Here is a 62,658-nt window from a genome sequence, read left to right on the forward strand (position 1 = left end):
TTTTTGGCCTCGAGGGCTTGGACTTAATTGTTACTTTTCTAGTTAGTTTGCTTACTGTTAGTAATTGCTTTATATGACTGATATCTAAGCATCAATTTTGTATTTGTTCTGGGTTCCCTAGCGACAAACCAGATTAAACATTCTCATGTTTTGTCAGTTTTTTGTGATTTTTGAATAGAAATTTATCAATCACCATGGAATTGTAAATTAAAAATAGTAACGTGTAAGCATTTTGATATGCAAATGAAAGAGTCACAAATTCCTAAACAAAAAGGTAATTAGAATTGAAAGGATTAAAGGCAAATTTTAATGAGGAAAATCCTTTTGTGTAACCTTCAATTTTCTTATTTACTAAGGACTTTCTTAAAAGGGAATTCATTTAATTTAGTTTTCTATTGTGTTTTCCTTAGACATATTTTATTATTATATACATATTTTATTATAGTAACCATTAAAATGAAGTATTTTCATTAAAACTATATGAAGTACATTTAACACTGGGAAAAAGACTAAATTTTATTGCATTTTCCAACCAGCCCACCTTATCAAACCAAAATGTTCAAATACAAATTATCTTTTAAGACAATTTCAAAATCCCATATCTTAGTTAACCGGGAAAGAAATTATATAAAAAACTTGTAATTTTGTTAAACCATGTGTAGAAAAAAAATATGATTCCATATTGTTAAAATTCGCAACTAGGGCAAAACTCCATGTGGATCATCTTATTTATGGCCACTGATATTTTTCTTGGATCCCTCTCATCAAGAGGTGTAGGATTGATTTAAAGATCATCCTATTCCGATAAATATTGATGGAGTTATGAATTTAATTGTGTTATAAGACAATTCGTCAAGGTCACCCAGCAACCAAATAAACCCCACATGTGCTCCATGATTTAGTATAAAAAGAGGTGACTTGATAGTCATTTCTACACACACTTCTATCTTGATTTCTCTCCACTTGTCTTGGGTTTTAGTGGAAGAGAAATCTAGGAGTGGAAGCCCTAGACATTGGAGGAAAGAAGACTAAGGGAGCTGCCCTAGAGGAGATGCCCTAGCCCTAGACACAGTCAAAAGGAGAAGGCTCTACGCAGGTTTATATGCAGTCAAGAGGAGGCTCTTCTAGCAGCAAGGAGAGGGTTTCTATAGTTGTCAATGGAAGCCCTAGACGTTGTCAAAGAGAAGTCTAAAACGTTGTCAAGGAAGCATGCCCTAGCCGCAATCTTGGAGGAGTCTTATCACAGCAAAGAGAGGCTCCTATGTTGTCCTAAAGGAGACTTCTATAGTGCAGCAAGGAGAGGCTAGAACGTTGTCCAAGATCATTGTTTCAGGAAGCCCTAATGATGACCTAAACGCTGTCCTAAAGGAGGAGACACATTCGTTGTCTTAGAAGTGCCATTATGCCCTAAACGCAGGCCTTACTAGAGGCCTAATCAACTACCCTTATACGTTGTTTAAAGATGCCCTTATACACATTTCCTTTGTGCCCTAATCTGTTGTCAAGAAGATACATATGCAAATTAGAAAGGGTCCTTATTGTTGTCACAAAAGGCCCTAATACACAGCCTTCTAACCACAGTTTGTGAGGCCCTAATCAGAAGGTTGAACCTAGTATTACAGCGTGAAGGATATATGTTGATTTAGGTGACAGCGAGTTCTACCAACGCTGATTGGGACAGCAGATTGCACAAGGAGTCAGAGCCCTAATCTATGGGTTGTTGGGTGAGTATAGGTGTTGGTGTTAGCTCTATACTCCTACATAGGACAATAGCAAGGTATGCTAAGACACATGGGACAACAAGAAGGTATGGCAAGGCTAAGGGGACAACAGTAAAGGGACAGCAACGACAGCGATATATCTAGGCCGCAGTGGCAAGGGACAGCTACATAGTAAATGGGACAGCAAAGGGATGTTAAGGCAAACACGGGACAGCAGCAAGCATGGATAGCATGGCAAGCATGGACAGCGTGCAATCATGGGCAGCATGGTGCAGCATGACAAGCATGGGCAACATGGATAGCAGTGGCAAGCATGGTGCTGCAAGCACATGAGATATGTTGTATGACAACATGGTTCAACAATGACACATGGGACAGCAGTGCAACATAAGATGCAGCAGTATGATGTGTACAGCATGGTCATGAGATCGAGCATTATGATGATGGGTGCAACATGGTGCAGCACGGTGAGGTGCAGCATGATGACGAAACGCAGCACAATGATAGGTGGAGTCACCTTGTAGAATCAGTGGAAGCAGCATGTCTTCAATTGATCTCATGTATCATCTTCTTAGAGATGATCCTGTCTAGATAATTCAAAATGTTGACTTCTGTTATAAATGTACTATCTCTTTGTCTCTCTCTCTCTCTGTTGAACTATTGAAGAACATATAAGAAGAATTGATCAAGGGTTTCCCCACATTGGGGTTTGTCCCTGGCTGGCGCCACATCTTGTGTCCTCTTGTTTTGGCTTGTCTTCTACGATTTATGTTTATGTTCTATCCGCAGTTTACTTTAATGCTGATGTGATTGTTAATCTGGAAAAGATATTGAGCTAACTTTGAAAATTGAAATAAATTGCTCTAAGCATAGAACATACCTAAAACTAACATGTTATCATAGGTGAGGTGAAGACAAAGCCCAAGCAAGAGTGAAAGAGCAATCATCGGAGATAGTTAGGAAAGGACAAAAGGATCATTGGACTCCTCATCCCTCTTCAAATTCGCCAAGGGTGAAGTCGAAGCAGAGAATATTATCAAAACGGCGCAGCGGAAGCTTTTGATGGCCTGCCTAAAGACCACTTCATTGGGAAGTCCAGATCTAAGGGTGGAAAGAAAGGCAGATGCCTTGTTTGTAATAAGTTTGGTCGTTATGCGAAGGAGTGTCTGAATGGCAAGGACACATCTCTTGATAAAGATAACAATCATTCCATGGACATCTTCAATGATTGAAGGAATGACAGGTAATGCAGGTCATCAAGGAAACGACCAACTCTTCAAAGAAAGCAAGGAACCCCAGGTATGAAGAATCAAATGTTGTTTTTGATAAGATAAAGAAGTGTTATCTTGTATTGGCCCTCTCCTTCATATTCTTTGAGAATCTAGCTTATTGATTGTAGTGCTTCAAGGCACTTCATCGGATAGAAGGGTGATCTCTCTAATTTAGTAGAGATGGAAACAATCGTGGGATTATACTTGGAGTCGATGCCCATCTATCCCTGAATGGGTGTAGGGAATGTTACCCCTCAATTGAATGAGGGTAACTCGATTCATTTACAGAATCTCTTTTATGTACCTGATCGCAAGAAGAACCTGGTGTCCATTTCGACAATGGAAGTCAAAGGTTTCAAGGTGTCATTCATCGATGGAAAGGTACGTGTTTGAAAATAGAATTTTCAAATATGTTTTTACTCATGGGTTCAGGGTTGGCAATTTGTATAAAGTTGCAGGGAGTCCAATGGGGACCATGTCAGTTGCCACAGCACCAAAGGTCTGTGAGTCAGAGGACGATAGGGGTGCCTAAATTCAAAAAGAGCATCAAGGTACATGTATGAGATGTACCGAAGGAAAATCTTACAAGGGGACCATTCCCCTCATGTAGCAGGTCCACGGGTTTGGAACAACCCGAGGGGTTTGAGATTCATGATCAGGTATCTCATGTACGGAAGTGCAAGAAAGCCCTCTATGGCTTGAAGCAAAACACCTCAGGCGTAGTATGAGAGGATTGATCGCTGTTTGATGAAGCTGAGATTCACTAGGAGTGAAGCCGATCCAAACCATTGCTTGAAGGTTGTGGATGATAAACCTCTCATACTGGCACCTTCTGAGGAAGGCCTCTTTCTGACAGGCGCAAACCCTATCAAGTAAGAGGGAGTTAAATTACGAATTTGGAATGGTAAACTGCAAGCTTGTGACTACCTCGATGGAACTTAACTTTCAGAAGTTATGTGGTAGTGATGTTGGACCAGATTTGGGAAATGCCTCTGAGATTCATAAAACTCATTTGTGTTGATGTTCTTGGGGAGCTTCCATCCGGACATATGTTTTGGAGTTAGCATGATGAGCTCATATATGGTTGAGCCTCTCTAGATTAGTGCCAACGATCATTTGAGATATCTTTGAGGCACAATCTCTCATGGATTGAGATATACTGCCGGAAATATGAAGCTGCATGGTTATTTGAATGTTGACTGGGCAAGGAGTGTGGAGAATCTCAAGAGCACTTCTAAGTGCTGATTCTCTTTGGGTTCTACTCGATATCCTGGATGGGAAGGAAGCAACTGAAACTGAATACATAGTTACGAGTATGACCTCGTGTGAAGCTGCCTAGTTACAGAAGCTCTTCAGTGAGTTGTTTGTACACATGATGGATACCACCATGATCTTCTGTGTCAACCAGGGAGGGATTCGATCATTGAGGAATCTTGTATTCCATGATTGCTCTAGCATATAGACATCAAATACTACATTCTCTGGGATATGGTGCGTCGATGAGCGAGGAGGCTTCATCGCATTGAGACTGATGTACAGTACGCAGACATTCTGTCAAAGCCCCGGGGAAAGGTCAAATTTGTGACTTTCCCGAACGACTTGGAGTCGTTGAGAGACCCTCTTATGAGGAACCTGCATGATGCATGCATTGAGCTCTGGGAGCTCTAGGGGGCTTGGGGTTCTTGGAGTAACAAGCAACCATAGGGCAACTCACCCTTCGCTGATGGTGCGCTATGTACAGGGTGAACGGTTCAGCCTTCCCTTGTGATACCCCTTGGTGACTTACGGACAAGATGAGTGGTTCTCCTGTCCAGGCATCCTACCCATGCAGTGTGGGACTAATGGGAAGTACCTCTCATTTGGCCAATGAGCAGGGAAATGGGGTTAGGGACCATACTAGTACTATGGATGGACACATCATCGTATCTACGGTACTCCCTATATGCTAGGATGACCTCCATTGATCTTGGTTCAATGAAACTGATCTGGGATCAGTATGAGTGATTTGAGACACTCTTGTGATATTGATCTGGGATCAATAAAACTGACTTCAAGTCAGTAAGAGTGATATGACTCAGTCTCTTGGAACTGATCTGGGATCAATAAGAGTGGTATGACACACTCTCTTCGTATGGAACTGACTTCGGGTCAGTAGAAAATGGTATCAAACATTCTCGACCAATTCTTCTTCTTCATGGTTCAGCAGAACAAAGTAGAGCAAAGCAGAGCAGTGCAGGGCACTGATGGCAGAGATAGTACAGTCGGATAAATGGATCAGTGAATGGAGCTCTCCCTAGTTGAGAGGGAGTGTTAAATTGGAAACTAGGGCCAAACTCCATGTGGGTCATCTTATTTATGGCAGCGGATATTTTTCTTGGATCCCTCTCATCAAGAGGTGTAGGATTGATTTAAAGATCATCCGATTCCGATAAGTATTCATGGAGTTATGAATTTAATTGTGTTATAAGACAATTCGTCAAGGTCGTCCAGCAACCAAATAAACCCCACATGTGCTCCACGATTTAGTATAAAAAGAGGTGACTTGATAGTCATTTTTACACACACTTATATCTTGACTTCTCTCCACTTGTCTTGGGTTTTAGTGGAAGAGAAATCTAGGAGTGGAAGCCCTACACATTGGAGGAAAGAAGACTAAGGGAGTTTCCCTAGAGGAGATGCCCTAGCCCTAGACGCAGTCAAAAGGAGAAGGCTCTACACAGGTTTATATGCAGTCAAGAGGAGGCTCCTCTAGCAGCAAGGAGAGGGTTTCTATAGTTGTCAATGGAAGCCCTAGACGTTGTCAAAAGGAAGTCTAAAACGAAGTCAAGGAAGCATGCCCTAGCCGCAGTCTTGGAGGAGTCATATCACAGCAAAGAGAGGCTTCTACATTGTCCTAAAGGAGACTTCTATAGCACAACAAGGAGAGGCTAGAACGTTGTCCAAGATCACTGTTTCAGGAAGCCCTAATGATGACCTAAACGTTGTCCTAAAGGAGGAGACACATCTGTTGTCTTAGAAGTACCATTATGCCCTAAACGCAGGCCTTACTAGAGGCCTAATCAACTGCCATTATATGTTGTTTAAAGATGCCCTTATACACAGTCCCTTTGTGCCCTAATCTGCTATCAAGAAGATACATATGCAGATCAAAAAGGTGCTTATTGTTGTCAAAAAAGGCCCTAATACACAGCCTTCTAACCGCAGTTTGTGAGGCCCTAATCAGAAGGTTGAACCTAGTATTACAATGTGAAGGATATGTGTTGATTTAGGTGATAGCGAGTTCTACCGAGGCTGATTGGGACAGCGGATTGCACAAGGAGTCAGAGCCCTAATCTATGGGTTGTTGGGTGAGTATAGGTGTTGGTGTTAGCCCTATACTCCTACATAGGACAGCAGCAAGGTATGCTAAGACACATGGGACACCAACAAGGTATGGCAAAGCTAAGGGGACAACAGTAAAGGGACAATAGCTACAGCAATATATCTAGACAGCAGTGGCAAGGGACAACTGCATAGTAAATGGGACAGCAAAGGAATGCTAAGGAAAACATGGGGCAGCAGCAAGCATGGACAACATGGATAGCAATGGCAAGCATGGTGCTACAAGCACATGAGACATGTTGTATGACAACATGGTTCAACAATGACACATGGGAGAGCAGTGCAGCATAAGGTGCAACAGTGTGATGTGTACAGCATGGTCATGAGGTCCAGCATTATGATGATGGGTGCAGTGTGATGACAAAATGCAACACAATGATAGGTGAAGGAGTCACCTTGGAGAATCAGTTGAAGCAACGTGTCTTCAACTACTCATGTATCATCTTCTTAGAAATGATCTATGCTCTTGTCTAGATAAGTCAAAGTGTTGACTTTTGTTGTAAATGTACTCTCTCTCTCTCTCTCTTGAACTATTGAAGAACATATAAGAAGAATTGATCAAGGGTTTCCCCACATTGGAGTTTGTCCCTGGCTAGCGCCACATCTTGTGTCCTCTTGTCTTGGCTTGTCTTTTACGATTTATGTTAATGTTATGTCTGCAGTTTACTTTAATGCTGATGTGATTGCTAATCTGGAAAAGATATTGAGCTAACTGTGAAAATTGAAATAAATTGCTCTAAGCATAGAACATACCTAAAACTAACACATATGGAGTTATCTTTCAAGTAGTGTCAAGGTCCCCTTATCTCAATATGCACCAAAGGACTTGTAAAAGAAAATTGGAACAAAGAAAAGCGAAAGAAATGTTAACAAATTGTTGATTTGAACCTTGACAAAATAAAATAAAAAGTACTAGACTCATCAAGTCTACCTCCATGAAAAGCAAACAAGGAATGTTAGAAGAAGCGTTGATTTGGTCAATGTCATGATAAAATGAAGTATTTGACTCAGCATGCTCTCTCCCCATCTCTGGGGAGAAAAAAATCTTCTTTCTCGTTTAACTTTAATGCAGGTAAGAGAAAAGTTTCTTCTATCTTTCTTTTAAAGCCTAATGCAACTTAAAAAAAATCTCTCGTTTAACTTTAACTTTAATGCAAGTAAGAAAAGTTTCTTCTATCTTCCTTTTTAAAGCCTAATGCAACTAACTAGTAAGATTTAACATGTAAATACTATAAACTATGCTTTAATCAAAATTAAAGATCAAGCTCATATCATAAATCAAATCATGTCCATGCCAACATGCCAAAACACTTTGGTCTGCATCTATGATTCTCGCCCAACAACCAATGGCAATCCTTTATTAATCATTCTTAAGCTCAAATTCTACATCACTTAATATGCATGTATTGCTAAAGGCCCAATTACAATTGCAAGTCCATAGATGGTTTGAGCATTATAATTGTTATCTAATTAACTTACTTCACATTAAAACACGGTATCTACACTCAAACAGTGGGGGAATCTTTTTCACTAACACAAAAGTAAACTATAAGATTTTTACCATTTACCCACCTTGATGAGGGGCAAGCAGGCAAGAGGGAGCATTAATGTGGAAAAGAAATCCATTTTAGGATAATAATGGGAAAGATCCAGTGCCTTTAAGCAATGAGTGTGTAACCCCCCGACAATCATAAGGACGTATATTTAAACCCTGACTTTCACCAAATCAAAATCTTACATGTTTTCGGTTGTGAATACTTTTCAAGTTTGATAACACGCTAATATGCTAAAAAGGAGTTTCTTCAAGTGAGCTTGTTATAGTGGACCCCTTCCATACAGCAGCAACTCTGTATGCAGTTCAATCAAACTATTGTTCCATAAGGGACCACACAATGCCTAAAACCCCAATCTTTGCATTTGGTTACTCGGCAGTCACCCTGGCATATATACGATCCCACAAATCTCGAAAGGAAATGTTCAACATCTAAGGAAATAATACCCCGTCTTGTCACCTATTTGTTCAATGTCTTTTCCCCAGGACTGTTTGGCTAGAGCCGTCTCAAAGTTACAATAAGCAGTTTAAGTGAGATAAAGTATCAGTTCTGGAATGCTTGGAAGCCCAATGATAGCGCTAATGCTTATTATAAAGCAACTTCCTCGCTATGTCTTGTGGGGTCTGTGGTTAACCAGAAACAAACTGATCTTTGAGTGGAGGGAGGCACAGTCGGGAAGGCTTGTATATTTAATCAGACTAATCTTTGCTGAAGGTAAGAAAACTCCTAAACTAATAACTCAAAGGTTACTACAGGACCTTCTTATAGACTTCAATGGGCCCTGGAGCTTCTTCGATGGTGCCCGTCAAGGCATGCCAAGAGTATGTGGAGAAGAGGCCATTCTTCACTTGAATACTGTACACTATTTCCAGTGAAATATGGGGCTAGACAGGGCACAAACAACTGGGCAGCTAACCGAGGTGAGTCTTCAAATCTGGGGGACTCTTAAGTTTATGGCAGATTGGGCAGCAGGAAAGAGTCATATCTCGTCATTAACACTAGGCCCCATTTAGGAAAGGATTCTGCTACTAAAGGCACAGTTTGAGGAGATCACTTTTACTCATTTACAGAGATCTTAATCAGAAAGCCAATCAATTGCTTAAGCAAGCACTGGTCCAGTAGAAAGGCACGCAGTGTCAAGGTCCATTTGGAGGTTGTCACCCCTACACTCTTCTAAAATCTCACAGGTCTCCTGAATCTTTTTGGTTTCATGTACAGGGTACAGAATGTGTTTGTTTAAGTCCCTTGTTGAAAAAGGGGCAGAGAGAAGTAGTAAATTAGTAATTTGAAAGGATGACTCTATAATTCTGTTAACAATGTGTAAACCTGCATAGCATAGACAGTTTGAGTTTCTGAAGGTTTGTCGGGTCTGGTAGTCAAGAATTAAGCCAAAAGGCTGTGACAAAGTGTATTTTGATTTCTACGTCGAAGTATCAAATACATGGTTATTTTCTAAGGAGAAAAAATACCTCGACTTGCTAAAACAATAACCACCATACTAACAGGACTATAAACAGATCAAATATGTACGCATACCAGTATTTTGTCATAAAAAACTGCATCCTTCTGTCAATCAACCACTTCAAGCCTGAAACAAAGCTCTGTAAAGATTCTGAACTAATGGAAGGATAATGGTAATAAGAATGCCTTTGTCAAGAAAACACAAGTTTTAATGTATAACATTGTTTTCTCGTCCCATTACTTTATAGATATGTTTAACATGTTTATTTACCCATAACTACTACCAAATATGTCATGTTTTAACTTGATTAAACCCAACATACAGACTTATAAGATGCCATTATAGCTGTTTCTTGCAGGTAATAACTCCGCAAATGGATTTCAAGCCACAATTTCCAACATCATAACTCTCTCAAGCCAGTTATTTGCAAAGTTTAGGTTCCGATCTTTTTCTATTTACACACTTCAACCATCATATCATAAAAATCCCAAAAGCACTTCAAGCTGTTAAAGTGAAAGATTTTCTCTGTAGTAATGGTGTCCATTCCTTAAGATGCCATGATGCTCCTCCAAACAAGTAAATTAATTCCATGAACAGCACACCATGATTCAATTTTTTCGCCCTTCTGCCAAAATTATGTGATAGCCATGTCTGCAGCAATTCAAATGGCAGCAACAATATGTTACCACTTATATATCTAAGCAATATATGATATACACATAAAAGATATACAATTTTGCATAAGAGCAAGGCTTTAACAACATTTCAATATGCCCAATATATTTAACATTAACCAATATGGGAAAAAAATGACAAATGATAACAGTGAACATACGTTGATTTGAATGGAGCACTGGTAGCTCCAACGGGTGTGTTAAAGGCTACCTCCTGAAAAGGTCCTGCCATCTTCCCTCGAGGAAACCATCCAAGATCTCCACCTTTTTTACCAGATGGGCATTCTGAATACTCAGCCGCAACCTGTGAGCAGATGAAGAAAACTAAAATGAGATTTGTGCGGATTTAAGCATTCCAAAAAAGGCCAGACACAGTTAAACAGCCAAAATAACTATAATCTGGTTTTGCTTGCTTGCATAATTCAACCAAATACATAAACTATTTATCTCTACTTAATAACCACAATCATATTTTTAACATTAGATTCAATGCCATGCTTCTTTAAGCAAGCGTGCTACAAAACTAGGTTAGGGTCCAAGAATATTATAAAAAGTCCAGAAGGAAAATTACTGACAAATAAAATATTTGTCTGTATATTTATAATTGTCTCAAGGATATTATATAGCACAAAAGCCACAAAATGAATTAGGAAATTTTATAACTAAAATGTTCAACTACAGAAACAATATCTTCAAACCCAACATCCTTGATTGAATCTCTGATTAAATTCTACTCTATGATAAGAGATCGTGTAGACCAGGTAGGTCTATAAGGATGTTAAAAGCAAACATAAACATAAAATGTTGATAAAGAAGAATGAGCAATGGATACAAGTTCCAACAATACCTCTGAAATTGAAATAGTCAACAGATTTTCAAACCAAAGTAGAATTAATATTTTTTCAAACCTCAAGGTCTATAAGGATGTTAGAAACAAACATAAACATAAAAAGTTAATAAAGAAGAATGAGCAACGGAATCACAAGTTCCAACAATGCCTCTGTAATTGAAATAGTCAACAGATTTTTAAACCAAACTAGCATGAATATTTTTTCAAACCTCAAAAAGCAGACCAACGGTTTGTTTGATAATTACAAATTAATTCATGCCACATAAATACACAAGAAATAATTCCAACATCATATGCAACAGACTTGTTCCGGTTTTGAAAGCTTACCTTTGCAAATTCAGCGGGAGGCACCTTATCTCCATTGCTCAACCAGCCATCCTGCAGTTTCTTGTATGCCTCGTTGACTTTCCCTTGTTTCTCACATAGAATATGCCTTGCTGCATAAAAAATGACAATAAGCACCTTCCGTCTCTCTCTCATATACACACACACGCAAATTATTGATGCCAACAATATTTTGCATGGAAAAAAGCACATTTCCCCACAATATTTCAAGAAGTCAATCACACAGAACAAAGCTTCCCCTATATTTGAGATTTGAGGTTTCTACCCAACGTCACACTATTCAATTTTGTAGTGTGAACAGCCTTGAATGTAGGATATTCAACTTACTTATGGGGGATTGCCTATCTTCCACCTGATATAACATTCTGAAGCGGGCTCTTTACAACATGATTGCATCTGCTATCTGACAGCCATACAGGCCTACATTGTCTTATAATTTTTATTTTTTTTTCTGTACTTCTATATCTTTTCTTTTGCACTTAGTTTGGAGAGGCATCGGGATTTTCAAGGTCTTGGATATAGTCAATTATGAAGTTCCATTAAGTTTTAACCAAGTTTCTGTTATCCATGGACGCTCAAATAATCCCTTTCCTTGTATCCTATGAAATATTCCAGTACATCATTTTATAAATTTATTACATTTCTTAAGCTAGTTTGTAGTTATTTGATTTTATTATTGAGTTAAAAATTCAGTTGACGGTTATGAATGAAACAGATTTGAGATAATAGATTGCTCCCTTCTTTTGTGGTCTTTAGTTTCATACGTTTTTTATTCGAAAACCAGCCCATTACAATTTTTTCTATGCTAATTTATAGTTATTTTCAGCCTCTTAATACAAAGTTATTGATCTTAAATTGAATTTTGTCCATAAAGTTCCCATCTTTGGAATTCTATGGAAATGGTGTTGTCTCCCCAGATGTTCCCCTTGAAGAGAGAACTATCACAGGGAATCAATAATCCACTTTCAGTCCCACAATGGCTTTTGATCCGAAGGGGTTCAATGGTCAACCCTGATTTTGCTCAGAGGCCTTGCACACAGTCACCTCCAGCAGTGCTGTTGTGTATTAGATTTGGAGTTACTGGATTTCACTGAAGCACACATACTCTAGTTTTGCAGTTGAGCTCAAAAATGAAAAAATCGTTGTTATGACAGTCATCTGAAAATAAACCAGCCAAGAGAAAAACAAGAAATAGCAGGTCACAAAGGGAAATGGACAGGACTAACTCGTGATCCCCTCCCATTGGCACCGCTATCTCAAACTACAAGACATAAAAATATGCAGGTGGAAGATACAAAAGAACTCAATTCTTGAAGGAAAACACAGCACCATGAATTTCAGAGAGGGTGGCAGTCCAATCATTCACAAGTTTGAGAGAGAAAAACATAATGGGGCTTATTCCTGGGAGAACAACTCAGCAGTTCAAATAGTCTCATAATACAAATAAACCATGGGTGAAGCTCAATTTCAATAGGGTATCGCCATTTATTAACAAATAGGACAGTAAATCAGAATTCAATTACCTTCTTTTCAGTCCACAGAATCCTATTACCTCTCAAACCTGCACTTCAAATGTTACAAAATCCCTTAACCAAGTGCAACCTTAGATGAACTTAGGAATATTTGCCCACTGTAACCACAGCAACTCTTCCTCTCACTTTAGGCAAGTTCTTTTCTGGCATAAAGGAGGAAACCCTAGAAAACAGATAGTGAATTACCAAGACCAGTGTCTATCCAATTGGGTGATGGAATCAAGATCAAACTGCAAGAGGGTTTGAATATGACAGAAGGTGTAATTAAGCCATTCACTGACGTGCCCTAATTAGTCCAAAACAGACTTTTAGATTATGCAAGAAATGTAAAAGCCCTTAAACAAGATGCACCATCAAAACCATGAAATTACATCCAATTAATAAAGTGGACAAGATAAGGACAGCCGTAGTATGAAACCCTAGATGAAGTGGACCAAGTAAGACAGACATCTTATTGAATGAACAGCCAACAAGACATCATTTCTTCAAATCTGATTTCACAAAAATATCAAGAGGACCAAATAGGTCACACCCAACCTGCCTTCTTAGCTACAGCAGCTCTCAAAAATAGAGTGAAACAACCCTGACCAGAAAATGACAAGAAAAATCTTTCAACAATTCAAGGTAACATCAAGGATTAACGAATTTATACTTCAAGCTTGGACGATGGAGAGAGTTAGGGTTTCGTCAAAAAGCTGTGAGGAGAACTGCGCCTGCACCTGGCTTTGGACAGCCTCTGATGCTCATGGCGAGGGGAGCTCGAGCTCTGTTGCATGTATGGCCCAGACGTGGCCTATTCTGGGTCTTTTCAGTGGATTATTGTTTTTACCCTGCTCTGTGTCAAAGGCTGCAGAAGGCAGTTGCGACACTGACTCAGTAGATTTTGTCTCTATCTGGGCCCTGTCTTTGATTGTTTCCTGGTATCAAAGTGCACACATGAGTCCCTTCTGGTGTATGGATGTCGACTTTCCAGAATCGATGCGACCGTGGAGGGAGAGGCTGACAGTTTTAAGGTTTGAGCTCCTTTTACTTGTTTGTTCATTGTTTGATGAATGCTCTGTTTGGCATTTTCAACAGCTCGCGGTGCTTAAGTTGTCCAAGAATGCAAATGTAGTATGCCTGAAGGCTCTTTGATTACTCTTGACTTGGGATATTTCGATATCTATTTGTCTTATGTTCTATTCATTTTGGAGACCAAAGACTTCAGAAGAAACTTTTGACTTTCGTTGACTGTAACATCTCTCTTTTGGTGTGACGTTGACTTGAAGTTGACTCGGGGTTTTGACTGTAATTTTGGGCCGAGTTTTTGAACAGTTCATTGGCATTTTCTGTGGTGACTACAGTGCTATTTTCAGCCTCCTATAACAATGATCTCAGGCCCTAATTTCGGCCTTGTTGAGGAGCTTAGTACAGTGACATTGAAATTGATCTTTGACTGGTGTTGCTCATTGAAGACTGCTTTGATTTGTTGGAACTCTTTGATGTACTTTTAATGGACAGAATCTCTCTCTCATAAGGAAAGAATTTTAGGTTTTCCCCTTGTGGGTTTTGCCCTGGCTGTGACCCTAATCTTGGTGTCTCTTGTCTCTTGTTTATTGTATATTGTTCATTATCTACTGTGATCTCTATTTACTGCTCTTGTTGAAGAAATAATGGTTGAAGCTTTTCATGTATAGCTACTTGTTGATTAAAGTATAAAGAAAGAACTAATTGCATCAATAGAAGTAGTTATCAATTGTGAAAAACTATTCTAGTCATTGCAACACTAGAATTTCAACATGGAATCAAAGCTTTGGTGAGGGAAAAGAGCAGAGAGATCATTGTGAAGAGCACTTGAAGAACACTTACAGAGCATCTTGAAGAGCACTTGAAAGATTTTTGGGTTTTGTCCTCTATTGTGACCAGCAATCTTCATCATGAATTCTTCCTTCATGAAGACTGAAAGCAAGCTTGAAGGAGCCACTAACTACAGGGCTTGGAAGGCAAGGGTTGAAATCATTCTTGAAAGGAACAAAGTCTTGGGAATTGTCACAGGTAAAGTCACTGAACCATCTGATCAAGCAGGAAAGGAGAAGTTTCATGAAGATGATACTTTGGCAAGAAGCATTTTATTGGATTCTGTTAGGGATCATTTGATTCCCTATATTGTTGAACATAAGACTGCTAAAGCTATGTATGATGCCATCATTGGATTGTATACCATTAATAATGTAAATCAATCCATCAATCTGAGGGGACAACTTCGTAATATCAAAATGACAAAGAATGACATGGTGGCATCATATTTTGTTAAGATATCTCAAAGTAGAGATCAACTCAAAGCTATTGATGAAAAAGTATCTGAAAAGGAATTGGTAGTTGTTGCTTTGAGTGGTCTCCCTAGATCTTGGGACTCATTTGCATTAGGTATTAGCGCTAGAGAGAATGCCCCAACCTTTGACAAGCTATGGGCAGCATGCACTCAAGAAGAGTCAAGACTCTATTCTAGAGGAGACATTGAAGATCCAAGTATAGAAGCATTTGCAGCTCATGCAAAGGGAAATAAGAAGAAACCAAATTTTGGCAAATTCCAAAGAAGTGTTGGTAAAAGACAAGGTCCAAGATCTGCTTCAAGGAAGGATTCTACCTCTCATAGAAGACCTCCTCCTCCCTCTCCAAATAGAAGAGATAGAAGAGACAACAAAGATAGTAGAGATAGAAATGATCTAACAAATGTTCAATGCTTTCGTTGTCAAGCTTATGGTCACTATCAAGCTCAATGTCCTCAAAAGAATTGAAGAGATGATTATGAAAGGGATGATGATTGTAAAAGAAGAAGACATCATGCATCTGTTGCTGATCTAAATGAGCCATCATCAAAGAGGAGGCATAAGAGAAATGATTCTGAATCTGAACACTCATTTATTTGTGCTCTTACAGGTTCCATTGAAAATCATGATGAAATTTGGCTTGTGGACAGTGGTGCTTCTAGGCACATGATTGGAAATCGTGATCATCTATTTGAATTACTTGAAAAGAAGTTCACTCAAAAAGTCAAGCTTGGAGACAAAGGAAAATAAGAAGTCAAGGGCATTGGTACATCATCCTTCCAATTGGAATCCGGAGGTAATGTATCCATTAACAATATTTTATATGTTCCTGGTCTACAAGAGAATTTTTTGTCCATATCATCTCTTGAAGACAAAGGGTATAGAGTTTCTTTTGTTGATGGACAAGTCTTAGTATGGAAGAAAAATGCAACCTTTGAATCTGCTGAAGTCATTGGGGTACGAAATGGAGGACTATATCATCTCTTTGGTCATTCATTCCAAGCTATTCTTGACAATACTACAGAACTTAGTGAGATTTTGGCATAGAAGGGACACTCATATGCACTACAAAGGTTTGGGAAGATTGAAAGATTTTGTTAAAGGGAGTACCTGAACTTAAGACAGATCATGATGAGTGATGCAAGGATGTTGTTCGAGAATGACAAGTGTTTGAATGCAAAACCCTTGCCAATAGTTGTTAATCCTACCTCGATATAAAAGGTTGAGAAATTGTTGGGCTTATGAATTGATTGCTAAAAGATCTGACATTTTGATGTTGAGGCTGATTTGCAGGTTGGATTCTAAAAGGACTCAAGACCAAGAGGGAGTTGTCTTGATCTCAAAAGATAAGTATCTTGTGTTTCTCTTGTTGTTTCAATTAAGACTGACATTGGACTGTTTATGATTTGTAAAACCCTAGGTTGGGTTTGGAGAAAAAAATCTAAGTCTAATGAACCTAACCCTAATTCCTTGTTAATGATATGGACTCATTAATAATGATGTGGATGATGATATGGACTCCATGAGGATGTTGATGTGGACTCCTTAGTAATGAATGATGCGTACTCTATGATGTTGACAATGTGTACTCCCTGTTGATGATGACAAGTACTCTTTGCTAACAATGATTGATGACGTGGATGATATGATTGGACTCCTTGATGGTGATCTGAACTCCTTGATGCTTACTCTTTGATGATGATGATGATGATGATGATCTAGATGTTGATGAAGTGGCCTCCTTGTTGCGGACTCCTTGATGATGATCTAGATTGAACTCCTTGAATGAATTGCTCAATGATGATGTGCACTACTTGATGATGATGAAGATGTGGACTCAATTTCTTGATGTTAATGATGATGTGGACTCGTTGATAATATTTCTTGATGATAATGATGATGTGGACTCATTGATGATAGTGACTTGATCTGAGAAGGCTAAGATCAAGAGGGAGTTGACACACTCTCAAAAGATAAGTATTATCTTGATTGTTTCTATTAATTATTTCATTATGAGTCTCTTGGCTTGCTTGGTTGTTCTTGTTCTTCCATAGCCTCCTAGTGAGGTTTGTAGGTACATAATGGAGACTGCCAAGATGTGGCAATTGTTGAAAATGACGGAAGAAAAAAATGACAAGAAGACTTGTGATAGGCCTTGTACTCAGAGGGAACAGACAAAATTAGTCTGATTGAAGAACAAAGAAGATATTTGTGTAAGAGGGAGTTGCTTTTGTAAATGTATGAGTCGGGTGATATCTTTGGCACAATGCACTACAAGTACATCGACATCTCCCTAATGAATGATTTGAAAAAGTTGCAAGACTATAATATTGACTTAATTCTCTGAATGGTCCATTGATCTATCTAATGATGCTTGTTACTGCTAAATTCTATTATTATCTACTAGATTAGATTATGATCTGTTGGATTCTACTATGCTTGTTGATGCCTGCTTCTATGAGAAGCAACTTGTTACTTATTGGTTTCGATTATGGTCTATTGGTGTCTGCTTCTAAGAGAAGCCATTTATTATCTGTTGGATTCGACTATGGATACTCACTTTTGTGGTTACCAATGGTTGCTTTTGTGAGAAGCCACTGCTGAAATCTAGTATTGTCTTTTGATAGCTATTGATGTTTTCTCCTGTGAAAATCCTCGGCTGAAGTTGGATGAACTGAATGTTTGCTGAAATATTTGAGATCCACCATGGCTAAATCTTTGATGATGAACTAGTTGTTGGAATGACTGAGAATCCCCTTGATAAGGGAGTACTGATTACATAGCATAATACTATGGACCATTCCTCCTGTAGGTTGTGTGTAGTGAGACATTGTTGTCCAAGAGATGTATTGATGATCCCTCTTGTAGGTTGTGTGTCATGAGACGTTGTTCGGAAGATGTATTGATGATTCCTCCTATAGGTTGTGTACTGTGAGACATTGTTGTCTGAGAGATGTATTGATTATTCCTCCAATAGGTTGTGTGTCGTGAGACATTTTTGTCTAGGAGATGTATTGATAATTCCTCCTGTAGATTGTGTGTCATGAGACATTGTTTTCCGGGAGATGTATTGATGATTCCTCCTGTAGGTTGTGTGCCATGAGACATTGTTGTCTGGGAGATGTATTGATGATTCCTCTTGTAGGTTGTGCACCATGAGACATTGTTCTCCGGAAGATGTATTGATGATTTCTCCGGTAGGTTGTGTGTCATGATACCTTGTGGTTCGGGAGATGCTTTGTTGGTTCCTTTGAGATGGATGTTATGTATCTTTCCTTATGATGAGTTTGAGAGAGAGAACTTGGATTGTGATCTCTTCCTTAAGTTGTGGGCCGTGAGACATATGAATTGGTCAGGAAGATTGATCTTGAGAGAGAATGAAAAACTACCTCCCTAACTAAGAGGGAGCGTTGAAAAATAATGTAGCTATGGTTGGCATTTTTTTATTGAAAATAAGAATGAGAAATAAAATTTGTTGTCACCTACAAGTCGGCTTCAACAAATCCTATATGTCAACCCCATTAGGGCTTCTTGTCGCACAAAATGTCTAGGCACCATGACAACAGCTTAGATCGGGGATTGTCACACTGATCCCCAATCACTTTGTTTGAGTTGTCTCCCAATAGCAGACTAAGGGGGGTAGACCCTATGGAAATGGAAAAAGGAAAGATTAGTTGGGAACCAACCAACCTCGGAGACACAACGAAGCAACCAATACTTGTTTTAGATTGCGCAAGATTTTAAGGATTCAAAATGATTTGAAGAAAGTGATACCAGCTCCTTGTGGAGTCAACTATCTTGCTGTAATCTCCCTTCCTAAATTAATTTGGAACAAGACTAATTATTACATTTTGGGGCCAATTTTGGAGATAGTGGGGCCCATTCGAATTCTATTAGGAGATTAGACTTGGGATAAGTTATTTTGTTGTGGTTAAATTACACATGGGGGGCCACCCACACTAGGGAAATACGCACTCTCTAGTTCAATTTTCATGGAGGTGGTTAAGTGAGGACCCACGATGGAGGTAAAACTGGAGGGAAAAGTGCTCAACGAAATCTATATAAGAAAGGTCGCTCTCCTCATTTCATTCATCTTTGGCATATCGAATTCTCTTTGGTTGCTCGAGCTGCTTAGCCGAGTCACTTGCTATTTAGCAAGAGTTCTTCAAGTGAAGAGCTCACCCTTTCTTTGGGGGACTTCGAGTGCCACCCTAGGAAGGTTTTTCTTCATTTCTTCAGGAGGAGGATCTCATTGTGATTTCCAACGATTGCATTCATCTCTGGGTGGTGCATATTACTGGAGGGCACAGTGAAGAGGAGGTTGATTTTGCTTGTGGTGTCTTGTAGTGGATTTTGGGTGAGAGATTTTCCGGAGAGGAGGCATCGGAGGATTGTTGGTATTTGGGAGAGTTTGGAGGTGGAGGAGTGTGCTACCTTGCAGGGTGACTTTCGAAATTCCTGGGCCAGTGCAGAGGCAGCATTGGGTGCTCACGTGGAGGGTAGAGTATTAATATTTGAGGCTGAACTTCACCGTGGAGGTTAAGGGAAATATTTGGAGAGGTGATTGCTGCATTTTTGGAGCTTGGAGGAGGATTTCGTTGGTGTTCCTTGCAGGCCGTATTCCTTGAGCAGTTTGGAGGGCATAGGGCCTATTGGAGGCAGAATTGGGAAGTTCAAAATCCGGCCAAACCATTTTTGGGTTTTTCTAGGTTTTTGACAAGGATTTTTCTAGGTTTTTGACAAGGATCCCAGATATAAAGTTTCAGAATTTTCTGAGCACGGAAAGTGGGGTTTCCAGACGTATCTTTGCAGTAGACAGTCCAAAATTTTTGGGGATTGCACAGTGCCTTTGGGGGTCAATTTTGGAAGGTCAAAATCGGGCCAAACCATTTCTGGTTTTTTGTGGGTTTTGGTCAAGGAGCTTGTGGCTGAATTTGTAGCATTTTCCAAGCAGCAGAAGTGGAGTTTCTTGCAGTTCCTTTCCAGCCAGAAGTGTAGTTTTCTCGGCAGCTGTAGTGTCCTATTTTTCTAGTATAGTTTTCTCACTCCTATCAAGGGTTATATATATATGATAGGTTGATCACTTGATTGAGGAATAATGTTTTACATACATAGTTATATTTCCTTTTATGTTTATGTATGACAAATTGATCATTAGACTGGGGAACAATATTTTATATAGTTATATTTCCTCTTATATGTGGCATCATTGGTTATCTGTATTAGATGGTTTTGGTTAAGTAAAATGTTATACATACGTTTTTTTTTTGTATTTGATTTATGAAGCAGGTGTATGACATGGATGGTGATCCAAGATTGAGACACATATAGCCATGGATTCTCATGGTTATGCGGAATAGATGGTTAATTATGATTTATAGTTGATACATGATTTGTGTGATTATATATATATAATATTGTACTAAGCAGGATGTGGTAAGGTACCAGGTCATTTTCCAACAAGGATGTTCAATTATGAATGACTGTGGAAGCCATGCACCATTCTGGGTAAAATGTGATTAAGTTAATTTCATTATGAAATTCATTTGATTCTTTTGATCTATGAGATTGTAATGTGTGCAGGTCTTTGAACAAGGTCTTACCAGCGAACCATCAGATGGGTAAAAGCTCACAATCAGTACCATAAGGAGAAACGCAAATTTTCAAAGCACAGTAGATGAGAAGGCATGGAAATTAGGGCGTGGAGTACTAAATCCAAGAAAGTTAAAGACATGGAGTCTTGTATATTTAAAGCGCGGAGTCCTAAATATTTAAAAAAGATCAAGTTGTGGAAGCTTGGATCTTTGGAGTAGATCAGCGCGGAGTCCTCAATCTACTAAGGCACAGAGATGCATGAAATAGGGGTGCAGAATCCCTATTCTCCAGAAATAAAAATACTACTCATGGATGAATTTCCTTAAATAAAATTTCATTCTCACAATTCTAGAATGAATTTCTAAAAATAGAAAGTCATGTCCAGCATCTCAAACACGACTTTCCAAAAATAGTAAATCACTTTACATAAATTGGTAATCAAGCAGAGTTGAAGAAAAACGAATTAACTTATCATTAATCAATCCTAATAGTTCAATCTTGATTGAATACTCAATATTATTAATATTATTATTATCTTTTATGGGACTATGATATTATTATTAAAAAGGAATTACAAGTCAATTTTATCTCCTCAATCAATTCACACATCTCCTTCATGACTCTCGTGGCTCTATGTATCTCTCTCTCTCTTTTAAATAATTCATTATACTCTATTTTATGCACTCATCAAAGAATGGCATATTCCTTTTCACTCATTAAAAATATGTCATAAAATATTCCTCTTACACTCTCTTTAATGCATATGTTACACTCTCCTTAACTAAGGCATGCATACCTCTCCTTAATGGCATAAGTTACACTCCTCTAAATGGAACCCAATGCATGCACATTACTCCTCCTTTATGACAAAAATTGGTTGCTCCTCCTATATATGAGTCTCATGTATTCTCACTTGGGAATGAAGAGGCCAAGAGTGGAAGAGACTTGAGGAAAATAGTGCCAGGGAGAGATATGGAGAGTAGCCAATTGCTTCCATAATAAATCTGAAATTATTGTTAAAATCTTAAGATCTCTAGCTATTGAGGTTGGCCATGAGTGGTATTAGAGGAAGTAAAAATTTGCTTCCTTAGTTTGCCTTGCAAATCTCTCTACTGTTGTCTTTTGGTACTGCTTGTGAGCTTTTGTCGCTCGGGGGTTCCAGGAGGAGAAGTTCTTCCTGGATATGGGTGGGAGGAAAATCGGGTGGTTCACAATGAGTTGGTAAGGATATTGGAACTGGAGCATACTCTCATTGGAGCTGGAGCATACTTCCATTTTTTGAGTTGTATAAATTCATTGCCAGGTATGTTGACAACATTATATTGTGTTTCTTTTTGTAGTTCATTACATGGTTTTGCTTATCTGGTTGTTGATTGAAACTTAGATGTATATCAAATGCTGCACAATAAATGTTGAAGGAATTTTGCAATAACTGTAGTGTATTTTATGTAAGTTTTTTTTTTGTATAGTTTCATTGCAAGTTGATTGACATCATGTCTTAATGGCTAAAGCATTCAGGCTGCTATGAGTTTTATGAAAACATGTTAATAGCACAAAATTGGGTTTTCCTTCTCTTTTTACAGTTTTAGATAAGTTTTCAGAGTATACATTTGACAAAAGAGATAAATGAGATAGTATGAATTTGTTTTTGGTTGTGGTTTTAGATAATCGCATTTCTGGGCGTTTCTATTTCGATTTATTTTAACTTCAAGGGGTATCTGTACCTTACAGCCATGTCGCCCCAACTTTGATTTCAAAAAACAGAGTTTCAGATTCCGGTTCTGTAATCTTCTATATTTTACAGATTTGTTGTTGTTGCCTAGTGGTTTGTCTTGCTACTTTTTTTGTAGCTGTGATTTACGTGGTAATCTCTTTTTATGAAATCACTTTGTTAAATAAACTTGGAATTATTATTTTAAAGTATCAATGGTTAATGCATTGATAGTTTAATAAACTTGTGACTGCTTGTTTGATAGTTTAATAGTTAGCAGCTTGTTTTGTGACTGTTAACTGTTATGGTTGTAGCTACATTGTTGCGAGCTATTTGTAAAAATTCTTAAATATTTTAGTCATTATGTGCCTAAATTTTTGTATATGCAACAATCAAAATGGATGACAGTTCTACTTATGTATTAGGTTCACTTCTTGGCATTACTGACAAAGAAAAAGAAATTATGTAATCTTAGATTCATGTTAGTTAATTTTGGTGAAATCGCCTTAAGGGTTATGGTTGTAAGTGTTTGACAAAATGCCTCAATGGTTGTACATTTCATGCTTGCAAACTGTTTGACATAATGCTTCAATGGTTGTAACTAATTACACTATGAATTGTCGATAAAAAAGACTAAGTAAATTTAGGATTTGCAACCAAGGTGTTTTTGGAGATATCTCAAAGAATAAGCATGATGGTTCCATTGAAGTAAAAATCCATGGAAGGCAAATTGGTTAGGTGAAATGTTGTAATTGTTAGCTCACATATGAATTCATAATAATTGGAAACCACTCCTTTAGAAGTTGAATTATCTTGTTTTTTTTCCCTTCGTTTTACCAAAGAATTCATAGGCATATTATCTAGAACAAAATCAAATTAGTCACTCTTAAACACTCTCAATTGCAATAGAATGAACAATTAGCTTATTGGAAATTGTGGTTTGTAAATATTGATATTATTTATCCCACTAGAGTCGTTAGGTGAAATGTTGTAATTGTTAGCTCACATATGAATTCATAATAATTGGAAACCACTCCTTTAGAAGTTGAATTATCTTGTTTTTTTTCCCTTCGTTTTACCAAAGAATTCATAGGCATATTATCTAGAACAAAATCAAATTAGTCACTCTTAAACACTCTCAATTGCAATAGAATGAACAATTAGCTTATTGGAAATTGTGGTTTGTAAATATTGATATTATTTATCCCACTAAAGACTCTATCATTAAATGTGGTTTTAAGACTTATGGTTGTAAGTTTTGGATCTTGAAGAACCATGACCCTATAGCCTTAATGAGAAGTTTAATATTACCATGGGTTAGTTAGTTAGTAGAAATTAGTATGTAGTGTAAAGAATACCAATAAAAATAAAAATATAGATATATAACCTTGCATTAACTTTTACGTCCTAAAAACTTAAACTTAAATAGCATTTTGAGTCAGCCTTAGTATAATACTGATGGTTGGCAACGTGGGACCTTACAGCAACGCAGAGCATTAGAGGAGCAGACATTTTCCAGTACTTGATATCATTGTCTCATCACCTGGATTCTGTCATGCTTGCCACTGAGGCAAGCCCAAGTGCATTCATCCATACTATTTTACTGTGCCATTGATTAATAAAATGGCTCAGCTTGTTCTACCTCTGGAGTTTTTATGAGCATGTGTTGTTAGTTAAAAAAATTGTGTTGAGAATCGTTAGTCTTATATATCACTGCTTGTTTAAGTTTGGAACACTACACTTGCGAAGAAAATAAGGTTCAAGTAAAGGATGGGAAACTTTTGCTGAAAAGACTCTGTTGTCTCATATGCAAATGCAAAACTTAAAACTATGTGAAAGGTAGGGACTTAGTTAATTTTAGTTAGATGAGGGCCTAAAATTATTTCTAAAATATGTCTTAAATGTTACTTAACTTCAGGCTCAGAAAGGTGGTGATCTAAATGCGAAAGCAAGTACTTATACCAGCACTGCAAAATGTAAAATCTGCACAAATAATTACTAAAATGCACAATGGCCTGAAATGTAAAATCTTGGAACAAAACACTTTTAAATACAAAAATTCATTTGTATGAAATACTCAATCAAGATCATTAGAAACATAAGTAAAACTAGATTACTCCTACTTGCACAAGCATGTAAAAACAAATGAACTTCAAAAATTAAACTAAATGTTTTAAACTCATATCACAATAATGAAATATCAGTCTAGTAATATGTTCTTACATCAAATGTTAAAACCAGCAATATATTCTAAAACAACAGTCTTTTAACCATGCAATATTCAGAAATTTCTATGTATAACAATGAAAAAATTTAAATGACAAACAGATAACTACAATTCATAAAATTTCTGAGTTTAATTCTTTCTGATCTATTGATGTATTTGATCTAAAAACTCATAAATAAACTACCGAACAGTAAAACAATTTTCAGAAATTTGTTTGCAAAAGTTACTGAAACTAACTTCTATTTCTGCAATTATACAGCAATAAAAATGTAAATTAAATCTACTGCTAAATTCAGAAAAATTCTAAGTTTGATTATTTTTTATCTATTAATGTATTTGATCTAAAAACTCAGAAATAAACTACCGAACAACAATAAAACAATTTTCAGAAATTTGTTTGCAAAAGTTACTTAAACTAACTTCTATTTCTACAATTATATAGCGGTAAAAATGTAAATTAAATCTGTTGCTAAACTCCAGCTAATTGCAAATCTATGTCAGTATTAACCTTGTTTTCAAAATGGAATGAGGAAAGGTTAGAGGGTGTGCACCAGTCAGCCCTTAGGGGCCTGAAGACACTTGGAGGTATGCTGCTCGAATCACTGGAAATCCTCCAATTCCAAATGCCAAACTCAGAAAATTTTGAGAAAAGATTGTTAAAATTTTTGGGAAATTTTAGGATAAATTTAGAGAGAAATTATGGTGAAGAAGACTACAAAGATGAGAGGCCTGAGGGTGGAATGATAGAGGTCGAGAATTACACTGGAGATGGCTAGCCCTAGGCCTCAAGGCCCTAAAAAAATTGCCCACGATCCTTCTGAAATTTCTCCTCAATCTGCAAACAAAATGGAGAAGCCCTCTAGGGCTCAAATCTCTCTTCGGAATTCACAAAAATCACCTGCAATTTTCAGATCTTTTCCCTACACAAATAAAAGACAGATAACCCCAAAGCACGTATATACAAAAATATGAAATACCCAAAACCCCAATGAATCAGAAATTTTTTATTTATATATCTACAATAATATTCTATAGATCTAGCAGATCAAAACCCTTTATTAGCCAGATTTAAACAAATTTTGCACAATATTTAGAAATAAATTTGAAATTTTAAAAAGACACAACGCCAAGAAAAACCCTATAAGTAAGATATTCAATAAAATGACTTCAGAAATTAAAAAAACAATAGGCTCTTTTAGATTCTGCAAACTGAGATTCGGTCCAGCTGAGGACTCCCCCAAATGCCCAAATCTTGAATGATAACTTCTGCACACTTAGATCTAATTGTTAGATTAATAGAGATTTAAAAATGATCATAAAATCATCAAGAAATAGAGATACTTGCTACTTCTATCAAATCAAAATGATATTCTAAAAACCCAGAAATCTGTGCAAGATACCTGTACACAGATCAATACGCAAAGGCTATTAACCAACAAATGCAAATAAAAGTAGTGAAGTATTAAGAACAATATTACCACATAAATTTGAAAGAGGAACACCACGATTTGAAACCCCAAAGTCTTTGCGTTTTATTAACCAGAAAAAGTTACAAGAGCTTTCTTAGAGCAAATACACGATTCAGAAAATCGGATCAAATAATGAAAAGAGGCCTCTTATTTATTAAAAAAAAATCTCCAACAGCTAGTTGGTTTGATCCCCATCAAAGCAATTTCAATCGTTGATGAAGATCAAATGATCTCTTAATCATCAATGTTGAAATAAAGTTACTTTTTGAGGAAATTCGAATTTCACTTTTAATTTCCTTTTAATTAACTCAAAAATTATTATTTTGAGTTAATTGCCGCAAAAAGTTGACTTTGAATTAACTACTATGGCCCAAAGGTTCAAAATATCTTGAAATTTTCAATATTCCCTTGGTCAGGGACCTCCAAAAATTAAAAACTTTAAAACCCACGAATTTTAAATGTAGGAGAATTTGATTTTTCCTAGGACCTAAATTAATTACATTTTTGGATTTAGCATTTTAATTTATTTTAGCCATAATTTTAATTAATCGACTCATGAGGGGATTATTAATTTTTCCAACCCTCTAATATTTAACCATGGTATCTAACTATGAGGGACCATGCACTAAATATCTTTTACATGAAATATTACAATTCTAACCCATGAAGGGGGAACACCCGTTCGTTATAGACCCTCAATAATTACCTAATTCTGAGACAAAATATGATCTAGTAGACTAAGTGAATTGTAATAAAATAATCTACCAACAAATAGTTAGAATTATTCCCAAATCACTTTTACAGAGACTCGATAAATAACACTTATACTCATTTAAAATCCACCCTAGCTTTGAGGTGAGGCTAGAGGGAAAAACTTTGCCGATCATATGTGTTTAAAAACACACATGAATCAGTGAGACTAAAAACCACCTAGGATAGAAATCATTATCGAAAAATAAATTTACCTAGGTTGTTACATACATTTGTCTTACTAGAATCATTTACATTACAAAATGCAGAATGGGTTTACAAAACTCTAGTGTAAATATCGTTGATAATGATGAATCTGTGGATCATCTTAATGCTCGGACATGATGGAAATCCATGCGCGAAAAAATGTACAGCTATGGGGTAGTTGACATGGAGTGGTCAACAGGGCTATATGTGCTCGTTGGCTCTCATTTGATTATCATTGAATCATCAAGTTCGCTCTACAATCTCAGAGTTTATCCACACATGCAAAGATCAGATAAAGGACTCATTTCGACTGCGTTAACTCTTTTCTTCAAGGCTCTTTGACTACTATTGACTCGGGATATTTTGACATCTATTTGTCTTTTGTTCTGTTCATTTTGGAGACCAAAGACTTCAGAAGAAACTTGACTTTCGCTCACTGTAACATCTCTCTTTTGGTGTGATGTTGACTTGAAATTGAGCAAGGGCTTTGACTATACTTTTGGGCCGAGTTTTTGGACAGTTCATTGGCATTTTCTGTGGTGACTACAGTTATTTTCAGCCTCCTATGACAGTGATATCAAGCCCTAATTTCGGCCTTGTTAAGGAGCTTAGTACAGTGACATTGAAGTTGATCTTTGACCGGTGTTGCTCATTGAAGATTGATTTGATTTGTTGGAACACTTTGATGTACTTTTGATGTACAGAATCTCTCTCATAAGGAAATAATTTTGGGTTTTCCCCTTGTGGGTTTTGCCCTGGCTGTGAACCTAATCTTGGTGTCTCTTGTCTCTTGTTTATTGTCTATTGTTTATTATCTACTGTGATCTCTATTTATTGCTCTTATTGAAGAATTAATGATTGAAGTTTATGTATAGCTACTTGTTGATTAAAGTATAAAGAAAGAACGGATTGCATCAATAGAATTAGTTGTCAATTATGAAAAACTACTCTTAGGATGCTTTTTCAAGTTTGATTTAATTACAACATGACATGTGTCCACTTCTTCCTTGAAGTAGTCACTCCAATTATGAGGATAATGCCTCCAAAATTGTGAAATGCTTCATAAACTCCTTTTAACATGCTTTGAGTGCCCCCTTGAGGAGTGTGTCCTTATTTATGGGTGGATTGAAAATTCATGATCAAGCAAGTTGAAATACAATTCTTTTCACTTTTAGAGTAGAACTTCAAGCGGAACACTCCTCTTCAAGAGACACCCTTTGACCAGACAAATACTTCTACCAAGGCATGGTATCATCCTAACCAAGGGCACCTTCCTTTGTCCTCTTTCCTTGTTGCATGTCATGCTCCAAGCCTCCTCCAATGTGAGACATTTTGCTCCTTTGCTTTCGAGTGCATAGAATCAATCCAGTATGCCATTTGTCGTCCTCATAAAAAAATGCCATTCCTTGATGGTTTGATCATGTCAACAATGCCTCATGGCACCTTCTCGTGTAAAGACTTTGCCTCCAAATATGTAAAAAAGGCCTTGAACAAATTATACTTGCCGCCAAATATCTCAAAAGATGAAATATGCCTCAAAATGCGTGGAATCTCCTTCATTAGTGTTTCTCCTTTTCTTCAACATGCCCTAGCCACCTCCTTGAAGAGGGCATTCACCCTCAATTAAGCCTTTAACCAAGCGAAAGTGAAAATTAGTGCCATGTAGCCTCCCAAGTAGGATAATTCTGACCCGTTTGCTTACCACATGCCATCCTCTAGACTCCTAATACGATAGGGCATTCATTGTTATGATCCTTAACACAAAAAAATTGAATCACAAAAGAGATCTAGATATGAAAACTCTTATCACATACATGATATCCAAGAATACCACATAAAATCCCCTTTACTTGAATATATAAAAATACCTTTAAGGTAGAGAAACACCTTATAATTGATGCTTTATGAAAGGAATCCACTCATATTCACTTACACCTTATGGTTGGGTGATCTCTCAAGCTACTCTTCAAATAAAATGAACTCCACGCCTCTCATAGGGGCTTCATCCTTATTTATAACTAACAAGCGAACCCTAATCATAACAACCTCCTCAATACATAGTGGACCTTCTTTAATGAGTCCCAATTACTTTTATTCAACACTAACTACCATAGTGGACCTTAATAATAACAAGAATATTGCACCTAGTCCACCTTAAAATGAATAGCCTCCATTATTACTACTCTAAAATGGGCCCTTCAACCCCCCATTACATCCCTAGGGAGGATCTCCACATTGCATCCCCCTTAGAAAAGCATTGCCCTCAACACTTGTTGTGAGGTGGTAGAATCAAATACCAAGGTCCCATGGATGGGTGTTGTTCACACTGAATTTGTATAGAACCAAGGCCCTGTGTACAAATGCTAGCCACCATGCTAAAATAGTCCAACAAGTTACACCATAAACTTGGGTCCCATGTATGAGTGTTAATTGCCATGTTGAAGTATATAATGTTCCATGTGCAAGTGCCAACCATAATATTGAACCAATCTAAGGAGCCCATCCATAAGCATAAGCATAAGTCCCATGGATAAGTGTCGATCATAATGTTGAAGTAATCCAGAGAACTAGGGTCCCACATACAAATGCTAGCCACCATGCTGAAATAGTACAACAAGCTCCACCATAAACTTGGATCCCATGTACGAGTATTAATTGCCATGTTGAAGTAGCCAATGTTCCATGTGTAAGTACTAACTGCAATATTTAAGCAATCCAAGGAGCTCATCCACAAAACCATCATCCACAAAACCATGTCCCATGGATGAGTGTTGATCGCAAAGCCAAAGTAATTCAAAAAACCAAGGTTAAGCCAAAAAACCAGTGTCCCATGTACAAGTGTTAATCGTCATGTTGCAATGGCCAATGTCCCATGTGCAAGTACCAACTACGATATTGAAGTAATCGAAGGAGCTCATCCATAAACTCAGGTCCCATGGGTTAGTGTTGACTGCAATGCTAAAGTAAGCCAAAGAACCAGTGTCCCATGTACAGCTAGCCACCATGCTGAAATAGTCCAATAAGCTCCACAATAAACCTGGGTCCCATGTACGAGCGTTAATTGCCATGTTGAAATAGCCAAGGTTCCATGTGCAAGTACCAACTACAAAACTAAAGCAACCTAAGGAGCTCATACTTAAACACGAGTTGTAGGTCCAAGAGCTCACATTGACTCCCCACTGGAAATACTTGAGCTCAATACCCGGTTGAGAATGGTGCTCAAAATGCCTAACATGCGTAGAAAATCACGAAATTTTGCAATTGCTCCATGCACACGTCTTAATTTTTAGGAGTTTGCCCCAAATTTTAGGAACTCATCCTATTTTTTAGGAATTAGCTCCTAACTTATAGGAATTGGTTCCTTAATTATAGAACTTGTGCATGCTAAGGAAAAATTGCTTCCGATCTCTTTGACTAAGGCACAAGTCAAAGAAGGACCTTTCTCGCTACTATTTTCAACACTCCCTCTTAGCGAGGAAGGTGAATCTGGAAGAACCTTATCCACCTGGATCTGTCTCTGACACTACCACGTTCTTCGTTGTTGCAATTGCTCCCTCTAAACTAGAAGACTTCCCTGTTTGCTTCTGCGAAACTTGATCTGTAGACCTGTGTACCTCTATTCTATGGTTGCTTCAGAAGTTCTTCTCCTATAATGCTTGCACTCAACTTTTGTTGGTCTTTATTATGTTCCCACGCTCTAATACAATGTAGAAAATCCACAAAATTTTGCAATTTCTTCAAGCACACATCATAACTTTTAGGAGTTCACCCTAAATTTTAGGAACTCAACCTAATTTTTAGGAATAAGCTCCTAACTTACAGGAATTGGTTCCTAACTTATAGGAATTTGTGCGTGCTAAGGAAAAACTGCTTCTGGTCTCTTTGACTAAAGCACAAGTCAAAGAAGGACCTTTCTCGCTATTATTTTCAACAATCTCTCTTAGCGAGGAAGGTGCTTTTGGAAGAACCTCATCCACCTAGATCTGTCTCCGACACTACCACATTCTCCATTGCTGCAGATGCTCCTTCTAAACTAGAAGACTTCCCTGCTTTCTTCTACGGAACCTGATTTGAAGACCTGTTCTTTCCCACCATGTTCTGCGAGTCCATCACTTAAGTCATAAGTGCCATGTACCTTGTGTACCTTTGTGGCTACTTCAGAAGTTCTTCTCCTATGATGCTTGCACTCAACTTCTGTTGGCCTTTATTATGTTCCCATGCTCTGATACCATGTAGAAAATCTACGAAAATTTGTAACTACTTCATGCACACGTCCTAACTTTTAGGAGTTTGCCCTTAATTTTAGGAACTCGTCCTAATTTTTAAGAATTAGCTCCAAACTTATAGGAATTGGTTCCTAACTTATAAGAACTTGTGCATGCTAAGGAAAAATTGCTTCTGGTCTCTTTGACTAAGGCACAAGTCAAAGAAGGACCTTTCTCACTACTATTTTCAACAACATGGTCAAGAGGATCCAAATATAGATCTAGCCATATCCAAAAAATTGCCCACATAAGTGCAAAAGGTCAAATGTGAATCAAGAAAGCACACTACTACTAAAGAATGGCAAACTAAAAACTAGTCATAATTGGCTCTTGACTTCCCTCCATGATGTTCTCTACGTAAAGTGGAGTAGTGTCATCAGCTAAAAGGTGATAGTAGTTTTCATCCAAAACATGATAGTTATCCATGTATCAATCATCACAAGCATCCTCTAAAGCATACCAAGTATATCTTTCTTGGCTATACTCTTAAATTGATGAAAGGATATATGGTACCAATAATACGGATCTCTTCAAATTTATGGAGTATTTGTTTCATATCTTGGTATCCCTTGTGCAAATCTTGGAGAGATTTTCTCACCAACATTTGTTCCTCTTGTGGCACATTCCACTAGATTACCATTATTCACTTCCATTAAAGTTTGACAATAGAAATTTGCAAGGGCTTTCATGCATTGGATATTGATCACATGCATAATATATAGTGTCAAATCAAAACCACAAAAATGTCCTTTCCAATGGTATTAATCTAGTGGTAATCTGAGCACCTTGTAAAAGGATATCAACATTGTAATCCATGTGGTTATCACAAAAGACCCTAAAATAATTGATTTTAAATTGGCAATATCTTCATTTCCAAACTCCCATTTGGATGATCATTTTCTGAACTTGCATGATTTTCCAAGAAGAACTCAAATATACAACTAGTTTCTTGAGATTCTACTCATAAAGCTACAAGAACTGATCTTAGGGTCATGGCCCTCTTTTGTCCCTTTGCAAATCTAAAAAATAGGGAAATATTTCTTCTTTTTTGGCCCAAGAAAGAGATCTAATATTACATGTTATGATCCTTAATCCAAGAAATTTAATCACAAAAGGCCCACGGGATGTAGAATAGACGGTGATGGGATGTATTGTTAAGTCACTCTGTGATGTGTAGGTCACTGGTTTGAAACTTTGTGGGAAAAATCCAGTCATGTTAAGGGTTGATGTGGCCCAGGCCAAGTATGATCCCAAGGTGATTTTGACGGCTTAGATACCCTTGGGTCGCGGTTTCTCAAGCCAAAGATTAAGCTTGTAGTCATCTCTGGAGTACACAAACAACTTGACAAACGAACAAAAAAGAAATTGAATCACAAAAGAGATATCTAGATTTGAAAACTTTATCACATACAAGATATCCAATAATACCATAGAAAATCCACTTTACTTGATTATATAAAACACCCTTAAGGTAGGAAAACACCATACAATCGATCATTTTATGGAAGGAGTCCACCTTGTTATGATCCAAAACCCAATAAATTGATGCATAAATGATCTAGAATTGATCATTATATTATTTATCATCCATCTCAATGCTTTTAGAGTGGAAAGGAAGAAGGAATCAACTCACCTGACCAGTTTTACCAATTGGTTCCACTTTGGCGATTTAGGTTTTGAAACCTTCAAAAAACAATTCGAGGCATAGAACAACGATTTTTTTTTTTTGGGGGGGGAGGGACTCTACCGCTTAAGTACTGCACCACCTAGAATTATTCTACGCACAGATACCTTTCCAACAGTGCAAGAATCACCTCAATTAGAGTCTATATGCAAAACTCATACCACCTGGAAGTTGACCTTCCAGTTTTTACCACCATGATTCGAGAGGATGCCACATTATCCCCCATTATTCATGGAAAAAGGCTAGTCACATGATCATGACGAAGAAGACTCTAGAAAATTCGATATTGTAATTCTAGTTATGAGTTGAAGAGTCAAACTTAATAACTAGTAGGTTATTGGGTTCTACATAATTATAATTTGCATCCATATGCAATAAACAATAATTAACAGATTCTGAAATCTAAGGAGAAATAAAACCTCATAGTATAGATTTCAGATTTTCTAATATATTTTAGTAGATCTATTGTGACAAATGCCAAAATCTAAGGAGAAACAAAACCTCAGTGTATATTTCATATTTTCTAATATATTTTAGTAGGTCTATTGTGACGAACAATCCAATGGAATATCCACAACAATTTATGAATCAATAAAAAATATATCTAGATCCGAAAACTCTATCACATACAAGATAACCAATAATACCATAGAAAATCCCCTTTACTCAATTATATAAAATATCCTTAAGGTAGAGCAACGCCTTACACTTGATCCTTTTATGGAAAAAATCCATCTTGTTCGCTTACATCTTAACGTTGGGCAACGTCTCAATGATCTACGCTCCAAATACAATAAACTTCACAACTCTCATAAAGAGGCCCCCATCCTTTATAATTAATAAGAGAACCCTAATCATAACAACATCTTAACTACCTAATGGGCCTTCTTTAGTGAGGCAAAATTTCATTTATTCAATACTAACTGCCATAGTGGACCTTATTTAATAACAAGCATATTAGACCTAGTCCACCATATACATTGAATGGCCTCCACTATTATTACTCCGCTAAGGGCCCTTTCTCGCCCCCCCCATTACACTCCTAAGGAGGATTCAGCAATTCATGTTCTAGGGTTCCCTTCCTGCTCATATTAGCAATCAATGCAGTCTCAGGCCTTTCCATTAACCTATGAACAAGGCTCTATCAATAATTCAACACAAAGGTAATGTAATACATTTGACCAGACCTCAAGACATGTGTTAAGTGTGCCCAAATGGAACCTTCTAATGATATGTGCCCCAGTAAAATCCCCCATCGAACCATCAATACTCCTCCACACCTTTACCCTTGCCCTAGTTAATGAGTAGTTTTCGTGAAAGACACAACAAAGTGCATAATCTCCAAGTGTCTCGCAAACTAGAATTGCCATAAATTGCAAGGGTCTTCTATGGTGCTCAATGAGAGAGGCAAGCCTATGAAAATGCAAAATGACACATCATTTTTTGGGGGGTTAACAAATCATATGGTTCTAAAAACAATAATAAGGGAGCAAGTCACAAAAGTCTACTAGTATGCACGAGGCATTACAAAATTCATGGTTAAAAGCTTCAAATTCAAGAAAAAATAGAGGCAAAATACCAAGAAACAAACTTGCCATTAAATGACAAATCCCTTGCTTAAAGTATCCTTGCTCCTCTTGCCCTTTGTTGTTCTCTATTTACTTGGCCAAAATTTTAGATCCTTTTTTCCATCCAAAGAGAACTCTCCTTATGCATTTGTGAACCTCTAAAGCTCCCAAAAGTCCTTGCAACATTCTTTGACTAACTAATCAAGTGTCTCATCCCTTAACCAAATCTAGAAGTTCTAATCCATAGCATCTCTCCATGGGGGCCATGCTCATTGCTGAACCAACTTGGAATTGTTGTGTATGGAATATGTTTTCACTAAAAAAAAATTGTTCATTGTAGCTTTTGTGGATTTATAAATTTACTTTATTAAAAGCATTGAAAAAATATTATTTAATAAAGTGACCTTCCTACACTTGCTTCTACAATATTAGTTCATGTGTTCATGGAGCATGGAGGAGGGCCCACACCACATAACCTGAGTGTATGAACCCCAACTTTGAATCTATCAGATGTGGTGCATCAAGACTCGAAGGGATTTGCAATAAATAGCAACATGTTATACCTTGACTATGCCTTGATTTACATTTTTAAATAATACTAAAAGCTTAGTCACTTTGTTCAAGTTCATGCTCTAGTTCGACGACCATGAGGTTCGACAAAAACTTAGTCTTCAAAAATTTAAAATCTCTCTCAAGTTCATGCTCTAGTTCGACAATTGTGAGATTCGACAAAAATTTAGTCTTCAAAAATTTAATCTGTCTCTCTCTCTCTCTCCCTATATATATATATTCCATGCTACCATTAAGAATATTGATAAAGATGAAAATTGCATGAATTTAGGGGTTTAAGTTTAGGTTGTGTTGACCACTACGTGTCAACGACCCATAGCTGTACAACCCCCTTTTTCGCAAAAGGGATAGCGCCTGATAGATGTGTTCGCACCGTCCAGCTATCATCATTAGCCTGACTTCCAAGATGTTATGTAAACCCATTCTGCATGTGTATAATGTAAATAATCTCAGCAAACCCGTGTCATGTATGTAACGACCTAGGTAAGCCTACCTTTGTAGTGACGATCTCCATTCTATGAGGTTTTTCATCTCATTGATTCATTTTCAAATAATCGGCAGAGTTTTTCCCTTCAATTTTTCCCCAAAGCTGGAATGGATTTTGTCGCTAGGATCTTAGGCAAGTCCTAGTGTTCTAGATCGAATCTATGTAAAAGTAATTTGAAAATAATCTTAACTATTTGGTTAGATTATTTTATTACAAATTAATTGGTCTGTTGGATTATATTTGTGTCGCAAAAATGGGTAATCTGTGAAGGTCTATTACAAATGAGTTTTCCCCGCTTATGATGTAAAAAAATATGAAAATCATGATGTAAAGTGTCTTGAGGGTTGGAAAAATAATTTATCCCCTCATAAGTTAATTAATTAAATTTTCTGGCCCAAAATTAATTAAAATCCTAAGCGATAAATTTAATTAATTCTAGGTCCTAGTAAATTTAAATTCTCCAAAGACAAAATTCGTCGGTCCTAAAAAATTAAAATTTTAAGAGGTCCAAGGATTAAAGTAAATTAATTATTTTGATAAGTTTTAAACCTTTGATCCCTGGGGTTAAGTCAAAGTCAAATTTTTGGGAAATTAACTCAAAAATTTAAATTTTGAGTTAATTAAAATGCATTTAAATGAAAATTTCGAATTTCCTCAAAAATTAAATATTTCGACGAATGAGATTAAAAGAAATTTTGATCTTCATCAACGATCGAAATTACTTTGACTAGGATCACTCAAACTAGCGGTTGGAGGATTTATCTTTAAATAGGAGGTCATTTGTCAGTCGATCCATCCGATCTTTGAGTCGTGTGCTTAACAAGAAGCTCTGGTGTAATCTTTTTTCTGAATAATAAAGAAAGACTTAGGATTAATTTCTACTGGTGTTACTCTTCATAGGAATAATATAAAATGTTTTATTTTCATACATAATTTTTTCTAAAGCCATTAATGATAGCTTCTGAAAAGTGATTTGAGTACAAGTATCTTGCTCAGTGTCTGGGGTTTGAATAATAATTTAAATTTGAACGTAATAGCAGGTATCTCTATTTGTCTAAGCTTTATTATTATTTTTTCGCTCTATGTTTAATGACTAGATCGAGTTTTGCAAGGAAATCTTGAGATAGATTATCGAGCATCAGGGGAAATTTTTAGTTGGACCAGCCAACTCCCGATCTGTGTTTCCTGAAGAGCCCAACTAAACTAGCTCTGGGCTTATCATAAGATTTTTGTTTTGTGATGCACGAGTGTTTCACGTTAGCACCTCCTTTTAAAATTTAAAAAATCTTTTAGTTTATGTGTGGCATAATGATAGACCTGGCTACCTACAGCCTTCAGCTTGTAATTATTTAACTGGGTTTTTAATTTCATCATTGTATATATCGTTTCTGGGTGTTTTGTTTTTGTCATTGCAGGTACAGATCTGAAGGAGATTTCTTGTTTGAAGCTAGATCTAGGCCTTGGAGGGTAAGATCTAGCCTCAATATCATTTTGCAGGGATTTTTTGTTTAGAAAATTTTACAGTCCAAGGGTTTTAAAATTTAAATCTAGAGATTTTTATAAGAGTTTCAAGGATAAGTCTAAAACAAAAGAATATCACTTTAATCACAAATTTCTGAGAAAAGATTTTTAAGGGTTTGAGCTACCAACTTTTGGCTGCATTTCTTTTTCTCTGGAAAATTTCGAGAAAATAAAAATAAAAATAGAACAAACAAAAAAAAAAATTCACTGCCTAGGGTTTTCGATCTGCTGCAAATTTCGAAGAAAAAAATCAGAAACCCCTTATTCCTCCATTGTTGTGGCTCGATCTTACCATATCCTTGTTGCCCGACCTCTGAATCCCTGCGTAGTTGTGCATTTCATTATCGCGGCCCTAAAACCCTCATCTCCTCTCTGTAGTCCTCTTTCCTCCATCCATCGCCCCTCCATCTGCCATCCGAAACCCTTCTCATTTGTCGAGCCATGGCTCCCTTTTTTCGCTCTTCTTCGACCCTCATCTGCTCCGTCGAGCTCTTGCTGCCATCGAATTTCCTGCTCTCCCTTATCTCCTTCACTGCATTCCTGCATCACCCATCTGCATCCCTTCTCCTCACCCTCATAGCTCCTCCCGCGGGTGCTCCTCATCAACCTGCTGCTACCATTCTTCTCGACCCGTCGCTCCTCCTATCCCTCACTCAAGCTCCCTCCGCCACTAGTCGTGCATACACAACAAAATAATTCGACCTTTCTTTTGTTTCTTATTTTATGTTTTAGTTTCATTTAGCTTAGGTTATTTTTTTATGTAATTCGAATTCATTTCTTAGGGTTTGCCTTTTTTGGTTTCGTTTTTGGTTCTTTTGTTTTATTTATATTTCATGCCTTTTTTGTTTTGATTTTCTTTTCTTAAAACGAATCTAAAAAAAATAAAAAATTGTTTGCTTAACTTATGACTTTTATTTTTTTCTTTTATGTTGTGATTTTCTTTTTGTTTTTATGTTTTGATTTTTTTCATTTAAAAACTGTTGACACCTAATCATGGGGATTGGTTGAACACTTGTAAATAATGTAAATAATCAATAATGGAAAAGGAAGAGTCATCGGGAGGTGAATCTCAAGAGTCACTCCCTCATGTATAACACCATGAACAATCTTAATGAATAAACACAATCCATTTAAAGAGTTACCTCCTAGCCTAACATGGTATCAAAGCCAGCTCTATTTTTGGCTTCCTGCTCTTGTAACTCCTTCATGCCTCTGTTCTGCATTTTTGCAAACTGACATATCCTTGCCAGATTTTGTGCATTCTATTCTAACTATTGAAGAATCCATTTGTTGCATTGAAGCCGAAGGTGCCTGGAAGGAGGTGTGCTGCATGGAGTGTTGTGGTGCGGTTTTTGCCTGAAAGTGTTGTGGTATTACTCCATATTTTCTGCAAGATTTTGTTTTGAATGTTGTCATATGTGCCGACCATACGCTCCCATTCCATACGTTGTGGTATTACTCCATATTTTCTGCAAGATTTTGTTTTGAATGCTGTCATATGTGCTGACCTTGACACCCTTCCCGAGAATTTAATATCACACTACCTATATATATAGTCCTGAGAAAGCAGTAAAAAAAGTATTGCTCATATACGAAATGAGCATACAGGTCTTGCCTATAGCTCTGTCCCTGACAGTCACACATTTTATGAATTTATAGGTACTCATCCCCTCTGCCTTGAGATGATAACCCTTCAATTCATCATTCTCCGTCGGGTTAATTAACGAGAGCAACACCATTCTGCGCGCAACTATTCTGTCTCTGCTCTATTGGTAGCACCATTCTGCTCGCAGCAATTTCGTCTCCCCATACCACTCCACTGTGGGGCCCGAACAGTGGACCCCTCTCCTTTGGCTCGGTGGTATCGGTTCACCGAATCGCTACTCCTCTACCACAATCACCTATATTGTTTGCAATACCACCGCTTGGTCTGTTGAGCTATATTGTTGCAATACCACCGCTTGATCCGTTGAGCTATACTGTTTGCAATACCACTGCTCAGTCCCTCCGTCGTTGAGCTTCCAGTCATTACCTCCCCGCAGCTCCCAGTCATTACCTCCCTGTGGCTCTTTTAACGTTGTGTGTTGTGTATTACCTCCCCATACGTTGACTCCCCCACATACTCCCTCCCCCAAATACTCCCTCCTCCACATAATCCCTCTCCCATATAACCACTGCCCCATATAATACCTCTGTCCTCAAAAATATCAAATTGCATTTTTACATCAGAAATGCATTTTTAATCACCAAAAGTACATTTTTGAAGCATACAAATTTTAAAATGTGTTGATATCCATTGTGGGAGTAGTTCTCAACAAGAAGGAGAACTATCCTGAGTGGTCTCGAAAGATCAAACACACTCTCATTTTAATGAGTTGTGGAAAGGAGTTTGTGTTAGAGAAGGAGACAATGAACCAGCAAAGCCTACCTCAAACAAGGAATTCACCATTTGGGAAAACAAGAACAGCAAGGCCTATGCTTTGATTGCAGCGTATGTAAATGAAGAGGTGAGTCGCCATATTTCACCATTTTCGAATAATTTTGAAGCCTTACAAAAATTGAAGGAGCTCTATGACTCACACTCTGTGCTTGAAGTTGTCCAACTGATGATTAAATTGTTCAGCCTTCAATGATCCTCTTGCTCTTGCATCAGAAGTAAAATCTATTATGCATGATATCAAAGTCACTAATGTTGAACTAGACATTCCTCTGATAGCTTTTGTCAAGGCACTTTATCCCACTTATTCAAATTATCTTGAGTCATTGCAAGCGAATGTAAACCTCAAAGAAATTACCTTTGACTCCCTTGTGAATAAATTTGTTGAGAGAGAGAAAGCTTTTGGGAAGAAAACAGATCCTCAGTCTTCTGAAGAAGCTGTGTGTCTTGCACATTGAGAGAAGAATTATGCTCAAGATTCTTCTAGAGGAAGATGTGGTCGAAGAGGAAGAGGAAGAAGAAATTTCAGATGCAGGGGGGGCAGACACTCTCAAGGAGAAAAGTATGATCTCCATTGCATACGTTGCAACAGAGATGGATCACATGATGCATCCACATGCAAGTTGCCTTGGGATAGAATTGAGCAGGAAAGAAATCAACCCAAAGGTAAAACCAATGACAAAGAGAAAAGTAAAGCACCTGAATCTTCTCACTATGTTGTGGCACATTGTAATATTGGAGTAAATAAAAACTTGTTTAATGCTTCACTTGCTTCCTCGAAAAATGATTGGTTGCTTGATTCAGGAGTAACTTGCCACATGACTTTCAAAGAGATTTTTTTGAAGAACTTACTGGCAATGTTGATGGAGCAGTTTCAGACAAATCAAAACTCAAGCCATCAAGGGTTGGCACAATCAGGCTCAAATTGCCTGGCCTTCCAGACTTTCTTCTGCATGATGTTTTATATTCCCACAACTGAGGAGAAACTTCTTGTCCTTGGTCCACATCTGCCAGCAAGGACACTCCATTAATATGTTTGATGGCAAGGTTGAGGTGAGAAAAGCATCAGATCACTCACTTGTCATGACGGGGATAGAAAAAGAAAGGCTTCTCAAGTTGCAAGGTACTTTGCTTGTGCACAAAATTTCTCATACAATTCTCATTATGATGAAGGTACATTCCCATCAAGTCTATTATGGCATGCTAGATTTGGACAATTGAACCATGCAAACCTTTACTTGTTGAAGAAAAATGGTGTTACTGGTTTGCCTACAATTCCTAGGAAACTTAAGCAATGTGATGCTTGCATTCGAGGAAAGCATAGCAAACAGTCTTTTCATGATTCACATTCCAAAGCACATAGAAAACTTGAACTAATTCATTCAGATTTATGTGGTCCAATGCCTATTCCTTCTGCAAATGGAAATAAAAATATGATGACATTTATTGATGACTACAACAAAATGTGTTGGGTTTATTTATTGAAGAACCAATCTGATGCTTTTCAAACATTCAAGAACTTTCATACATGGATTGAAAATGATGCACAATCTCATATTGGCTCTATTCGCACTGATAATGGAAAAGAATACACTTCAAATGAATTTGAAAACTATCTTCGCCAGCATGGGATCAAACATCAAACAATTGTGCCTTATAATCCCCAACGGAATGGAGTAGCTGAAAGAATGAATAGGACAATCTTAAATATGGTATGTTCCATGATGTTTTCAAGAATGTAAAATTGATGTTTTGGGTTGATGTAGTTCTATGTGTTGTATATGTAAAGAATAGATGCCCATCTAATGCTATTAGAAACAAGACTCCTTATGAAATGTGGTATGGCCACATTCCTTCGGTAAAGCATCTCAAAGTCTTTGGTTCCACCTGTTATGCTTTGATACCAAAAGTACATAGAAATAAACTTGGTGCAAGAAGTCGTAAGTGTATCTTCTTTGGGTATTCAAATACCTCCAAAGCATATCGTCTCTATGATAAAGTTAATAAAAAGTTTATTTTATCTAGAGATGTAATCTTTCTTGAATCTTCCAAAGCTGACAATGTTGTTGAGTGGCAACTTGATCGCTTAGATAGATTCGGAAATGCAAAATCATTTCAAGAATTTGATAATCAGATTCCACATCTTGAAGGGGGGATTCCTATACTGGATCAATCTGTGGAATCTTCTTCTGAAGCACTCTCTCCCCCACATGAAACTCCAACCACTGATGATACTTTGAGTGATGTGATTGACAAAATTGGGAGACTCAATCTTGATTCAGTCCCAACTCAATCAACTGAGCAGCCTGGACCATCTCAGAAAGGTCCCCCAAAGTGGCTGACAAAGACACTTGAAAGTGTTCATCCTGATGAGGTTGGAAAGACAAGAACAAGAAATTCAACCAGCAAAATGGAGGTGATGTAGATGATTCTGATTCCCTGTTGATATGGATGTTTCTTATGATTGTGAATTGAATTTGTCTACAAATTTTGAACCAACTTCCATCAAAGAAGTCACTTCTAATGATGAATGGAAAGAAGCGTTGCAGAAGGAGTATGATGTATTAATAAAGAATGGCACTTGGAAGTTGGTTGATCCTCCATTAGGAACCAAACCAATTGGCTACAAGTGGGTCTACAAGAACAAGTTGTGGCTCACTTGACAAGCACAAACCACGCTTGTGGCAAAAGGTTTTGCACAGAAGGAAGGGGTCGATTATGAGGAGACTTTTGCCCCCACAAAAAAATGGGCTACCATCCGGACACTCTTTGCCCTAGCAGCTCCGAATGGTTGGAAAGTCCATCAAATGGATGTAAAAACCGCTTTCTTGAATGGAGATCTAAAAAAGAATGTTTTTATGTCCCAGCCTAAAGATTCGTTGTAAAAGGACATTAACATAAAGTATGCAAACTTGTGAAATCCTTGCATGGCCTCAAGCAAGCACCGCGAGCCTAGTATGAAAAGTTAACTGAGCATCTTCTGAAACTCAACTTCAAACAGTATGATCTTGATGGTGCAGCTTTATTTGCCAAGAAAGTTGGCAAAACAGTTGTATTTCTTGTGGTATATGTAGATGGTCTTTTGGTGACAGGGAACAATGAGAGCTACATTGCATCCATAAAGAAGGAACTGAGGAAAGGTTTTGAAATCACTGATTTGGGCTATGCTCATTACTATTTGGTATTGAAGTAACTCAACATCCAAAGTCTATATTCCTTTCTCAAAAGAAGTACATTGGAGATCTGCTTAATAGGTTTGGCATGGCTGAGTGCAATCCTCTAACTACTCCAATAGAACAAAACTTAAATCTCACATCCATTGAAGGAAAAGAATTTGAGGATGCAACAAAGTATAGACAACTTGTAGGAAGTCTCAACTACCTGACTACTACCAAACCAGACATTTCGTTTGTTGTTGGAATCCTCTCCGGGTTTATGCAAAAGCCTTGTGAGGGAGATTGGTCTATTGCAAAAAGAGTTCTAAAGTACTTGAAGGGAACTCACGACTTTGGACTCAAATATATACAGGTGGGTGACTTCAGCTTGATTGGATACTCTGATTTAGACTTCGATGGAGACAAAGAAATTGGGGTATCTACTTCTAGTTATGCTATGAGTTTTGGATCAAGAGCTCTCTTGGAGATCACGCAAACAATCAGTTCCAGCAGATTCCACAACAGAGGCAGAATATGTGGCAGCAGCTGAGGCAACAAAAGAAATTGTGTGGCTCGGGAAAATTCTAGAAGATTTGCAGATAAAACAAGTACATTCAACTCCACTCATGATTGACAACACCTCTGTAATAAAGTTGGCCAAGAACCCAAAGTTCCATGATCATATGAAGCACACCAATACCAAATACCATCGGATTCAACATCATGTTGAGACCCAAACAATCCATCTACGCCATTGTTCCACTAATGAGCAGATTGCAGACGTCTTCACCAAAGCGCTTGGAAGAGAAAAGCTTGAAAGATTCAAAATGATGCTTGGATTCACCAACATCCCTTCAGATTATGGGGGGGGTAATGTTGACACCTAATCATGGGGATTGGGTGAACACTTGTAAATAATGTAAATAATAAATAATGGAAAAGGAAGAGTCATCGGGAGGTGAATCCCAAGAGTCACTCCCTCGTGTATATAACCATGAACAATCTTACTGAATAAACACAATTCATTTGAGGGGTTACCTCCTGGCCTGACAAAAACATTTAAAAAATATTTTAAAAACTAAAAAAAATTATAAACAATAACAAAAAAAAAAACATTTTTCTAACTCTGAGATTACTAAGGGATTAAATCGAAAGGAGAACTTATGCTTTCACATATATCAAAAAAAAATTATGTGGCCTATGGCCCATTAAAAATTTAAATTTAATTAAGGCCTTTTGATTTTTTTTATTTTTCGTCACATCAAATTTGCTTCATAAGCTTAGCACATAAAAAATTTACCTAAGGGATAATTAAATTCTAATTTAAAGTTCCTTGGTGTCTTTTTGTGTTAAGCGTAAAATTTTAAAGGGAGAATTTTGTGGCATTGATTTCTCTATTGTCAAACGCGATTAATGTTTTAGAATCATATCTAAAGATTGATTATAGGAGAAAAATAAATTTTTCTAGATCTGGGTTATTGAAGAAAATCATTTTAATTCTAGAATCATATATTGCTTAGCAGCTAAATTTCATAGCTCTTCGTGGTATTTAATTGCTAGAATATCTTACATGATAAAGTTTTGAGCATTTACATTTAATCGTTCATGATCGTCACTTTCATCACATCTATAAATTGCTCTGGATAACTTGTTTGCATTTAGTTTATGGTTGATTGAATATTAAGGCACTGGTCTAAAATCATTTATAGCTTGAGGTTGTATTTGTCTTAATTGTTTGATCTATCCATCTCGATTAACCAAGACTTGTTCTATATTCTACAAGTTGTTCATTCTTAAGTCTCCTAGAGCATGTGTTCCATAGGCTACCCTCATTCATTCACGCTAGGGACTACCCCCCTTGACTTGTCTAGGAGAGAGCCTAAACAGAGTAAGGATTAGAGTGACAACCCTTAGTCTGAGCATTGTCACGGTGCCTAGACACTTTGTGCGACAACAGGTTGTATGAATTGGTCTTTTTTTCGGTTTTTATCATTTAGAATCTGAATTTGAATAAATTCAAATAAATTAACCTTGAAATTCAACTTGAGGTTTAGCTTCAAGTGCATCATGAGTTTGTCCCTCAAGTTCAACCTATATTTTGGTGAACTTTTTTATTTCAAGCTTGAATTTCACCAAATCAGATGACTAAGACTAAAATGGCAAGGCTATTGGGCAACCTTTTTAACATTAAGCTTTTGGGCACCATTTGAACCCAAATTCAAATTATGTCATCTCTGTGTGGCTCCAAAATGCCTATAAATATATAAGACCACTTCTCGAGCTCTTGGAATTCCATTCTTTTTCTATATGTGACATTTTATGCAAGTGAGCCACAACATTTAAGCAAGCAATTAGGATTTAAAATCGAGATTTTTTTCCTTGGTAAACACATCCCTTAGAAATCCAAGCACTTCCCCTTAATCTGAGGATAGTGTTGAAAAAAGTGTAACTAGGTTCGGTTTTCATAATGACACATTCCAATGTAAATGATGTAAATTGTATCCAGCAAAATATTTTGTGAATTTGAGTCATGGGTTTCATGCTCAAAAATGTATTTGTTTTTGTAGCTCTCATTATGAGCTCTAGGCTAAGTGATAGGTTTGTGTCGTTGATGTAAATGGTTACACTTGAAGATGTACAATGTATGACTCCAAGATCAAGGGCAGAATCATGGTGCAAGGCTCCTTCCAAGTCAAGATCAAAAGGCTAGCAATTAACCCCTCCAAACGAATATGGAAGAAGCAATGTATTTTCAGCATAAATATATATTTATATTTGAATGTTCATGTCGGCTTCATATCACATTCACGTCGGCTTAGAGGCATGTTATGTCGGCCTAACGGACAGCCCTCAAACACTATAAATAAAGGCCTCTCCTTATCTATTCAGACACACAATCACAACGATGAATTTGGTCTCGAAGAAGACTCTTTAGAAGTGTGAGGTAAGGGTGAAGGAGCCGCAGGAAGAAGAGCCACTGAAAGGATAGCCGCAGGGATACTCTCTCACGTATGAATCTAGGGCATCTATCTATCTGCCCTGTTTGACAAGATAATTACTCAGTCTTGAGTCTATCTGAATGGCCGAATTATTTGAGGAACAGTGACAGGATAAGTGAGGCTTTGGGAGGGCTAGGAGAGCCCTAAATCCTCCATCCGTGCAAGGGTACAGGTCATATTTAGGGCTGCATGACTGACCTGTGTATTCCTCATGAAAGCAGATTGATGCAAGTTTGGAAGAGCTCGGTTGTGTATCAAAGGAAACACTCAAGCCATGTGAAGGGATAGAAGAGGCTTCAAGTATTTGTAAGCTCTCACATTCTAAGGAGAAGTATCATCTTCAGAACTGCAGTTATAGCAGCAGAACAGTCCAAGTCAAAAAGTCATATTGTCTTGAGGAAGGTCTTGAAGACAACAGCTTGATAAGTGATCTCTTCCATGCAAGAGGAGATAGGAGGAAGAAGGAAAGGACAAGAGAGCTGAGCCTACCATCTACAAGTTGCAGATCTGATTCATGTTGCAGCAAATCGGAGGACAGCAGTAAGAGAAGATTCTAGCCTTGATCTTGGAGTCACTTGGTCAAAGGGTTTTTGTATTGGTCTTGGAAAAATTTTCAAGTGAAGAAACTATAAGAAGAATTACCATGGGTTTTCCTCTCAGGTTTGGAGAGGTTTTACCCTGGCTACTGCTATATCTTGTGTCTTTGTTCTTTTTGTTTATCATGCATGGTAGCTGGTTGATGAAGTTGATAATCACTAACATATAAAAGATCTTGTTTGAATATATCTAAAGGATAAATTTACTTCACAAGCAGTTATCAAGATAGAGAAATCATTAATATCTCAAGCCCTTTAGATTTCTCAACAGATAGTACCCACTATAATAGCGAACGAGTTACATAGACTATTGTATGTTGACCAAAAAGGGACATCAGCTGAAGTCCACACTCATAGAGGTAACGAGCCTTGGGACTTGACTTCAAGACCTCTTACTCCTTGCTTGCTAACCATAGCTCTCAACCACTTGAGTTGGCCCACCAGGTTAATTTAAAATCAATTTTTGGAAGGAGTGTTACTTTGTGCTACAACAAGGGGGAATACATTCAAAAGATGCATCCTAAGTCACCTTACAAGATGACATGGGACACGAAATACACGAAAATATGTGTTCGACATGAAACATGACAACACCAAAAAATAGGACATGGAGGACATATTTTATATATATTTAAAAAAATTATATATATATATATAACAAATTAGTGAATTACACACAAATTAAATATAGACATAAAGATTCAAATTTTGTTAGAATTTAGAAACAAAAACATTTACATGATGATAAAAATTCAATCATACAAGTTTACAACTAGTTACTACTTGGTACTTACTAGTACTGCATCAATAATCATAAACACAAACACACAAGAAATCAGAACCATAAACTGCAGTTGCCTCATTAAGTCATTAAGATCAAAATGTATTACATACATATTGAGTCACTACTACTATAGATGAGAATGCCAATGGCAAATACAAAATAGGGCAGATACTAGAACTGTAAATGGAAGAATCTCATAGCTTGTGACCATCAATCGTTCTCCTCCATGACAAAATCACCAAAATCATCATCATTACCATAGCTCTCTCCATCATCCTCCTATATCCAATCCAATCAGGTGCATCTGCTAGTGTGGAGGGTGACCCCTCAAAAGTGATTGGCTCTAATGGGTTTGCTCTTGAACCTGTTGTCTTGTTACAACAATGGTTTTTTCAATATTTGTAGTTGCACTTGTAGCCCCACTTCCAATAGATGGAACATTAGCAGAGGCTAATGAAATTGAAGGCGGAGGGGCAACCTCAATAGGGGCACTCCTCACTTTCCTTTGACCTTTTCCAATTGTCGTTGTTGATTGAGACATGAAATCTATGAAACAAGGATGAAACAAACTATTGCATGAAAAAACCTGAAGAGTGGTGGACAAGTCCTCTTGCCCAACATTTGGAATCCCTTCAATAGTGCACTAAAGCCCTCAACTACACTCCAAAACCCATTAACGCTCTAACTTGCTAATTGAAATGAGTGAAAAAGGAAGACAAGTAACATTTTTTAGCACTTTTTCCAAGGATACATGTCCTAACCTTGGGACACATGTAGGGTATATGTCGGACACAAGTTTGGCATGTGTCCTATGTTAAAATTTCCTTGAACCCAACAACCTGGCAATTTACTACCTAGCAGATTACAGATCTACTGAATAAAAGCATAACTGGGATCTTAACGAAACTTAAACAACAAAAGAAAAATGATAACCAATCTCAATCACACACTGGCACACAAATGTTATGCCCAATCAAACAGTTCCTCATTTATTAAATTCAGAACCTACTCAGGCTCCCTTACTAGGAAAATGGCCCTCTGAGGAAATTATATATACAACGATATTCTAGATTTGATCCAGTTGATAAAGCCCTAGACTTGTCCTTCGATTTGTCCTCTCTAATCTAGATCTCCCTTATTGGTCCTTGCACCTTCCTCAGACCCGCACACTTGAATGAAAGTCCTTCTCAACCCAATCACAAAGATCTCGCTCTCATTGTGTCTTGTGCTCAAGATGTATTATGTGTCTTCTCCCTTGGCCTAGCCTTTCTTTTATAAGCTTGAGTTATCACCGAATCCACAACCATAATCTTCAAAGTGATTGACTACTAATATTAGATGTCAGTATCACCTGAGATCAACAGTTGAGGTTCATCCAATTCACAAATGAAAAATCCTTTTGCATTTCATTAGATTAACTCAATTTTGTCTTATGAAAGAAATTACTTTAATCACTAAAGTAATTGCTAAGGTGAAGGATGTATTATGCGACTTTCACATGCCTAGACACTTACAAACATCAACATTTTGTGAAGAAGACACATGCCAAACTTGTGTCTAACACATGTCATCAGAAATCCATGTCTGACATGTGGGATTCATGACATTGTACCCCCTAGGGGTGTGTCCAATGATTTAGGATACGTCTTATAGAGTGTTTTGCAATAAATTGTCAAGCATTGTTATCCCAATTTCACACAACTCCAAAACTTTTCTTTCACATAAACATTAGTAACCAATTCTTCAAAATTTTGAAATGCAGTGAAAAATGTTCATATGAAACATATGTTAAATATTCACAAGGAAACAACACAACCAATAAGTTATATATGACAATGAAAACCATATAACATATGGGGTAAAGTGTTATTTCAATTGATTATCACCAATGTTGTTGAGCATTTGGCTAGTTTCGTGCTAGCAAATGCCCCAATTTAAATCCCCATAAGTGACATGCACTAGTATATGACAAAACCTTACAAAGGATGCCATCCACATATGTGGGAAAACATCCCTTTGGTTTCTCTATGAGGCTTTCCTTGGAAAAAAACAAACATATATATATATATATGGTGAAAACTAGAAAGAGGTATCCATGCACACTATTTCACAAGGGTTTCGAGTGCAACAAAGTTACCAAATACATTTCTAGTAATCATTTAGTAGTTCACTTCAATGCTTTCTAAAGCCTTGCCAAGTAACAAGGGCACTTACACATACTTCCCGTTTGCTTATTAAAAATATTACTTGTCCCTAAATACAAAGGAACATGTGTTTCCTTTTAAAGAAATGTATTTATACAGTGTTTTGTGTTGATAAACTAGTGGTCAATCTAGTCACTTGCCATAGTGATCTAGCATGCCTGAATTTAACCTCATCTTCTCTTTAATGCCCCAATCAATTAATTGCTCGTCTGCAAACTTCATATGTCACATTAACGATTAAATGAGACAATTACAAGCGAACACACCGTTGAAAATGTAGCGATGGAAGGTCTTTTGGCTTGTGCCTTAGCCAGTGAAGACCTCGAATTAGTCTTTCTCTAGCATGAATGTGAGTTCATGAGATAGAATTCAGTTACGATGAGTTGATTTCCAGTTTACTGGAATGGTCATCAAGTTTGCATGTGTAGTGTTGGAGCTTCAATTCGTTGGAGTCTTCTTTAGTTAGACTACAGGATGAGGAGGCAATGACATGTCCAATTAGAACAAGTCAAGACTTCAGTAACAAGTTCAGTTAGGCTAAGTTAAGACTTCAAAGATAAGTGAAGAGAGGACGAGTTGAGTCCTCAGTTAACTCGAATCACAACTAGAGGATATCAAGGAGCAACTCGAGCTAGTTAACTGATAGCTAGTCCAAGTGTAACTGGGACTTGCTCGAGTTAACTAGCAAAGGAAACTCATGACACTAGTGTGAACTAGTATTCGACTAGGCCTCCTTGCATGCATCAAATTCTAGTGAGAAAGAGAAGGACGAAGGCACAAAATAATTGATCATTCTTTGTTGTGGAGTGCACATTAGTTGAGCACGAGTGTGCATTGATTTAGGAGCAAGGATCAGGATTCACAGAGCAAGTCGAAACTACCTTTAGCAGAGAACAATTATGTGCAATGCCAAGATCAAGAGCAAGGTTGAGAGCATAGTATTAAAAACCAGTCGGTCTGAACCGAAAACCGGCCAAACCGGTCGGTTCATTGGCCAAACTAACCGAAAGGCTAAAAAAACTCGGTCAAACTTTTGATTCGCCCTTTTTTTAGATAAATCGAGCATAAACCGACCGGTTCATTGCCAAGCCAGCCTCGGACCCACCAAATGCATTCTTGGAGGCAGTGAGCTGGTTTCAAGGGAAAATAAGGGTTATTTCCCCCAAAAACAGCCCCTCCAAGCCAATAAAAGGAGGTCTCCCCTCTCATTTGCCTCACACATCTCATTTGGAGTTTTTGAGAGCTTCATTGTGACCATGGAAAGTGTTGAGTTTTTGTTGGAGTAGTGGAACAACAAAAATTTTGAGCTAAGTAGTAGCCATCATGCCTCCAAAAGCCAAGGATACTGCATGGGCTCATCGTGATATGATTGATGCAAAATGATCTACAAATATTGCCAAAAATCTATTGAAGGAAGGCGTATTAACAAGTTCAAGAAACACTTGGCTAGTATAGGAGGCCATGTAAAGCCATGTGGAGCACCAAATGAAGTAATAGGGCATATTAGAGCAGAATACCTTCAGAAGTCTGAGACTCAAGTCACTGAACCCAACAGAGAAGTTTGTGACTCGAGCAGTTGCAAAGTTTGGGAGTCAAGACAAAACCAACTGAGTTTGATCATGACGAGAAGTTTCAAGTGATAATGTTGATCACTAATATCATATATGTAGACTTGTAGTAGGCAAGTGGCCCCATAGTTTGTATGCTTTGTTTTTGAACTCTAGCATCCATTTAGAGCCTCATTGATTATATATTTTGTTGTTGATATGTATTGCACTTGGTGCCATTTTGATATATTCACCTTTTCATGGTATATATATGAGCAAACTTTGCATTTTTGTGTTTATTGGTTTGGAATCATGGTTTTAAGTCTTAAAAATAGTTTACTTTCATTAAAAATTAATTATTTCTTGTGTTTTTTTAAAACCGGTTCAGTGAGATCTAAACTAGTCTCAATTTGACCGGTTCTGGTTTGAAACCTGGCCTATTAGGTGGACCGGTCTGGTCACCGGTTCCAGTGTTTAAAACTATGGCTGAGAGCATCTTCTTAGGGGATGAGAGCAGTGATCAAGAGCAGGCCGAGAACAATTCTAGAGTTGAGAATAGTGAGGAGAAACCTAGCACTTTCTCAATGACAAATTGTTGGCTTCAGTAGCAGCGCATTGAATTGTAATAAATCCATTTGCTCAAAGAACAATCAATAAAAGACCACAACAAAGAAAGCAAGTTTTCCTGTTTGGGTTTCCTAGATAAAACAAGTGTGTCAATTTTTTGTGCATGTGTTTTTATCTCGATTATTTTCCACTGCATGTTGAATGTTAAGAAACTCTGTATCTTGGTGAAAGTTAAACTTGGTTTCACTTTTCAGTTGCCTTGTTTTTTAGTAAATTCATCTAAGTAATTGCAGAGTTTCAAGAAAACTAGCATGGTATCAGAGCCACACTTTGTATAAAAACCAAACACTAGGATTGTTCAGTGAGTAGGCTTGCGCTAGAGTTTGAAGAGCAAAATTTTTTGGATAAGCAGTATGTCGTTCTAAGGGTGAATCATTGTTTACAGTGAGCCTTTAACTTCTGCTCATGGAGGAAGCAGATCTCAGTAGTGTTGGAAGAAAATGGGGTGTTGGATTTTGCGAAGAACCCACAAACTACACCCACAGATGCCCAACACTTGATCCAACATAACAAGAATGACACCAAGGCCAAGAGGATCATTCTTGAGGGGGTAAAAGAACACATTATCCCTCATCTCCATGGGAAGACGATAACAAATGATATGTGGAAAGCCATCTTGGCTTTGTATCAGGGATCCAATGATGCCAAGAAGCTTGCCTTGAAAGACAAGTTAAGAAATATCTGGATGAGCAAAGGAGAGCCCATCATTGCGTACCTTTCCAAGTTCACCCAAGTTCGAGATGAGCTAGCTGGAGTGGGCAAGACTGTAGCAGATAAAGACCTTGTGAGTCTTGCACAACTAGGACTTCATAAGTCTTGGGATAATTTCCAAGATGCAGTCAGTGGTAGAGAGAATCTTCCCAATTGGGAAAGGTTGTGCGGCGACTACATCCAAGAAGAAATCCAAAGGGGGACGAGAGCTGGAGGATCAGTGAAAACAAAGGATGAGGAGAAGTTTGCGTTGGTAGTCAAAGGAAGCAAGGGCAAGGGCAAGAAGAGCCAAGGCAAGGTCGAGTCCAATCAGAAGGGCAAGAAAAGAAGAAAGATCTAAGCAAAGATTAAATGCTTCTCTTGCCACCAGTTCGGACACTATGTCGCTAAGTGTCCTAACCAGAAGTAGGGGTCTAAGAAGGACCATGTGGCAGCCTCAACTAAGGTAGATGCGTTTAATTCTCAATTCGAGAAGGGTTTATCATTGATAGATTGCATGGCAAGCTCAATGGGCAAATGTGTGTGGTGCATTAATTATGGAGCATCCTTTCACATGACTAAGAACAATAAATATTTCAACCAATTGAAGGGGAAGGACATGCAGTTTCACATTGAGCTAGGAGATGATGGCAGGTACTTGACCAAGGGCGTGGGTACTGTCAATTTTGAGAGGGAATCTGGTAACCCTCTCCATCTCAAGGATGTCCTCTATGTTCCAGGCCTTAAAAAGAACCTTGTTTCTGTTTCCACCCTAGAGGACAAGGGTTATGATGTCATTTTTAGCAGAGGAAAGGCCTACCTCAAGCACTTAGAATCTAGAGCCATGAAGCAGATTGGTGTGAGGGTGAAGAACCTTTACAAGTTGCAGGTTGAGACAGACGCAACCTTGAGCAACAAGGTAGGGCGTGAGCATGGCAGAGACGTGGGGGAGCTTTGGCATAAACACATGGGGCATTTGCATCATGGGGCATTGAAGATCCTTCAGCAGACAACCACAAGGCTACCACCGTGGAGTATTGACCAGCATGAATTGTGCAAGGGTTGCACACTTGGAAAGTATGCCAAGTCATCTTTTCAGGGTCGAGACAACAAAACCAAAGGGATTTTGGAGCTAGTACATTCAGACATATGTGGGCCCTTCTCTTCTCCATCCCTCATGAGACACAGGTACTATGTCACTTTCATAGATGATTATTCTCGAAAAACATGGATCTTCTTTATGAAGAAGGAGGAGGCCTTCTCCAAGTTCATGGAGTTTAAGGCCTTGGTAGAAAACCAGATCGGGAAGAAGATCAAAGCATTAAGGAGTGACAATGGCGAGGAATATGTTTCCAATGCTTTTAAGGACGTGTGTGCCAAGGAGGTCATTTGGAGAGAGCTTACAACACCCCATAACCCTCAGTGGAATGCGGTGGCTGAGAGGAAGAACCGCAACATAGTTGGAGCGGCCAAGGCCATGTTGCGTGATTGGGGGCTGACCATGTTCTTGTGGGCAGAGGCATGCAACACTACAGTATTTATGCAGAACAGGAATCTGCAAAAGATGCTTGGACGAGTTACACCAAAGGAGGCTTTCAAAGGCAAGATGCTTGATGTTTCTCACTTTTGCATCTTTAGGACAAAATACTGCCATGTGTCCAAAGAGAGCAACAAGACGCTGGAGCCCACAGCAAAAAAGGGAATTTTAGTGGGTTATTGTGAGACACCTCAAGCATACAAGGTGTACATACCATCACTCAAGAAGACAGTTATCAGGCGAGATGTGAAGTTTGCAGAGGACAAAGCTCTGAGGGAGTCCTTGGAGCGAGAGCAAGTTGGAGTGCCTAAGGAGGAGCTTCTCGCTCCCAAGCAGGAGCCTCAGCTAGAACCACAAACTCAACCAAGTGGCAGGCAAGTCATACAACAGGATGATAAGGACTCATTGCAGAATGAGGAGGAGAGACCAGAATGAGTGGAAGCAACCACTCAATCAATGACTCCCAACACAAGGAGTAAGAGAGTCAAGTGGGCCGAGAGGTTGATTCAGGAGGCCCAAGAGCGAGTTGAGGCTCCCTGCTCTACATTCACACAGAGCAAGCATCCACAGAGGTACAGTAGGTACATGGCACTAATGACTAAGTTGTTAGACTCAGAGCCTTCTTGTTTCGAGGAGGTAACCTCCCAATAGGTTTGGCGGGATGCCATGGTGGAGGAATATTCCTCCGTCATGAAGAACAATGTTTGGGAGATTGTTCCATGCCCAGAGGGAAAATCAATGGTATGCTCACGCTAGGTGTACAAGGTGAAGCATGGAGCAGATGGGAGTGTGGAGAAGTGCAAGGACAGACTTGTGGCCAAGGACTTCTCGCAGGTTGAGGGCATTGACTATGATGAGATGTTTGCCCTAGTGGCTCGTTATTCATCCATCAAGACGATTTTGGCACTTATAGCTCAAATGTGGTGGAAGATCCACTAGATGAATGTGAAGACAACATTCCTCAATGAGGTGGTTGAGGAAGAGATTTATATGGAGCAGCCAAGGGGTTTGAGACCTTCAGCAAAGACACTCATGTCTATTTGCTGAAGAGAGCTCTTTATGGGCTCAAACAGGCACCAAGAGCATGGTACACTCGCATTGATAGCTACCTTTAGGGATTGGGCTTCACTAAGAGTGAGGTAGATGCCAACCTGTACTACATCACGGTTGGAGGGCTTCCACTCATTCTAGTGCTCTATGTTGACGATCTTATCTTGACTAGAGCAGACAACTTGATCCAGGATTGCAAGGCAGATCTTGCAAGAGAGTTTGAGATGAAGGACATAGGGCTTATGCATTATTTCCTTGGACTGGAGGTATGGCAGGGTAACGGGAAATCTTCTTCTGGTAGGGGAAGTACACTACAGATATTCTCAGGAGATTTTGTATGCAAGATTGCAAGCCCATGACCACGACTCTAGTCACAAACTGGAAGAAGGTGGATGCTACTAGAGCAGAGCGAGTAGATGCCACCTTGTACAGGTAGCTCATTGGGTCGTTGATGTACTTAGTCAACACACGGCCTAACATATATTTTGCAATGAACCAATTGGGCCAGTTCATGATGGACCCTACTAGAGTTCACTGAGTCGTTGTGAAGCATGTTTTGAGGTATCTCTGAGGAACGAAAGATTATGGATTATGGTACAGATAGATTGAAGTGATACTTGAGGGCTTCACATATGCAAATTGGGCAAGGAGCTCCACAGATCAGAAGAGTACTTCAGGTTGCGTCTTCAACATTGGGTCAGTGATTGTTTCCTAGTTTAGCAGGAAGTAGAGATCAGTTGCACTCAATTCAGTAGAGGTCGAATACATGGTTGCCAGCTTGGCAGCATGTGAAGCTATCTGGATGAGAAAGTTGCTTGCAAGTCTCTTCAAGCAAGGGATGGAGCCCACTATGATACACCGTGACAACCAAAGTTGCATTAAGCTCTCTAAGAATCCAGTGTTTCATGATCGCTCCAAGCACATTGTGATCAGGTACCATCATCTCAAGGACTCTGTGCAGAAAGGGACAATAAAGTTACTGTACATTCCAACAAATGAGCAAGTTGTGGATATCTTGACAAAGGCCTTAGTCAAAGGCAAGTTCGTGTTTTTTAAAGATAAGTTGGGAGTTGTATAGAATCCCTTCCTCGCTTTAAGGGAGTGTTGAAAAAGTAGCGATGGAAGGTTTTTTGCCATGTGCCTTAGCCAGTGAAGACCTCAAATTAGCCTTTCTCTAACATGAATGTGAGTTCATGAGATAGAATTAAGTTATGATGAGTTGATTTCCAATTTACTGGAAATGATCATCAAGTTTGCAATGTGCATACGTAGTGTTGGAGCTTCAGTTCGCTGGAGTCTTCTTTAGTTAGACTATAGGATGACGTGGCAGTGACAAGTCCAGTTAGGACAAGTCAAGACTTCAATAACAAGTTTAGTTAGGCCAAGTTAAGATTTCAGTAACAATTTCAGTTAGGCCAAGTTAAGACTTCAGAGATAAGTGAAGAGAGGACGAGTTGAGTCCTTTGTTAACTCAAATCACAACTAGAGGAGATCAAGGAGCAACTCGAGCTAGTTAACTAAGAGCTAGTCCAAGTGTAATTGGGACTTGCTCCAGTTAACTAGCAAAGTAAACTCGTGACACTAGTGTGAACTAGTATTTGACTAGGCCTCCTTGCATGCATCGAATTCTATTGAGAAAGAGAAGGACGAAGGCACAAAATAATTGATCATTCTTTGTCGTGGAGTGCACATTAGTTGAGGAGCAAGAGTGCACATTGGTTGAGGAACAAGGATCAGTATTTGCAGAGCAAGTTGAAACTACATTCAGCAGAGAACAATTGTGTGCAGGGCCGAGATCAACAGCAGGGCCAAGAGCATCTTCTTAGTGGCCGAGAGCAATGATCAAGAGCAGGCCGAGAACAATTGTAGAGCTGAGACTATTGAGGAGAAGCCTAGTGCTTTCTCAGTAACAAATTGCTGGGTTCAGTAGCAGTGCATTGAATTGTAATAGATTCATTTGCTTGAAGAACAATCAATAAAAGGCCACAACAAAGAAAGCAGATTTTCCCGTTTGGGTTTCCTGGGTAAAATAAGCATGTCAACTTTGTGTACATGTGTTTTTATCTCGATTATTTTCTGCTGCATGTTGAATGTTAAGAAACTCTGTATCTTGGTGAAAGTTAAACTTGGTTTCACTTTTCAGTTGCCTTATTTTTCAGTGAATTCATCTAAGTGGGTGCAGAGTTTCAAGAAAATTAACACACACTGAAATATTGACAAAACTGATCACAACCAGCTTATCTGTTTTCTATACACTTTGTATGACCGCTGTCCAGAAAACAATCTGAGATTTAACCGAAGATAGCATTACAGATTGGAATAAATAAGCATCACTTACTTGTCACATCTCAGATAATATTTTATGGTTATTTTCATTATTAATGTAAACAAAGTGATCAGTGGAACGTGTAGTAAACCGCACTGCTTCTCAAATGTGACAGTATTCACAATAAGCGCTGATGAGCATGTACTTTTGTTACACCCTCCCTAATTAAGGTTTCTAGGCATCTTGCAATTGGGCCGCGGAAAAAATGATTCATGAGTGCGCACAAGTTTGATTGCATTGTTACTTTCAATACATGAATGGGTTCTGACCATCCCGCGGCAGATCAAAGAAAACACATAAAAAGCAACCTTAACTAAAACAAACAAACAAAAGCAATTCAGTAAAACTGACTTTTACCATTAAAGAGAACAGCAAATCCAGTTAATACTACGACATTTCTGAGTAGTTATAGCTGGAGGATACTGTTAGTTTTCAGGAGGAGGATACTGGGTATTTTTCATCACAGGTTACATGTGCACTACTATTTGGTGGCCCTGAGTGGTCATCCAAGGGGTTTTTCACCTCGCTTCAGTGATATTTTAAAAACTATGTTGCCAGGAAACGTGGGTTCGGGTTGGGGACGGGTGCGCCATTTTTTGAAACAGGGTACATGGGTTTTTCGGGTATATTATAATTTATATATATTATATATTTTATAAATTATAATATATATGAATTTTGAAATCTTCCAACTTACAACAAGAAAAATAAATCATTTAAAGACTTAAACATGAACATTCACTTTGAAATTTCAAATTTGATATCAAGTGGAAATTGCAATTTATATATTGAAATGAAGACAATAACTCCTTCAAGAAGAAAACCAAAGTAAATTATAAAATTAATATATCTGTTTAAAGAACTTTAAACCATAAAAACACATTCCTCACATATGGATACTACTGAATAAATAAAGAACTTAGTATCAAAGTGTTGTGTTGAGTGTGATGAAACATTTATATTATATGGGTATTGACATTGTGGAGAAATTTATCAGAGCGGAAGAAACGCAAGGAAATTAGCGAACGCTTAAGATAGCAAAACGTATTTTTTTAAGTGCATATATCCTTCAGGCTTCAGATGACTTGTACTTAATGGTATTTCTACATTTTTTTAAAATGCATATATCCTTCTTAAGATGACTTGTACTTAATGGTATTTCTGTAAAAGGATGTTGTATTTCAGTTAGAGGCATGCATTACTAATTAGTGATTATATCATTAAGAAATAAAATCCAGGAACTAATTCATGGCAAAGAAATTTAAAAAACCTGTACTTTTGAAATGATGGGACTTTAAGACCTCAGAACTTTAGATTTGAAATGTTTTACTAAGATAGGAATTTTGATAAAAATCATGGCAAAGAAATTTAAAACACCTGTACTTCTTTTGAAATGATGGGACATTAAGACCTCGGAACTTTAAATTTGAAATGTTTTACCAAGATAGGAATTTTTTTCCTTGCCTGACACACCCATTTTCAGGGTTCACGCACCCATTTTCAGGGTTTGGCGAACCCGTTTAGGCAAACAAACACAGGCCACAAGTATTGAGTACCGGGTTCTTATGGGAAGAACCCGGTTCGTATGGGTGTGTTTGGAAAGTACCCGCTCCAGCAACCAGTTCGTGGGGACAAGAACCTGAGACAGGTTCACGAACCCCACCCCGGATTTGCGAACCCATGCTACAGAGTTTAAAAATAATAACCAGCTTAAATTTATAATCTGAAGTATCAAGTGCTGAGACGGATCAAATCCCTTCATGTGCAAACTTTTCCTCAAGTTTGTACTCTAAAAAGTTAAAACAGGTTTGCGCCTCAAGTGATTTGATCCCTCTCAAGGCAGATCTAGCATTAAGATGAATCTAGGCTGGTTTTAATTGCGAACCTATATTATATTTATTTTTACAAAAGTTTATAATATTTTTGTTTTATATTAATTAATTTTGTTGAGGTGATATGTGCCAGCATTACCTTGATTATGTTACATTGCAACATCAATGTCATACTGGGCTATAGAGTGTCTTTGCACGCAATAAAAAGAATAGCAGTACCACTAGATTTTTCTTCTAGAAGGATGAATGGTAATGTGGGCGCAGTCTAGCTTTTTTATGTTTTGGCTTTTTTTTGCCAGAAACAAATAATAAAATTTTTGGTAAAATCATGATTTTTTTGTTATTTAAAATGTGTTTTTGAATGTATAAATAAATTCAGTGCTCTAAAAACCAGGAACACTAACACTGCTCCATTCACAACTCAAACTTCTCATTACAACAAATCCCTGCAGGATTTTAGAAAAAAATGACCCAACATTATTAAAAAAAAAGGGCCAAAAGGTATTAAAACGGATAAAGAGAATCTAGTAGTGACTAGAAGGGAATTGAATTAGTGGCCATCCTGAGGCCACACCTACAGGATAACCCCTAGACCGAACCCAATATGTTGCCAACCTGGACTACGCTCCAAGATTCAATGATAAAGTTGGATAAAAATCAACTCATGGGTTTAGTGAATCGCGAAATGCATCTAACCAAACGACTGCAATAATACAAAACCACTGGTAACCTCTCACATATAGATATAAATCCTTAACCAAAAGACCAAACCGGAGTCTTCAGCATAATAGATACCGATAGTCAGTCCAAAAAATTAAATAAAGGACAATAAATACCTTTGACATAGGTGCAGGTACCAAGTCCATCCGCCGCCTTCCCACTCTTTCCCTTGCCCTTCTCATCACTGCCTCCTCCTCCTCCTGAGGCCTTTCCCTTGCCTTTAGATGATTCTTTAGCCTTTCCGTCCTTCCCCATCACGTCAAAACAATCAACAAGCACTTCCCTTGCTGAGTTCAAAAGGGCAACAAAATAAAACAACCGAAATATAAAAAGACTTATCAGCCCGAGATTTACTGAATACCCCATACAAATCTGATCATTCCCAAAATCGATCAAATAAAAAATCCTTTCATGTGAATTCTGCTTTGAGGACCGAGATTTAAAAGCCCAAATACCAGAAGCAAAAAAAAAACTCGGTAAACAAAACCTAGAAAGAGAAACAGTGAATTCGACTGCAAATTTATATTGATGAAGGGAATCAAACACCAAACATAGACGTTATTACTATCCGGAAAAACTGAAATGAATAAAATGTTTTGGAAAAATGCGTACTTGCTTCCTACAATCAGCCTTCTTGTGGTTCTGCCAAGACAGAAGACGCAGCGGAATTCGAACGAAACGAGATGAACCCAATCACCTGAGATGGATCAGGTAAAACTTCTAAGATGTCGTTGATAAGTTAATTGTATAACCCAGTTGCAAATGATAAAAACAGAGGCTCAACATTTAGAGGCGGAGACGAATGCCAGCATAAATCCGAAGGCTGGAGAGCGTATTTACAATTTATTAATTTTTATTAATTTTAAAGTTTGAGTTGGTTTAATAGTAGGGATAAATGTTTTTGTTCAAGTATATAAAAGTGTAGAGTTTGTAAAACTTTGTAAAAAAGAATATTTTCTTTTAATTAAGAAATGGGAATCAGTAATTTATTGAAATGATTTAAGATTAGGTTAAGCTTGAGATTAAATTTATGGATTATCCTTATATTGTCTTGTTTGGGAGTTTTGGATGGGAGTCTACTTAAATTTTTCTTTCTTTGTTAAGTTTTTATTTTTTATGTTTAAAAATTTATCTCGGTTAAAATTTTATTTTTGATGTTTAAAGTGGGTTTTTGATTATATGTATGGATTTTGCATTCTGAAAAATTTTGATTGTGGAGAGTTTATAACTCAAACTTGTGATTCTAGTAAATCTCTACTAAATTATGGACAAATTAGACCATATGTCGGAAAACCCTCCAAAACAATTAAAAAAACCCAAAAAAAAAAAACAAAAATTGTAATTTTTTTAATTATAAGAAATAGTAATTTATTGGAATGATCTAGGTTGGGTTTAAGAACAAATCTATAAGTTGTTATTAAACTTTTGTGGAGAATTGACAACTCAAACTTGTGATGCCCAAATTCTTATTGGATTTTAGGCAAATTAGACTTAAACATATGTTGGAAAACCCTCAAAAAAATTTAACCATGGTGATTTGTAACTCATTGGAGTAATCTCGGCAAATGTGTTTCTTTTTTTAGTAGCTCAATGAGGAGTTTTTTAGCGACACCATGAGGGTGGAGGAGTCTACTCCTTGAACCTTATCACAAGGGGCCAAAGATGTCTCTTGTGAGATTTGAAACTCGGTGGAAGATAAGATAGATAATTATATTTATGTCCAACTAATGACCATAAAGTATGTCAAAGGGATTGTTGAGTACGCTAATGTATATACAAAGCAGGAGAACCAAATGGTCTCCTATAAAGTATATAATGCATGAAGTAAACCAAAGATACAATGCATGAAGTAATCAACATTTGGCCCTAGCGGAGAAGATCCAGGAGCTAATAGGTCTGAGGATCGGACCCATCTCTCCTAATATCTAAGGCTAAATGAATAACACTAAAGAAACTCAACAAAGTCTGTTGGCCTGATGAAGAGCAGATGGCAAGTGCAGAATGTCCACTAAATCATATCCTGGGGGGGTTCACACGCTGTTGAATGCTCGAGGACCTAGTCTGTCTCCCAGGAACGGATCCGAGACGAAACTGCTGCTAAGATCTTGTGTGGAAGGGTGACGTCCCACGGATCCTCACTAATCTGGAGTCTGGATATGTACTGGTATCAATCGATCTCTTGGTGCCCCTGTCTGAAGGTAGTACCCTGAAAAATGTTGTGATCCTTTGTGTGGGGTGATGCAGGAGCATGAGGCTTGAAGGCAAAAGGCTTCGAACTTATTCCAAAAATACAAAAAAAGTTACAAGCAAAGGAGTGGGATCCTTTAGCTATCAATTTACAAGCTTTCTAGATAGGATTTGAGCTAGGATTTAGGGATTGAATGGTTTTGTAATTAATTCATGCAGTTTTGATTCAGTTGAGATTCTCGAGGAGAATATCGACCATATTAGATATTGTTTAAGATTAGGCAAATTCAATCCAGTGTTTAAGGATCTGATAGTTAGGATGGAATAGTATTTATGTAAGTTATGAATGATTGTAAAAGGATTTTGATTGATTCAGCTTGTTTTGGCCATATATGATTAAATTGCAAAAATTAAATCCCTATGCATTTCTATGTAAAATTGGTCAATCCCGGAGGTGTCGAATCCCTTCGTAGTATCTATGTGTATTATTGAATTTCCAGTTTGGCTTGAAATATTAGAGTTCTGTGTGATCGCTTTTAAATTCTTTTCACCGTGTATTAGCAACTGCGGGGGTGAAAGTGTACGGATTCCTTAATAGGATTGAAGTGCCACACTCATTCTTAACTGTTGATTTCATTTTCAACGCCTTACGGCACAGTCAACAGCGGGGGTTGGCCCTGGTTTTAACCATGTACTAATAGAAGTCTCGCGAGTCGTAGGATCTAGTGGGCTCTGTTATCCAACGGATATCGGGTCTTAGGATGGTCGGACGTTAATCTCAAACTCGTACCCGAACTTTTATAAATCGAGGTTTA

General features: G+C 37.8%; 1 protein-coding gene across 1 annotated transcript; it reads right to left on the minus strand.

Moving 5' to 3' along the window:
* Positions 1-9,593: 9,593 nt before the first annotated feature.
* LOC149164171 (FKBP-like peptidyl-prolyl cis-trans isomerase family protein) lies at positions 9,594-60,485 on the minus strand. Its single transcript, XM_089431983.1, has 5 exons — positions 60,269-60,485; positions 59,773-59,943; positions 11,240-11,349; positions 10,224-10,366; positions 9,594-10,039 (listed from the first exon to the last, which is right to left on the minus strand). Exons 2-5 carry the CDS (start codon positions 59,909-59,911, stop codon positions 9,997-9,999), a joined length of 435 nt encoding a protein of 144 aa, XP_089288109.1. The 5' UTR covers positions 59,912-59,943; positions 60,269-60,485; the 3' UTR covers positions 9,594-9,996.
* Positions 60,486-62,658: the final 2,173 nt, after the last annotated feature.

Source organism: Pinus tabuliformis, chromosome 5_1 (assembly GCF_031772625.1).
Source record: "Pinus tabuliformis cultivar Carrire ecotype Pingquan chromosome 5_1, CPIR1, whole genome shotgun sequence".
Classification (NCBI taxonomy): domain Eukaryota; kingdom Viridiplantae; phylum Streptophyta; class Pinopsida; order Pinales; family Pinaceae; genus Pinus; species Pinus tabuliformis.

Bases quoted from the DNA above. Each gene is read 5' to 3' on its own strand.
- LOC149164171 (XM_089431983.1), bottom strand. From the start codon at position 59,911: ATGGGGAAGGACGGAAAGGCTAAAGAATCATCTAAAGGCAAGGGAAAG. The intron at 10,367-11,239 runs GTAAGCTTTCAA...ATCTGCTCACAG, and splicing joins CTCCCGCTGAATTTGCAAAG to GTTGCGGCTGAGTATTCAGA. The intron at 10,040-10,223 runs GTATGTTCACTG...GAATTGCTGCAG, and splicing joins AGTGCTCCATTCAAATCAAC to ACATGGCTATCACATAATTT.